We start from the raw sequence: 72,089 nt of genomic DNA on the forward strand, positions 1-72,089 counted from the left end.
TGGAAGGAGACAGAATAGGATATAGACTGCAAAGGCAAGTGGGAAGAAACTCTTGAATTTGTTCAGAATGAAGTGGGAAGGAGATAGAGGGGATTAGCTGTCTGGATAAGGCATTTCTTTTTAGGTCCTCCGTGATCATTCTTTTTGTTTGCTTCATGTTCAGCAACAATCCTGCCTTTGCACTTTCTTCTTTGACCTTCCTTAGTAATTGTTCCAAGTTTATGATGTTTTCTGCTAGAACCATGATGTCAGCTACATATCTTAGATTCTTGATGTTCCTTCCTCCTATCTTCACTCTTTCTGAATCTAAACCTGTTCTTCATATGAGTTGAACATATAGGGTGAAAGGATGCATCCTTGCCTGACCCCTATGTTCCTGTTGATGCAGCCTAGAATTACATTGACCTTTTGGGCTGCTGAAACACACTCTTGGCTCACGTTTAACTTGTGGTCTACTAGGACTCCTCTATCATATCCCTTATATTTCACATGTGTCACCCATCCTATCCTTGTGCATTTCATATTTTTTCTTGCCTAAATGTAGTACCTGACATTTGTCCATGCTGAAATTAATTTTGTTAGTTTTGGCCCAACTCTTTGACCTATTAAGGTTATTTTTGCATTTGTCCTCTGGGGCTCTGTAGGCTAGCCCTCCTAATTTGGCGTCATCTGCAACTTTGGTAAGCATACCCTCTATTCCATCATCCAAGTTGTTTATAAAGACGTCAAACAATCCCAGGACTTGAATGTGGAATTTGGAGACTATGAGTTTTGACTGCATTCATTGCAGCTTTGAGTTTTTTTAAATTATTATTATTATTCAGTTTATGATGGATTTGTTTCCATTCTGACTCAAAGAACTATCCATTCTGGGCAACCATCAGTGAAACCCACATGTAAAGGGTCTGAATACCTACCCAAAACATACCTCTGTGGTAACAACAGAAAAACTATGTAGTTTGCTTGCTTTTCATCAAAGCATTTCTTCTGTCGTGCACCAAATCCCTTCTCACTCAATCCTTCTATGCTGGCTCTCACCTCGGGATCATTTTGCCAAACCCAGGATCCCTAGATCCATATACTCTTCCTTTTCCCTTTTAAACCAATTTACAGGAATATCACACATAGTTTATGTTTATAAAGGAATGCATCTCTTCTGGACTGGAGTATCTCTTTCCCCACCAAGAAAACACATAAGTAAAAATGGTTTTTATTATCGAAGAGATCACATTTTAGAGCTGGAAGAGATGAAGCAACAAAGAAGAGAACTGCAAATTTATTCACTGTGACTGTGGTGGTTTTGTTAGGAATTTAGGTGAAATTTAGATTCTAGAATTAGTTGTCCGGTTGTGCAAAGACCTGATTCTGGCATTCACCATCGATCGCACAAGACACACAGAAGCCAAAATGTGTCAGAAAGAAAAGAAATTAAAATGCCTCTTTGCAACAGTCATTATTTCAGCATGAATGTTTTCATTTAACTAGTGGATGCTGACACTGCATCAGAATTTTAGTAGCCTCACTTCCCAGTTAAAAAAAGACTCAGGCTGAAATAAAAATTATTGCAAAGATTAGCATTTTAATTTCCCCTTTTCTTTCTGTTGCAGTTTGGTTCCTTTCTGACTCTAGTGACTGACAGCAAATAATGAATTTCTGTGTATTACTGAAAGAAATTAGAATGTTCCATTTGTCATATTGCATGAAGTGGAATCTCTTTTCCTTAGGCTTTGGCAACTTGGAAAAAAAATGTGCCAGGCTATGCTGGCCAGTGCTTGGAAAAATTGTTGGAAGCTAAAACACAGCTTTTGATTTAAGCCTTCGGGGACTTGTGCATTTCAGATTTACATGTACAGGGTTTTAAATGGTTGTAGTTTTACAAGTGGCTTTAACTGCTGCTTTTAAAGTGATTTTAGCTGTTACTATGTACAGCAGTTTGTTTTTTTACCATATTCAAATTATTTATGATTTCAATCTGGAAATGTTTCACATTATTTATATTGTATGCTCTGAGATCATGTAATAAAGGATGGAACAGAAGTGCTTTAATATCTACATCTATATATAGATATAGATATCTATATATATCTATATCTAGATATAGATATCTATATATAATTATATATGTGAGGAGAGAAAGAAAAAGAAGAGAGAGGGACAGACAGACAGAGCTGTCCCTGAAAATCTAAGTGAATTGCATCTTTCTCCCCTATTTATAATGTTGTGACTTAGCATGTTTTCTGTAAAGGAGTGATCATTGCCCAGAAAACCTGAGTTGAGTCTCCCTCACCTGAAATACTTGGGACTCAACATGTTTTGGATTTCAGGTTTTTTTGGATTTTGGAATACCTCAGTTTGCATATATGTATATATGCAAGTACATACATAATGAGATATCTTGTAGATGGTACCCAAATCCAAACATGAAATTCATTTATGTTTCATATATGCCTTGTACCGATAGCTTGGAGGTAACTTCATACAATATTTTAAACATTTTTGTGAATGAAATGAAGTTTGCACACATCCAACCACCAGAAAGCAAAGGTGTCACTATCTCAGCTGCCCACGAAAAAAAGCTTTTGGTATTTGGAGTATGTTGAAGTTCATAGTTTCAGGTAAGGGAAATTCAACCTGTATTAGTTGGTGGGTCAGTTCGGCAAAAGAAAGAAAAAATATTCTGTTTTCCCTCTTGTGTCTTCTTGTCTGACTTTCCTTGTTGATATGGTTTTTCCCTCCTTCCTCTTTTAAAATCCACTTGGATTTTCTTTCCTGGATATGGAATGCATTAGTCTGTGCCAACCGTCTGTGGAAAAGTGTAACATCAGAGCTTCAGCTAATGAACATGCAAGACTAGGCTTTAAAGACCGACTAAGGATGTGCTGTTTGGATTCTTTCACTTGAGAGGGAAGGGAAAAATAATGCCTGCAGACCCACAGCTCCAGCTCTGAAAAGAAGAACTGTCCCAGGTCAGTAGCTATCAAATGCAAACAAATGATTAGTTTCTGTCATAAGAAGGGGGCTGCTGTAAAAAATTGAGGCCGGGGCTTTTGGATTCCTTCTCGGTTGGGAAAGGGGGGCCCCTCTCACCCCCTGCCAGGAGACACCAAGTTCGTCATATGGAATGTGGTTGAGTCAATTCAGGCAGTGATTAAATTTCCCCCTCCTGAGCTCCAAAGTCTCGAGGAAACGTTTGTGTCCGACTAATCCAGAAAAGCTGTCAGCGGCTGTCAGAGGGGCCACAGCACCGCTAGGGCAAAGGATGCAGATGTGGCCCAGCCTGGCAGAGACATGGTTAACCTCCTTGACTCCACCCCAATAATTGGGAAGGCTTTTCCATTCAACCTGGTTCCCTTCTAACCATGGCAGAAGTTCGGCTGGAAGAAGGCAAGGCAAAGCAGTGGAGCAAACTGTTCCCTGAGAGAGGTCCACACTGGTGCCGGCCCAAGCGCCAAGCTGTCTTTTGCCTTGTGCTCTTTTGATGTGGGGATCGCCTTGCACAGTGCATGAAACAGGTGAGGAAGGAACGGCCCTGCCACCGATTATAAGAGAGTGCCCTAGATCAGCCACCCCATCTTCTTCGACAGCATGGTCCTGCCAACAGACTGAACCCACCTCGCTTCTCCTCCATGCCACCACAGAGCATTGCTTTCAGGACCAGCTCCTGCCAAGACACCATTCCTTGGAGATGCGGTGAAGGTTTCTTTTCTTTCCAAGCCCTTTAAACGCCTGGCAAGACATTTGGCAAGGGTGGGTTGACCCAAACGGCCTGCCGCTTGGATGATCTGATTCTGTCCTTGTCCCCATTTTACTCCTGGCCAGATGCAGTGGATCGTACTTCTCCTGTTACTGTTGTTCATAAACTCAGTGGAAATGCTCACCCAAGCCAGGAGGAAGAAACAAGGTAGGGATTGCGCACTTGGTTTATTCTGGCTGTGATAACTCACAGTGCTCACAAAGCCTTTTGCACAGCTGTTTTTGAAGTGTGGGTGGGTGGGCAATCTGAATTGATCCTTTCTCCCCTCTCCCCCATGCCATTACTCCGCAACAAATGCTGTGCCAAGTGTCCACATGCCTAGCCACATGATAACTCATTGTGTTCTAGTTCCAACTGCTCTGGAAAGATATTTTAGCATTGCTTGGAATGCACATGTTGTTTCTAGGTTTGAGCGCATGGCTTTGTTTATTATCCCAGTCCATGTTTCCAACTTATGGCAACCCTAAGGTGATCCTACCATGGATTTTTCTTGGCAAGCTTTGTTCAGAGGGGCTTTACCATTGCCTCGCTCTGAAGCTGAGGGAGTGTGACTTGCCCAAGGTCTCCCAGTGGGTTTCCAGGGGGATTTGTAGATTAAAAAAGTAATAGAGTTGGAAGAGACCCCAAGGGCTATCCAGTCCAACCCCCTGTTGTGCAAAAATACACAATCAAAACACAATCAAAGTGATGACAGATGGTCACCCATCCTCTGCTTAAAAACCTCCAAAGAATGAGATTCAAACCCTGGTCTCCCAGTGTCCTAGGCCAACACTCAAACCTCGGCACCACAATGGCTCCCTTATTCTTCTAGAGTGGGTCTGAATTCAGGATTTAGATAGCAGCCTTCCTATTTATTACAAAGTCCAGACAAAACTGAATTCCTCTCAGCTGGCACCAGATTCTGCCATTTCACAACTTGTCTCCATCCTTGGGCGCTCCGGGTGGAATAAAGTGAGAGGAAGAAGGTTACCAAAATGTTTGGGAAAGCTGATTTTTACTGGAACTAAAAAGTCATAAAGGAATCCAGCTGCACCTTTGAAACGAACTGGTTTATTCTAGCATGAGTATTGGTTGGCGTAGGTCTAATCTGCACTGCAGAATTGAAGCAGTTTGACACTGCTTTAACTGCCATGGCTCAGTGCTATGGAATCCTGGTTGTAGCTTGTTGTGGCACCAGAGCTCTCTGAAAGAGAAGGATAAATATCTCACCAAACTACAAATCCTAGAATTCCATACCATTATGCCACAGCAGTTAAAGCAGTGTCAAACTGTATTATCTCTGCAGTGTAGATTAGATCTTAGCTGGAGGTGTCAAATTGGACTGATATCCACAAAAGCTCATGCTAGAATAAGCCCGTGTTGCTGGATCTCTTTATGCCTTTTTCTAACGCTGAAAAGAGACTACCTTTTGGAGGCCAACTTCCAGCATCTCTAGGCAGCATAGTACTGGATTCTTGGAACTGTGATCCAAAAGAATAACTTTCCGAAGCTCTTGGTACCAAGACCCTGCTGTATGAATCAGGACAAGGAATGGACAGATAGGGGATGCATCTACACTACAGAATGAATGCAGTTTGACAAGAATCAATGCAGTTTCATTCCTGAATTAATATCTAAATCTTGCTCGCTATCAGTCATTTGCAGAGTCTGTTTGAAGCATTCACAACACTGAGGCTATATCTGTACTGCAGAAATAATCCACTTGGACACCGCTTTAACTGCCATGGTTCCATCCTATGGAATCCTGGGATTTGTAGTATGGTGAGCTATTCAGCCATTGCTGTCAGAGTGCTCTGGTGCCACAACAAACTACCAATCCCAGGATTCCACTGCACTGAACAATTAAAGTAGTGCCAAACTGGATTATTTCTGCATTGCAGATGTAGCCTGAGTCAATTCCCCAAAAACAGCCATGGGGAAAAAATCACCTTGGTTTCTCCCGCCTGCACCACAGAATTGCTCCCAAATGATGAAGCTAGTATTTGCATGAGAAAAAGAGCATATATGTATATTGTGAATATATGTATGCTGTGATAAGGAGCAAAATGGAGAGAGCAGGTGGGAAGTGGAGACCGAAAAACAGGTGGCAGGAAAAGGGACAAAATGAGGCAATGCCAGTGACCGGGAAGAAGAAGAAGACACTGAGAGGTTCAAGCATTTGCGGCTTTCTAGTTTGGAAAGGGAGAAGGATGATTTGAAGGAGGGAAACTATCCGGAAACTTTAATATTTATACTAATGTATGTGTTGTTAAGAAAGAGGAAAGGCATTTTTCTAACCTCCTTTTTATTGAATTTTTGTGGGGCCGGTATTTTGAAGGTATTAAAAGGAAATTACTTAGCAGATAATTCAGGAAAAAAGTGAAAAAAGTCCTTGTTTGTGAAGCACATCACTGTAGTAGAATTATTATTGTAGTTGTGGTTGTGCGTTGTTGTTCTTGTTACTACTTTGGTTACACAGTCTATGAGTGATTCCCAAGAATCTAGCAAACAAGTTGAGTGGTTGTTCTTGTTTGCCTTCAACTCATTTCCAGCTGATGGAGACCCGCCTATGGCAAATATATTATGGCAAGATTTGTTCAGAGTGGGTTTGCCTTTGCCTTCCTCTGAGGCTGAGAGAGTGTGACTTGCCCAAGGTCACCCAGTCAGTTTCCATGGCTGAGTAGGGATTTGAACCCTGGTCTCCAGAATTGCAGTCCAAAATGCAAAGCACTAAACGGAGTAACATTGCCTTTTGCAATTGTGCTACTGTGATCCTTGTTGTTGTGTGTCTTCAAGTTGTTTCTGACGTAAGGCAACCCTAAAGCAACCCTATTTTGTTGGCAAGATGTGTTCTTCTGAGGCTGAGAGCATGTGATTTGCAGAAGGTCATCCAATAGGTTTCCATGGCTGAGCAGGGATTCAAACCCAGGTCTCCACAGTCATTGGAGTTTATCACATGGGGACAAATTGCAAAAATCCCATGCAGAAATGGGATTTAAAAACTGTAATAAACCCTCAAAAGCAGGTAGTTTTTCACACACGACGGGGTTAATGTGACATTAACCTGAACAGAAAGTAGCCAAAATCCACCCCTTTTTACTTTTAGAATTTTCTGAAAGTAAAAAGGAGTGGGTTTTGTCTAGTTTCCATTTAGGTTACTGTCATGTTAATTCTCACTAACATCATCTGAAAAACAACCCGCTTTTGCAGATTTTTTCTACTTTCTGTACAGATTCACCCCGAACGTCGTCTGCAAAAGTCGCTATGCAAGGTTTTTTCAGTTTAAATCCAGTTTCTGCTTACTTTTTAACTTTTGTAATTCCTGTTTTAGCTTTACTCTTTTAAATTATTGTAAGCCACCTTGAATCCCATTTAGGACACAGGTGGGATACAAATCCCATGAATGAAAGAATGAATAGATGAATGAACAAAATGGTATCAAAACGCTTTAACTGTTCACTGTGACTACAGCCCATCTGCAGTCGCAGATATTTTTTGAGGGTGATGCAGGGAGGAATCAGTGCTAAGACATTTGTTGAATTGAATTGGGGGTCATGCTCCCCTAGAGTTTTTAAAGATGGGATGGTAATCTTCCTTGCAGGATTCCCATGAGAGAGCCTTGTTGCTCCACTGGTACAGATGATCATCCTACACTTTGCTTGTGTCTGATTCCCATCAAGACCCTTTTTCCATCAAGGAGAAAGGAAAGAAATCAGTAGTTGGGATTTAGAAAATTGTTATAGTCAGCCTTCAGGATGCATGTTGAAAGGCACATCGAACCCTGCAGTGCAGTTTCTGTCTGCACCACAGTGTTCTTTCAGCACCCAGTGAGATGTGCCTTCATTTCAAAAGTATAATTGTTTCCCCTAATGTGGTTAGGGAGTGAGTCTGATGCTCCCATGTGCAGAAATCTATACAAGTGCCATTTTTGTGCCAGAAAAGGAAGGATCAGTTGATCTCCCACACCTTCACACCTTCCTGAAAAGAGACAACGGTGGAGACTCTGCACAAGGAAACCTATTTCCAGCATGTCCCCATTGAAATCCACACAAAAACCACTTTTTCAGAATCTGCAGACAAAGGTTCTGAAACAGGACTATTCAGGTGCTAGATCTCACTCTGATGGCTTGCTGGGAACAGGTATAGCGATGAAAGGCAATAAACTTTAATACTCAATTGTGACTTTTATTAAAAAAAAAAAACAAGAACCAGCTTTTCAGTGGAGCAGCCATTTTCCCCGTCCCAGATAATGAAGTCTGTGGTGGTGGAGAGTGGGTTAAGCCATAGAGAGATGTCCAGGTATTTTCTTTTAGCTGCACACTCAGCAATAATATCACCCTCAGAGAGCTAGGCAATGCTACTTTTAGGTGGATCTGAACCAAAAAGGTCCTCAGCAATGGCTCCTTTTCATCTGGGAGAGAAGTGACTAGTGGGGTCACACAGGGTTCTGTTCTGGGCCCAGTTTACTATTCAACATCTTTATCAATGACTTGGATGAAGGAATAGAGGGCATCCTTATCAAATTTTCAGGTGACACCAAATTAGGAGGAGCAGCCAATACCCCAGAGGAGAGGATCAAAATTCAAAATGACCTTAATAGATTAGAAAGCTGGGCCAAAACTAACAGAATGAATTTCGACACGGAGAAATGTAAGGTACTGCACTTAGGGTGGAAAAATGAAATGCAGAGATGGGGGACACCTGGCTTAGCAACAGTCCATGCAAAAAGGATGTAAGAATCTCAGTAGACCACAAGTTGAATATGAGTCAACAGTGTGATATGGCAACTTTAAAAGCCTGTATGATCCTAGGCTGTACCAATTGGAGTATAATGTCTAGATCAAGGAATATTATAGTACTATAGTGGGGCCTCATCCATGGGCTTGCCATCCACGGATTTCAGCATCCATGGATGGCAAACCATGTTGTCCTCAGTGGTGGCACATACATGTGGCACCATTGGGGACAACGGGACTTAAGGTCCCCCCAGTTTTTGTATCCTTTGGGGGGGGGTGTCCAGAATGGAAGACTGGGATACTATGTTTAGCGTTGTATGGAATTTTAATTGTAAGACGCTTCAATTGTCCTTGTGACAGAGAAACAGGATAAAAATAAAGCTATTATTATTATTATTATTATTATTATTATTATTATTATTATTACACCAAGGTCCCATTGTACTCTATTCTGCTTTGATCAGCCCTCACCTGGAATACTGTGTCCAGTTCTGGGCACCACAATTTAGAAAGGATGTGGAGAAACTGGAGCCATGTGTCCAAAGGAGGGCGACTAAAATGGGGAAGGGTCTGGAAACCATGAAGCCCTATGAGGAACGACTCAGGGAGCTGGGGATGTTTAGCCTGGAGAAGAGAAGGTTAAGAGGTGATATGATATCCCTGTTTAAATATTTGAAGGGATGTCATATTGAGGATGGAGCAAGCTTGTTTTCTGCTGCCTCAGAGACTAGGACACAGAGTGATGGATTCAAACTACAGAAAAAGATATACCAATTCAACATTAGGAGGACCTTCCTGACCTTAAGAGTTGTTTGACAGTGGAAAACACTGCCTTGCATTGTAGTGGAGTCCCTTTTGGAGGTCTTTAAACAGAGGCTGGATGGCCATTTGTTGGGGTGCTTTGATTGTGAGTTCCTGCATGGCAGAATTGGGTTGGATAGGATGACCTTTATGGTCTCTTCCAACTCTATGATTCTATGATTCTATGACCTCCTGATAGTTCTCAAGAGGTCCAATTTGTCTATGTTCTTGTTAATATGAGGCTTGCAGAACTGCATGTGGAACTCCAGATGAAACCTGATCAGCACAGAATATAGTGGGACTTTTATTTCCCTTGAAGTAAACTATGATTCTATTAATGTAGACTAAAATATTATTTGTCTTCTTTGCTGCAGCGTCACACTGTTAGGCCAGTGACATCACTGAAACTCACTAACAGACTGCCAACCCGAGTCTTAGAGACTCCATGGAGCTTTCAAAGGAAACAGAGAGTGGGGATTTAAATAATATTTTTATCCTCATTGAGAAAGGATAGGGCAGCACATTCCCCATCAAGAAAATGGAAAACTGGCACAAGATGATGATTTTGCTTTTTGTGTCCTTTTTTCTTTGCAAAAAGTAATATTCTGTTTTGCAGGAAGCAATATTTTTACACAAAAACTGGATTTTATGCATAATACATTGTTTTCTTTGCAGAAATATCTGTTCACTGTGCAGAAGACACTGTCTTTTGTGCAAAGATTCTTGAGTGTGTTTACAAATCTCAAGGTGTTTTTTTTCCTTTAAAAATGTTTCCCCCCAAAGGTCTGAAATGCAAAGAATCATTGAAAATTACATGAAAACTTTCATAACCTTTGAGAAGACTCATCAGATTATTCATTCTTGCTTCTTTCATTCATTCTTGTTTAAGACTGAAAGTGTGGGAAAGCAGAGCGAAAACTCAGGACAAACCTCGTTCCTCCATTACCATAAGTTGCAGAGTGGTTATTTACCAGGAATCTTTTTGGCTGGAATGCAATTCTTCACTAATTTTCCCCTTAGGGAGGCAATATCCAATTTTAGCCATTTTCTTCTCGCTGCAAGACCGTCTTCAACAACTGCACAGTTTTCAGAGGCGATTCACAGTTCAAGAGTTTGGGGCATCTACACTTTAAAATAATGCAGATTGACACCAGTTTAACTGCCATGGCTCCATCCTACAGAATCCTGGGATTTATAATTTGGGGAGGCGCCAACACTCTTTGGCAGAGAAGCTAAGGACCTTGTAGAGCTACAAATCCCAAGATTCCATAGGATGGTGTTACAGCACTTAAAGTGGGGTCAGACTGTATTGTTTCTACTGTGTAGATGCACCCTTATTCCATGCAAAATTGACATGTGGGTTTTTTTGTTTTTTCTGGGCAGCAATGTTATGTTCTGTACGAAAATTGTTGTTTCCTGTGCAGAATGGGCTGCTTTCTTGTGCGAAACGACTGTGTGTGAATTTTGCATAGGCTAAGTCCTGAACTGCAAAAATTCCCATCAGTCCAGGATTCTTCTCATGGGGTGTCCTGATACTTGCAAAACAGATATTTTGGAATAATCCTCCCATTTGTAATTCCTAGCTGCTGATTAATGCCAGGGATGAAACAACTCCCGCTTCTTCTCACTTTTTACTCCCTTGCTATTCACTTGCTTGCCTGCTGCTTTATACAAAGGTGACTGTGTTTATACCTCTTTCTCGGTTCGGTGGGGCCAACTATAATTGAATATTGCTAACCCAACTGCAGTTTGAATGTCACTATATATATTTTCATAAGAGTACAACAAATTACATGTTAAATCTTACTGCCCTGCTCTTAATCTTCTTCCTAATACTATTAGTTGCCCCTCGATGAATATTCAAGACCACGGACATCAAGTCCGCAAGAAAGGATTGGTGGCTGTATTTACAAACAACACAAAAGCATTAATAAATGTATAAATATATGATTTGTGGTCTCTTCCAACTCTGTGATTCTATGAGTCATTTGTGAAATGTTGGAGGGTATCAGCAGGTAGCAAGATGATGCAGTGCACTGTCCCTGGAAAAGAAAGCAGGAAAAAAGAAACTCTGCTCCAGAGCAACATGCTTGAGATACTGAGGAACTGGATGGATCTGATGGATTTTATAGGAACCGGGTGGATTTTTATGCCGTTGCAAAGCTTTGAGCAATACTTGGCATTCACCATATGGAACAAAAATTTGTACAGCTCATTAAAACTTCTTAGGCAGAGTCATGCACTGTGCAGAGGGCAGGCAAGGTTCTGGCGCACCAACCGTCATGACAAATACCATCCAGTCCACCCTCGTTTGTCGAAACAGCAGCGCACAGTCCAGGAGATGCATCTGTTTGCCACAGATCCCCATTCCTCACGCTAACTCCGAAAAACAAGGTAAAAAAAGCAGCAATGTGATCGTATACTGAAATTCTCCCGCCTGTTCCAAAAGAAGATCTTCCAAAAATATTTCCAGGACTTCAAACAGCCTGTTGCGGGAATCCATCCAGATAATCAGAATTTTTATTATGAACCATACAACATTTCTGAGGCATTGCCTTGCAATACTGCAACAACATATAGCATGCAATAGGGATGGACATCATATTTTTTGTGAGTTTTTCAGGCCATGTGGCCATGTTCGTGAAGAGTTTGTTTCTGACGTTTCGCCAGCATCTGTGGCTGGCATCCTCAGAGAATAACACCCTTGACTGTTTATCTTTGCATGTAAGGATGCCATTTTCTCCCCACTGCAGGAGAATCTTTTTTATGTTTGTTTTTGCATAATATTCTTCTTGAATTTGAATGTTCTGAACTGTCTTGAAGGACTTTTCTACACTCAAAAACACATGGGTTCGGGGTTTTGTCCCAAAACCAAGCAGCTGTTCTGTGCTACAGAGAGCACATTACTTTCTTCTTGTAACAGCTTCACTGGCTGCCAGTCCATTTCTGGGCACAGTTCAAAGTGCTGGTTTTAATAATAATAATAATAATAATAATAATAAAATTTATTTGTATTTCCCTGCCTCTCCCATAGGATCGAAGCAGGATTACAGACTAATTAAAAAACCATTACAAACAAAAGCTTATTATTAATTATTATTATTAACAACAATATCATAATAAAATCCAATAATACAAAAGCTCTAAAAACAATCATGCAACATACTTATCCAGGGGAGGCAAAGAATCGATGGTATCAAAAATTACAAACTTCATTCTTCAGGGGGGAAGGCTTGACAAAAGAGGAAGGTTTTAAGACTCTTTTTAAATGATTCCAGGGGGGTCTTATAAAGCCCTATATCAGCTATTTGATGGACCACATTCTCCTTTATGAGGCTGCCTGAGTTTCTGGTCCCACAGGTCTTTGAGAATTGATCCTACAAGGCCTGTCCTGTCTAAACAACGTCCTGAATTTTCTATTTCATCTCTTTCTTTTGCTTCTTTTTTCAAATATGCCTTATGTTTTTAACTAGTTTTAATTTATTTTTATAGTTCAATCACTTTTTATCATTTGTATTTTGTAATTTTTTAACATTTGCTTTTTAATCTGTTGTAAGCTGCCTTGGGTCTTAAGGGAAATAATAATAATAATAATAATAATAATAATAATAATAATAATAATAATACACATCAGAATCCTATGTGACCTATTATGTAATATAACTTTGCATATACTTAGCTAAGTAGGAAAGGCAATATACATCAGGCACCAATGTGCGTTGAGTACTTTGCTGGTTCTAAAACATAGTAACGTAACCGCAGCCCTCTGCTGGATGCAAATGTACAAATGCGCAATTCTAATTCCCACCAATGTTATGTTCACTCATGAAATACATTGCCCTAACAGGGTTCAGGCTATCAATAATAATAATAATAATAATAATAATAATAATAATAATGTCCTGCCAAGGAAACACATTTTTCCTCCGTGGCAAAAGTGTCTTTTTGCACAAAAACACTACCTGTTTTGCTGAGCAAAGGACTCCTCCAGAACACTTTGGAACATTTGAATATTGGGAGAAAAGTGTACAAAAGTCTCTCTGCTCTTTGATTCTTCCTGGTTGGGTTTCCTGACTGTCAGTAAACCTGTTTTTCAACTGGAAACAAATAGTACAGAATATTCTTTCCGTTCCCAAAATGAGAGTATTCAGAGAATAAAAGAGGAGGGAAGGAATAATGAAAGATGCCATTTGGAGGCCATTTTTTCACCATGTGGACTTACCCACCTGCGCTGCTTTGCAGAGGGAGCAGGTTGGTCATTCTGAACATGGGACAATGAGTGCTGGAGCAATAAGGCCACCTCATTGGCTTTAGCACAACATGGTAAAGTGAAACAGGACACAGTAAGGGTGGGCAACTGCCAAGGTTTGAGCTCTGGTGGTGCAGTGGTTAAATGTCTGTGCTGCAACCATTCACTTTCAAACCACAAGGTTGCAAGCTCAATAGCAGTCAAGGGCTCAAGCTTGACTCAGGCTTGCATACTTCCATAGGTTGCTAAAATGAGTACCCAGCTTGATGGGGGCAATTAGTTTACAGTTGTAAATCGCTTACAGACTGCTTAGGTAGTATGAAACAGTATATAAACAAAGCTGCTATTTGCTATTGCTAAGGTTTGGGGGACTGCATCTTGGAGGGCCACTTCATTCCACACTAAGCCTAGGATTTAACCATGTGCAGTCAGTGTGGCACTTGTGGTATGCTCTACCCACCATCCTCACATGCACATCCAATCATACCTGATGTAGGAAGCCAAGCAGAGTCAGGTCCAGTTATTGTATGGATGAGAGTCCACCGGGGAAAGGAGAAAGGAAGGACGGTGGGAAGAAATGGAAGCTCCCATCAGGAAACCTGATGCCTCTTCTTTGGCTCTTCCTCCCAGCCTGGAGAACGGCATTTTCCCCTTGAGAATTCTCAGAGCTTGAAAATATTGCTTGTTCAGACTGCATCTCCTAGACTCCTCTGGACAAGGGAGTCTGGAAATTGTACCCCTACATTATAACCCCCCTCCCAAGCTTGGTGGCAACCTCAGGTGTTGGGATGAAGCACACCCACCACTCTCTTAGGAAACAGATCATATTCCACCAATGCTCAAAAATCCCCTAGGAAACTAGAATTGTATTTATTTGATTGATTGAAAGATTCATATCCTGGACTCCTCCCAAAATGGAACCCAAATGAGTTTACATTACTATTATTATTATTTTACCATTTTCGGGTAAGCTATGACCCAATGCACATAGTCTGCAGAGTCTGAAAAAGTTCCTGTTTAGATTACAGTTCCCAGATCCCCTCTCATTGCAACCAATGTGGTCACATATATTTCCTATATTTCCCCTGTAGATATAGGTCTCCAGATCAGGCATAGAAAGCAGGAGCTGTACCACATAGTTTTGGGTGCTGGAAAGAGGCCAGGAATAGACTTTGGATTAAAGCAGGCTTCCAGAGCTTAAGGCAAACATGCAGCCATTTGATTCTAGTGGCGACAACTCCAGATGCAAATACTTTTGGACAAGCTCTGCTTTCTTGAATTCCTTCTGCCTCTTCATCAGGATAAAAGAGATGGCAGGCAGGTCCATTGGTTAGATAAACAGGCCCATTGGCTTGCTGTTTCTGGCAGGTCTAGTGGCTAACCAACCACATCTTTATCTCTTTCACTCTTCACAACTAAAGCACTTTGATTCCATTGCAAGTGCCATGGCTGCACTCTATAGAATCTCATTTTAAGTGTCATGGCTGCACGCTATAGATCTGTAGTTTTGCAACTTGTTTAGAACACTCTTCCCAAACTACAAATCCCAGGATTTCATGGGATGCTGCCAAGGCAGTCAAAGTGGAGTCAAAATGCTTTAACTGTTTGGAAGACTATTTGAAAGACTGTGGCTGTCTCCACACTGCACAATTATAGCAATCTAATCTAATGTCATTTGCCATAGTTCAGTTCTTTGGAATCCTGGGGCATGAAGTTTGGGGAGCTCTTTAGAATTCTTTGCTTAGAGACCTCTATTGTACTACCGTCATCAACAGCAGATAAGTATTTGTTTTATTTGAGTTTATATTATTATTATTATTATTATTATTATTTATATAGTGCTGTAGATTTGCACAGCGCTGTATAGAAAAACAACAAATATAAAAGAGTCAACCTGCCTATGGCATACAATCTAAGAAATGATAGGATAATACAAATAAAACACATAACAATACAGGAAATGGTTCAATAAAACAGGCAACAAAAAGAACATCAGATAGCAAGTGACAATCACGCAATGTCTGGGAATGCTTCTTTGAACAGGATGGTCTTCAACTCCGTTTTGAAGCTGGTTAAAGAAGTGATGGCCCTTGTGTCTCACGAGAGAAGAAGGTTCCAGGAGTGAGGGGCAGCAAGTGAAAAGGGGCGAATCCAGGATGGGGCAGAGGAAATCCTGGGCTGAGACAGCAGACCTTGACTACCAGAACGGAGGGCCCTAGTTGGAAGGTGAGGAGAAAGAAGGTCTGATAAGTAAGGAGGGGCAGCCCATGGAGGGCTTTAAACGTCAACAGCAGGAGCTTATACTGAATGCGGAAAGGAAGGGGGAGCCAGTGAAGGGATGCCAAGACAGGAGAGATGTGGTCAGAGCGGTGGGTGGAAGTGATAATGCGTGCAGCTGAATGCTGGACAGAGATTAAAGGACGGAGGTGAGAAAGAGGAAGCCCAGCCAGGAGGATGTTACAGTAATCAAGTCGTGAGATCACTAGGGCATGGACCAGGATCTTGGCAGTAGAGGTGGAGAGATATGGTCGGATTTTGGCAATATTGTACAAAAAGAATGTGCAAGCCTTGGCTGTGGTCTGGATCTGAGGGGTACTCTCTTTCTCCTAGTCTAGAATCATACATGTCTCCAAAGTTCACATCTAGCATCCCATAGGATGCAGCCATGGTAGCAAAAGCGGTATTCAAGTGTCATAATTGGGTCGTATTTCCCCATACAAACATGTCTGAGTTTTGAGGTCTTCAGAGAAGGCTTTCTCTCTCCACCGTCTCCACCATTCTTGTAGATTTGTTTTTTGAGGACATGGACAGAGTCTTCTCCATGGCTGCTCCTGTTGCTATGGAACTCCTGCCCAAGGGAGGCATGCTTGGCTCCCTCTCTGTTCTCTACTCATTTTATGACACTTTATTTGTATTCTCCCGTTCTTCCAGCAAGAGATTCAAGGTGCCTTACAACCATTTTAAAATACAGTATAGTATGATCCCTCTGTCCATGGGACTGATATCCACAGTTTCACTTACCTGCATCTGAAGAAAATATGGTCTTTTTAGGCATCTGGAGATACTCTAGTGTGACTCTATGGTCAACTTCTGCTGAAAGTCATTAATTTCAATTGGTTTTGCTAGATTCCATAGTTTCATGTTTCCATGGTAAGTCTGGGAATGTATTCCCTGTGGATATGGGGGTCGTACTGTACAACTAAAAAGCTATTAATTTTTTACAACTATATTGTTGTTGTTGTTGTTGTTGTGTGCCTTCGAGTCATTCCCAACTCACGGTGACATTTCATAGGGTTTTCTGGGCAGGTTGCTTCAGAGGGAGTTTGCCATTGCCATCTTCTAAGGCTGAAAGAGTGTGACTCGCTCAATGTTACCAAGCGGCAAGTCGAGATTTTGTACAACTGTTTTGTACAACAATTAAAATAGTGTCTGTAATATACAATGGCAAAATCAAGGCTTGCTTTTTGGAATGTATGTTTCATTCAAATATTTTCAAGCCGTGAATGGCTGAATCCATGGATAAAGAATCTGTGGATATGGAGGGCCAACTGTATTGTTAGAGAATGAAGTCCAGCAAGGTCCCATAGCAGCATCTTGGTGAGTCCACTTTGTGTTTGGGCCCAAACTTTAAATGAGCTGTCCAATGTGCCAGATCTATTTTGTGGGTTGGGTACATTGGATAGCACCTTTACAGTTTAGACTAAGGGGCTAAACAGCCCCTTTGGAGCAGCCTGCTGCCTCCCCTTTCAGCGCAGGATCGGGGCTGCAGCAACTAGATGCTGCGGCCCCAACCTGGCATTTCCATGGCACAAAAATGAACCACAAAAAAGAGACCCATTTTTGCACCATGGAAAGGATGCTTTTGCTGCCACGGCAATACCTTGTGGCTCTCCTTTTGGTGCTGCATCATCTGGATGCAGTGGCAAAGGAGCACTGTGATACCACCTGCCATGCAGTTGGGCAGGCAGTGTGACGGCAGTGTCAGGACAGCATTGGGCCATGCATCGTGTGGAAGTTACACCCCCACTCTTTTCTGAGGTTGGCATATAATGCCGGTCTGTACAGCCTCTGAAAGTCAGAGCAGATTCACTGCCCCACTGCCATGGATGCTGACACCCATGACTGGTCTGATTCATTCACTGCCTTTCTGAATGATCAGAAAGTGGCAAAAGCCTTGTCTGCACTGGCCAAATGGCCCATTTCCCCCATTTCCCTGTTTGGGCAGTGCATGACCCCAAACCCCAGTCCTGATGCAGGCCAATTCAGTTCCAGAAATAGGGTTTAACACACTTATAACCCCGTAAAACTTAGTTGCTCCAGATCTCTCTGTTTCTATGCCGTAGTGACTGTTTACATGGAAGTCCTGCTGGGACACCCAGTGTTTCCACTGTGGGCCTCTTGTTCAGAGGTTTAAATATCTGAAGGGATGTCATATTGTGAATGGAGCAAGCAATCTACACTACAAAATTAATGCACTTTGGCACTGTTTTAACTGCTATGGCTCAATGCTATGGAATGCTGGGATCTGTAGTTTTGTGATATTAAGGTATTTGCCTTTTCTGTCAGAGAGCTCTGGTGCCACAACAAACTACAAATTCCATGATGCTATAGGATAGAGCCATGACAATTAAAGTGATGTCAAATTGCTTTAATTCTGTAGTGTGGCAGCAGCTGTAGCCTTCCTCTTTTCCTACTGCCTTCCATTTCAGTAAGCATTATCATTTTTTCCAGTGAGTCACGCTGTCTCATGTTGTGTCCAAAGTATAGGCCCGAACAGATAGGCCAAAATAAAGCTGCTTTGGGTCACTTTGGAGGCATGCTGTTTAAATGACAAATGCATCTTAGGAGGCCAGAAGCTGCGCCAAAGCTGCACTGCAGTCCTTAGGACTGGAGCATGTCTTTGGTGCGTCTTCCAGCCTCTTAGGACACATGCATCATTTTAACAGCATACCTCCAAAGTGACCCGAAGCAGCTTTATTTTGGCCTGTCTGTTTGGGCCCTATGTTACCCTGTGTTTGATTGTTTTAGCTTCTGGGGAGTTTGAGTTGCTCTTAGACCCATTTATATGTTACTTTGGACATTCCATAGTATCTGTAGAAGTTGCCTCCAGCACCACAAAGGAGAATAGTTTGTTTTTTCTGGTGAGCTTTCTTTACTAAGCATTATCATTTTTTCCAGTTAGTCATGTTGTGCCATGATGTGTTGAAAGTATGATAGCCTCAGTTTAGTCATTTAGGCCTCTAGGGAGAATTTAGCTTTGATTTCCAGTGCGGCTGTTGTGTGCCTTTAACTGTGGACAACCATAAGGAGAACTTATTAAAGGGATTTCTTAGAAAGATTTATTTGGAAGAGGTTTGCCACTGCCTCCATTTGAGGATGCTTGGAGAATATGACTTGCTCAAGGTCACTTAATGCAGTTTGACCACCATTTTAATGTGTGTGTGTGTGTTTGCTATTAATATCTGTGTAAATGATCTACAAATCAAGCATAATCCTCTCTGCACATGTTTCGCTTTTGCCTGCACTGACATCCCCAAGGAGCTCTTTCTGAATTTTCTTTTCCATGCTAAAAGAAAACTTAAACAGTAAACACAGTGTTCAAAATTATACACATTTTCCTGCTAATATCAAAGCTACTTATCCATATTTATACATGCAAAAATGTCCCTCTTCTTTTTTATTTGCATCTTTTTCAACATCATCCATCTTTTGCGAAAAGAATACAGTGGCCTGCATCATGATAGGGACTTATGTTAAGTACAGTTTACTTGTGTGTAAATCTCCTTTTGAATGGGGCACAGAGGGCTGTTCTGCATCCAAAAACCTCCCATCCTATCAGCATCAAGACCCAGGAAGGGCTGCTGAAGAGAGAGAGAGAGAGAGAGAGAGAGAGAGAGAGAGTGAGGAAACATTTCAGATCATGAAGATCTGGCTACTCTGGGCTCCTGGGGGAAGTAAAACCAGGTGCATCCCATTTCAGACCACACACTTCTTTCTTTCCCAGATTCAGCTGAGGCCCGCTGCTTCTTTATAGTCTGGATTACATTTGTTTCTCTGCCCTTCCCCACTACTAAGTGACAACAGGAATGTCCCATACTGGGCTTGACAATTGCAAGGTGGTGGGAAGATGTGGAACTGTGCGTGCAAGCTATGCATATTTGTAGGATCTCAGCCAATGTTTGTCACATGCATGTATGCTAAAAAATGTCTAAATGTTTCCTGCCCACCTACAGATTTTGTTGAGAAAAGTCAGTCTGGCATTCTGAGGATGCTACCCCTTCAGAATAGCAAAAATCTGCTACCCCTGGAATATGTTTGCAACTTTGTTTTGTATATCATAGGGCTGAATGGAATTCTCTGTCTCATTTCACCTCCAGTCTTTTTGATTTTGAATCAAAGAAGGCAGAAGCCACAACATTTTGCTACTTAATCTCTTAATCACTCTAATTAGCACAGGGTGGCGTTGTTGTTGTTATTGTTGTTGTTGTGTACCTTCAAGTTGTTTCCGATTTATGGCGACCCTATGGAGAACCTATCATGGGGTTTTCTTGGCAAGTTTTTTCAGAGAGGGTTTGCCATTACCATCCTCTGAGGCTGAGAGAGTGTCACTTGCCCAAGATCATCCAGTGCGTTTACATGGCGGAGCCGGGATTTAAACTCTGGTCTCCAGAGTAGCAGTCAAACACTCAAACCAATACATCACGCTGGCTCTGTCCCATATTTATGAAACCATAAACTAGATTTACAAACTTGTAGATTTTGGTATTCACATTTAAGATCCTGTTACTCCTCAATGTTCTCATCACTGAGATGAACAAGCCCAGCTCCTTCCACCTTTCCTCAGATGTTTTGTTCTCCATGCCTCTTATCCTTAGTGCCCTTCTCTGAACCTTCTTGCCAGACCGGCAGAACTCATTCAGCTGGTTTGTCTGTCTGTCTTTTAAGGATGGCTATTGGGAACAAACTGGGAGATAGATTATAGCTACATCATCACAACTACATCCCCCATTCAGGACCAAGGTAATATATTTCCAGGGGTTAGCTGCATCCTTCTGGCAAGATTTTCTTGGCAAGATTTGTTCAGAGGACGCTTGCTATTGCCTTTTCCTGAGGCTGAGAGTGTGTGATTTGCCCAAGGCCACCTTGTGGGTTTACTTGGCTGAGAAGGGATTCGAACCCTGATCTCCAGAGTCATAGTCCTGCTGCTACTTTATTTATATTCTCCCCCCCCCCCCCAACCAACTGGGATTCAGTACATCTTACAAATTAAAGGTTGCACAATATATTTAAATCATAGTACTTCATGTATTTAAAATAGTCTATCCCCTTCCCTCCAGCCTTACTCACAGGGTTTTTAATGCTTCTAAGGCAACCAGTGAGTCTTTTCTTACAATGAGTGAATGGCTATCTCCCATCGTGGCACAGTTATTGTTTGTGTTTTCAATCATGTTTGCATATTTTGGCAGTCCAGCAAGACGTTTGGCTTTCACCAAGGAAGAAATGTCAAAACAGGAGATTATCTTGAATTCCTGTCTTGCCTATCATCAGGTCCTTAATTGTGTTTTGTTTGCAAGCTGCGCATGTTTGACATGTATCACGCCGCCTGCTGGCTGCTTGTCATTCATGTTTTACGCTGTTTCTGTCTCTTGCTGCTTGTAATCAACTCCATCCAGCATTTGCATTTTCACTTTTTGCTGGTCTTATAGTGGGTAGTGTTTTTACTTATGCTAATTATGCTTATGTTGCTGTGTTCATTCCATGTTTATCAATGAGGGCTGGGATTGTAGATCAGCTACTTATTTAACAAAAGTTAAAAAAGTGTAAAGCAGATTTGGCCCCCTTGGTATGCTCAACAAGTTTGGACTGAGACACAGAGCAGATTTATCGTTCCATGGTCATTACAGCCACCAGTCACCACTTGTTTCCTGGGAAGTCCTGTATTTCTTTTCCACTGTACAGTATTTCTTTTCCATTGTGTTTGAACTTGATGAAAGAAAGAAAAATAGTTTCCACTGGTGATAAGGTTCCATTTCAAATTGCCCATATGCTCTTTTCTCTTTCATTCTTTTTCTTTTTCTTTTCATGTCTTTTCTAGTTTTAAAACTAAGGAATTAGAAATGAAAAGAGTGATTCTATTTTTTAAAAGAAAAAAAGTTGGACAAAAAACTTGAGTCAGCTAAAAAAATGCCACAGGGTCCCAGCAGAGTCCCCAGAGATTCGTCGTTGTTATTTGGCGACTTATGGTGACCCTTGGTAGAAATTTGCCATTGCCTTCCTCTGAGGCTGAGAGAGTGGGGCCTGCCCAGGGTCACCCAGTGGGTTTTCATAGCTGAGCAGTTTTCAGCCCTGGTCTCCCAGAGTCCTCTGTAGCTATGCTGCAGAAATAAAGCAGTCTGATACCACTTGTCATGACTCTATCCTGTGGAATCCTGGGATTTGTAGTTTGGTGAGATATTCAGCCTCACAAAACTACAAATCCCAGGATTCCACAGGATAAAATCAGGGCAGTTAGTGGGATCAAACTGCTTTATTTCTGGAGTGAGTGTGGCTACATCCAGTCCAACTCACAAACCACAACACCATACTGTCTCTCCTCCCTGGAGATGCAGCCTGCAAAACAGATGCAGACAGCATTTGGCAAATACAGTCATAACACAGGCCATATAAACCCTTATGACTCCCAGATGCATGAAATGCTGGTAGCAACAGCCATATCAAGTCACACCAATGTCAAGGAGGGGCTGGCACTGGGGCAGATTCACTAGGGATGTTTACTCAAGCTGACCTCCCAGAGCATGCTGAATATTGCTGCCTTCTTCCATCTCTGTTGGAGTCCACGATTGAGTAATAGAGCCAATACTTTGCATACAGAAGGTTCTGTGTCCAGCATCCCCAATTTAAAGGAGTCTCAGGAAGAAAGGTTCATGGTAGACAATGGTGAATGCTTTCCTTTGCAGTGCCTCTCAAAATGGTGACATGATTTCACTTCTTCTAGCTAATTTGAGATGGACTGCAGAAGAAAACAGAGATAGTTCAGCTTGCTGTGGGAAAGGGCCAACGGAAGGAGAAGGGGGAAATTCCAGCGCAGCATCATGGGAAATTTGTAACCGGTGGTCTTCAGAAGAACCAGCGGATTGGATGTACACACCAGCTAAAGCAGCAGAGGTTTCACACTGACCATCAATACGGATCCCGCCGATCCACTAATTTTGCGCACTCGCAAAACGGAGGAGCCGGCTGCCTTCAGTTCGGAACCCAGCCGTGAATACGCATTGGCCAAAGCGTATTCACGTTATATCGCATTGGTCAAAACGTATTCTGAGCTCACAGGTGTGGAACACCAATGCAATATAACGCGAATACGCATTGACCAATGCGAACTGACCCTACTTCTGTGCCCTGTGTGGAAAGGTCCAACGGAAAGAGCACTGAAGACCAGTCTCTTCCAGGAGGCTTATCTAGATTATTTTTACATTGTGAATTTTCAATGTGGATTGTTTTAATATGGGTATGGCTTATTTGTTCTTTTAAATTGATGCATATTTTGACTGATGTGTTTTAACTGATGTTGCTTGTCTGTTCATTGTTGTTGTTCCACACCTCAATCCATGGGGAGAGGTGGGTAAGAAAACAACAACAGCAATCTGCTTCTGGTGCTGAATGGGCCAGCCATCATCCAGTCTGCTTGCACTGGAACTGGACTTTGGGCCATGCATCGTCTGGTCTTCCCACTAAAGGAACAGGGAGAGATGGCAGTTGTATTTGGCCCTTGCAGACAGGGTCTAAGTGAGAAAACCAATTCTTTATCAGATACTAATCTGATACAAATTAGTCTGACACTTCCCAGTAAAGCAATTTATCGGGGGCCGAGGAACGACTAGATTGTAAAGCCATAAAAAACAAAAAACCTTCAGTTTTGCTTTGTTTTGTATTGTTTGTTTTGTACTTGAAATGTCCAGCAGCTGGCAGAAGATGTGCAGCAGTAATTCAACCCATAGGCAGGTTTACTCTTATATATTTATTGTTTTTATGTACAGCACTGTGCAAATCTACAGCACTATATAAATAATAATAATAATAATTCAATGTTTTTATACATCTACTCAGTTTTACATATGCTTGGTTCTTCTGTAAGTTTTTGCAACACAACGATGGCTGTCTTTGTAAACAACAAACTAGATGTCATGTACATGGGTATGCATATGCACACACACAAATGCACAAAAGAGACTGAAGGGAAATCTTTGGCCTGTTACAGACAGCCAAAATAAAGCTGCTTCGAGTCACAGTGGAGGTATGGTGTTTCAATGATGCATGTGTCCTAAGAGTCCAGAAGTCGCACCAAAGCCACGCTCCAGCCCTAAGGACTGGAGCGTGGCTTTGGTGCGGCTTCTGGACTCTTAGGACGCATGCATCATTGAAACACCATACTTCCGCTGTGACTCGAAGCAGCTTTATTTTGGCTGTCTGTAACAGGCCTTTCTATCCTTTCTCTCTCTTTCTCTGGGTGTATCTACACTGTAGAAATAATGCAGTTTGATACTACAGTGGGCCCTCTCCTTATGCGGGGGATCCGATCCGCCATTATGACGTAATGTACACATAGCATCTACACATCACGTTGCACCAGTTAAGTCATGAGTGCACCATTGGTGTACTCAGACATAACTGCCATGGCAGAAAAAGAACCCACTTTTTGCGGGTTATTTTTCCTCTGCCGGGAAGCCATGCGGTTTGGCGGCTGCGGCTTCCTGGCGGAGGAAAAAATGCTGCCGCTGCTGCTCCAGACTTTCAAGCAGGTATTTACCAGGCCTATACCTCTTCTCAGTGCACTTACGCACTCCCTAAGCAGTAAACTTATGTTTATGAGTGAGTGTCTGCAGTACAGGCATTTAACCACTGCCTGTTAAGGCCGGACACTGTGCCAAAGCTGCGCTTCAGTCCTTAGGACTGGAGCATGGCTTTAGCGTGGCTTCCAGCCTCTTAGGGCGCATGCATCATTTAAACAGCATATCTCCAAAGTGACCTGAAACAGCTTTATTTTGGCCTGTCTGTTTGGGCCCATTGACTTCCAAAAAGACAAATAAATGGGTCCAAGAACAAATCAAGCCTGGACTCTCCCTAGAAGCCAAGATGACTTTGTGAAAACTAAGGGGGAAAAAATCTCTTCCAATAGGTTTTTAGAAACTAACTACTATCTACTAACTAACTACTACATAAAAATGTGTTATTTTTTACTTGTTGCAGCAATGAAGTATCTCCATTTTAAGAGGCACCTCGAGAGCCTGTTTCCATGTTTTAAACCATTCTCTTACTAGGCTCAAAACTTGCTCTTGATATACCTCTAAAACGTCTGGCTGCTTGGTTGATGTAACAAGCAGTTAGCTGGCAATTTCAAAAGTGATTTTAAAAGTAACTAGAGAATAATTCAGTGCACCAGCTGAAATGTTTGCATTTACAATTTGGTGCAGTACTTTTGAAAATGAATGCTTTCTGCCCTTGCTACTTAATTTTTTTTTTAACTTGCGACAATATATAAACTGCTTGTAATATTTTACAGTATGAATGCCATTGGCTACCTCAAACTGGAGTAGACCTTTTAGAATAAAGGGTGGACATAGTTTGGCCACATTCCTTATGTAGCCCTTGGATTGTAGTTTTGTGGTTCCTGGTGCCCCCCACCAGTCCCCAGAGTTCCAAACCCCCCAATGTTTTTTTAAAAAGGGATAATTTGGGGACACGATTTGACCCAAAATTGCACAGAACCCCCCAAAACAAATGCAAACACTCCCACCCCATCACTACAACTACCTCACAACTCTGTAAAAAAACAACACCAGATATCTGCTTTCCTTTGCAGTGCCTCTCAAAATGGTGATATGATTTCACTTCTTCTAGCTAATTTGAGAGGGACTGCAGAAGAAAACAGAGGTAGTTCACCTTGCTGTGTGTGTAAGACGGTGGGGATTTGGGCGGGGGGGGGGGTTGGCCCATGGCCCTGAATTCCCACGCAGTTGCCCACCCCAGCTTTAAATCAATTGTTGAATTGTGAGTCAACAGAACCATAGTACAAGTGGGATATTGACAAGCTGGAATGTATCCAGAGGAAGGCAGCCAAAATGGTGGAAGGTCTAGAAACCTCCAAACCCTATGAGGAGCGGCTAAGGGTATGTTCAGTCTGGGATCCTACACACACACCTGGGAAGAGAAAGTTAAGGGATGACATGATATCCCTGTTTAAATATTTGAAGGGATGTCATCTTGAGGATGGAGCAAGGTTGTTTTCTGCTGCTCCTGAGATTAGGACACAATGGAGCAATGGATGCAAACTACAGGAAAAGAGAACTCACCATTAGGAACATTAGGAAGAATTTCCTGATGGTGAGAGAGGTCCAACATGCTGGAACACACTGCCTTGGAGTGTGGTGGATTCTCCTCCTTTGGAGGATCTTAGAGAGGCTGGATGGCCTTAAGTTGGGAATGCTTTGAATGTGGTTTCCTGCATGGCAGAATGGAGTTGTATTGGATGGCCCTTGAGATCTCTTCCAATTCTATGATTCTATGATTCTAACCTTTAGTGAACTCTCTTTGATTTAATGGGTCTACTCTAGTTGGTACTAACCAATAGCACCCAGGTCTTGATGTTCATATTTTCTCCTACAACATCTGAATCTCTGGGAAGAAAAGAAAAGAATGACTGTCTCCAGAAGACTCAGAAGATTTAAGGCCAGCGTTAAAGGTCAACAATTTATCAACTATTTTGCCTTTTGCATTTCTGCCACCGTGGAAGGAAAGTAGGGAATGAGGTTTGCATTCTCTGCTCAAGGCGCCGGGATGTCTTGGGACAAAGGATGAGCGGAGTGGAACAGTTCCATCCCATAATTGTTCTGGGACTTTGAAACCCAACTGGTTCTGCTCTGGTTAGATTATGGTTGGAAATACAGATTGCAGAACTTCAGGATGGAACAAATTCTGTATATGAGCTATGGCCATTAAAAAAAACCCTAACAACATGTGCGCACCAACCATTAAAAAGATAATATAATATAAATTGTATGTATGTATGTATGTATAAATAAATAAATAAATAAATAAATAAATAATCTCCCTTTATCTCTACCTTTGTACTTTGCACCATTTTGGAACTGGCTAAGGCAATGGAAAGAATGCAAGAATTGAGGGGGGAAAAGCCCCAGACATTCTGTGAAGAGGACACAAGGACCTCTAATATGTGGTACTTGTACATGGAAACTGCATCATTGTGTAATTTCCGTATTTGAGTACCACATATTAGCAGCTTCTTTTCTATCCTTTTCTTAATTTGTGAAATTGCACCATCGTGTAATTGCACAAATTAGAAAAAGAAGCGAAAACAAACCATGCTTTATGAAATTTAGTCGTTCAATTTTCCTGGGAAAATTCCCAAAATATTCTTTTGGAATCTAACCACAAAATGGATTCTGCCCAGCCAAGTCTTTATCCAAAAAGAATGCTGGAAAGAAACACAGAAGCTCAAAATCTAGGAGAGGATCCATTCAACGTAGATCCTGAAAGTTCTGGCGATTCCAACTGGAGATGACTCTGGTCTCATCCTGGAAAAAACACCTGTCTTCATGATCTGAGGAAGCCAGCTGTCTCCTTCAACCAAAATATGTTTTCTGCATACCTCAGTAGGCTTAGTCAACTTAATTCTAGCTTTTCCTTGATTGTCCTTCCAGTGCCACTGTCTGTCAACTATCCTTTGTTTGTGGCTAGCTTTTAGAACATCTGCATCCCATTGAAAATCCCAAGGTTTTGAATCTAGCATTCAAAGTCAGTGCTCCACAAAATGATACAGTGCTGATCTGAAATGCTTGGGACCAGAGCTGTTTTGGATTTGGGATTCCCCCCCCCCCCATGGATTTTGGAATATTTGCATTTACATAATGAGATATCTTGGAGATGGGACCCAAGACTAAAAATGAAATTCATTTATGTTTCATATGCAACTTTCATACACAATATTTTTAACAATGTTGTGGGTGAAACCAAGTTTATATACCCTAAACCATCAGAAAGCAAAATTGTTGCTATCTCAACCACTCATGTGGACAATTTTGATTTTGGAGTGTTTTGGATTTCCAGATAAGGGAGACTCAACCTGTAGTTTGAATCCATTGTTTGCGTTCCAGTTTCTGGAGCAACAGAAAACAAGCTGGCTGTATCTTTTACATAACATTCCTTCAGATATATAATTACAGCTCTTTATGATGATACCAACAAGTCTTAAAATGGGTTGATACCAGAAGTGAGAAACATTTGACCTTAATGAATGACTACTCCCATCATCCCTCAACTCTAGAGTTTATGGGAACAGCTCAAAAACATCTGGAGATCCATAGGTTCTCCAGCGTTGGGACCTTGGTCTTTGCTCACTAGAGCAAATAGTCATCTGCATTTCTTTATCTTTTGGCTTTCTTGTTGATGGACATATATCCCAGTGAGTTGGATTTTAACAAGGTGTAGTATGAGGACAGCAGATGGACTTGCAGTTCCACATCTGGCTGAATGGGGCCTTTCTAGCTCCTTCTAGCCATGAAAAAGAATTTGAATGAAGGACATTTTTGCATGCAAGGCTATTCCTTGAATATTTTTGTGGCCTATAACTGCTAGGAGTACCACTGACTTTTTGAATGAATGGTATGGCTTGGTAATAAGATTGCTAGATCTGGTCCGCTCCTGAGTCTCCAGTTTTCATGGGTCATCTCCAGGCAGAAGACAAGGGTGAAAATTTGGGGGAGAATCAGGTCCAGGCAATAGGAGAAGGCTGTGTTTCCAGCTCATCTAGAAGCTTGCTACAGTTTGCAAGGCTTGATTGGTTGCTGCAACTTCCAGTGACCTTCCAGGAGGTATCTACATTTACATAGTTGATTCTTCTGTTCTGCTCTGCATCAGCCTTCTGCCTAGAAGTACGCAAGCTACTGTAAATGTTCCTTATCCCATCTCCCCAAGTTAGTGAGAATAATAATTCCCTCGTTTCATTTTGATTGGGAAGCCATCCCTTTAACTTAGATTTCTCTCTTAATTTCCAGACAGGAAGATATGCTCTCTCTTTCTCAATCTCTGTGTTTATGTGTGTGTTTGGCTGAGCATCTGAGAGCAACTGTGGTTGGTATTTAATGCATAACACTTAATGACATCAGGTTTTGTCTTGGAAAACACAGTGCCTGCGACAAGCCTAAGCAACCATATTTGCTGGCCTTATTTAATATGACAGAATGTCAGTTTTTCAGACCCCAAAGTGGACTTCTGGACACTTCCAGGTTTGGCATGGGGAAATTGGGCATTTTTGCCAGTCTACATGGTTCCCAGAGGGTTCCTGGGCCATAAAACCCACCCCTTGATCTGTCACAGGTGTCCACTCCCACCTTTGAGCTTCTCTCATTCTTTGGAAGAGAAAATGGAAGACAGGCATTTTTGCAATGATGTTTTGTCATGTTTACCTGCACTACATAACTATCAATTTGATAGGGACGCTTCCTGTTAATCCTTTGTCATCCCACTTTTTCTGATGCTTTGAAAATGGCTCTCTTTCTCCTCCTCCCTTTGTGCCCAACTTACTTCAGTTTCTGCAAACACAGTTCAAACTCCAAAAGTAGTTTGCACTCAGTCCGCTCAGTAATGAAGAGAGAAGAGAGGGGAGAATCTTATCCTTCCCAGTAAGTTCAGGCAAAAGCAAACTGCTGTAGCCTCTCCTAGTTTTTCTGTTCTTCCTCATTTACAACTTTGACCATCAAAATCTAACATTGCTTTGCCCAATGTAACCTAGTTTTCATCTGTTAGAGGGAATGCCAACATCCCTCCAGTCAAATTTACTGTTTTGGTTAGTGATGCTCATTCAAATACTTGTCCAAGGGATATTTCTGAAAGGAAATGAGCACTTTCTGTTCGTTCAAGTATTTACTAGAATGAAAGCACAGGCGAAACTATCATGGCATTTTCTTTGCAAGATTTGTTCAGAGGGGATTTGTATGAAATAATGTCTTTGTATAAAATAGCAAAATCAAGGTTTGATTTTTGGAATGTACATGTTTTTTGGAATATTTTCAGGTTGTGGATGTTTTAGTCTCTGGATAAGAATCTGTGGATATGGAGGGATGGCTGTACTTCAATTTCCTCATCATCTAGGTTGAATTTATGTAAATTCTCTATGGTCTTTATTTTTGTTTTCTTAATGTTCAACAGTAAACCTGCCTTTTAAGTCTTTGGAGATTTTGAGATGAGGAAAAAAGCCGGGAGTAAAAGGCATGCTCTCGACAAAGTTGTGTGATTGCCCTGAAGATTTTCAGACACATTGTGCTGATTCAGGACTTATCCCTGGAAGAACCAGGAATGTTCCAGCACCAAACCATTTCTGGGACTTCCCCATGAATGGTTTCTTGCTGGCGCATTCCTGGTTCTTCCCAGGAGAAGTCCTGGATGAGGACGATGTGTCTGAAAATTTTCAATATGATTGCAGACTTTGCCAGGACTATGCCTTTGATTCCCGGCTTTTTTTCCCTGTATGAAAATCTTCTTTGCTGACTGGCCTCAACACAATTGGTTTGTCCCAGCTAGAATCAACCCATTAAATTACTTGTCAAATGGGGAGTCATCTTGTAGGTAATTCCCATTCATTTCATAGGTCTAATCTAATCTAACAAGTGGATGCAGGTTGATGTTGTTGTACACTTTGTTTTCTCTCTTTCCCAGTAAGCCCCACACTGTTTGAGAACTGCACAGGATGCGTTATGTGTTCAGAGGACAACGGATGCATCTCCTGCCAGCAGAGGCTCTTCTTACTCATCTGGAGGGATGGGATCCGCCAGTACGGAGCCTGCGTCCATGCCTGCCCACCAGGGTACTTTGGGGTGCGAGGCCAAGAGGTCAACCGATGCATTAGTAGGTGGCGGATTGTGAAAATTGGGTCTCTATCCCATGATGCACCATACCTTCCTTCACTGATTAGATGTGTGGGTTTTTAGAGGCCAGGTTACAGTGTAAGGAGGAGTTGAAGGGGAGAAAACACCGTGAAATGCTAGAAAAAATTAATGCTAGAAACTCTGGCTACAGAAATATAGAAACAGAAGAAACAGCTCGTGAAGAAGGATTTTCCTAAAACACCTCAGCAAGACAAATAAAAGCCTTTTTAATAACACCATGGTTTAACAAAGCTTTGTTTTACGAAAACACCGGAGTACAGCTTTCATTTTCCAGCAAGTTACAGTGTAGAACACATGTCAACACAATGTGTGTGGTTAGACTACACATTAAGTGGAGTGCATATTGCCTGTTTTTCTCTCCCAATAGGATTTCCTTAGACCAGTGTGCCTTAGTAATCAGACTTGCAAATTTAGGCAATGTTTACTTTCCAATGATCAATCATGAAACAATGCGCCTAAATGCAAAATGTGTAACAGGACAAACAGGTATCTTTCACCACTTGTTGAAGCACCTCTTCTCCGTAAATATGTGTTAATTGTATCATCTACCATATATACTCGTGTATAAGTCGACGTCATGTATAAGTCGAGAGAAGGTTTCAGGATCAAAATCCTGGATTTTGATATGACCCGTGGATAAGTCGAGGGTAAAACTTAGGGAGCCATAAAGAAGGATGGAAAGGGGGAAATACCACTTCCATCCATCTCCTTCTCTGGACCTCTAGGAAGCAAGTGAATTTAAATGGAGATTTGTTTCCACAGGAAGCAAAGGCTTGCAAAACGGACCAGGCAAGTGCTTTTCAATGGGGAGTTTTCCCCATAGGAAGGAGAGCCTTGCAAAGGGACCAGGGAAGGAGAACCCTGCAAAGGGACCAGGGAAGGAGAACCTTGCAAAGGGACCAGAGATGGAGAGCCTTGCAAAGGGACCAGGGAAGGAGAGCTTTAAAACAGACCAGAGAAGGAGAGCCTTGCAAAAGGACCAGGGAAGGAGAGCTTTGCAAAACAGACCAGGGAAGGAGAGCCTTGCAAAAGGGACCAGGGAAGGAAAGCCTTGCAAAGGGACCAGGGAAGGAGAGCCTTGCAAACGGAGAAGGGAATGAAAGCCTTATAAACGGAGAAGGGAAGGAGAGCCTTGCAAACAGACCAGGCAAGTGCTTTTCAAAGGGGAGTTTTTGCGGTAGGATAGGGAGGAAAGGCTTGCAAACGGACTGGAGGGGGAGGAATTCAATTGAGATTGGGGCACCAAGCTTTCTTGTTATAGGACCTTTCTAAGCACTATTGCTGCATTGACCCTTCTATAAGTCTACTCAAGATTTTAGGGGCAATTTTTGGGCATAAATCTCTCAACTTATAGTCGAGTATATACGGTAGTTAGCTCTCTCTCTCTCTCTCTCTCTCTCTCTCTCTCTCTCTCTCTCTGTGTGTGTGTGTGTGTGTCAGTGAGTGAGTGACAGAGGGAGGGAAGCATATTAAATAATTTAAAATGGAGGAGGCTAAATAGAGTGCAAAATGACAAATCCCAGAATTCCATAGCATTGAGCCATGACAGTTAATGCAGTGTCAAACTGCATTATTTCTGCAAATGCAGCCTGAGTCAGTGGAGTGGTGAACTTCACAAGACCATATAAAGTGTTGAGCCCTCTCCCCAAAATAGGTTCAGCAACCTCAAGTAGGTCCTTTAAAGTCCAGGTTTAAACCTGGGGTGGATTAACTGCCACCAATGAGATGAAGACATCATCCTTTGCTCTCTTTCATTTGCAGTTTTCCCATCTTCTGCCTTTTTCCTTAACGTTAAAAAAAAACTCCACCACAACATTATGTGACAAGATGGAATAGGTGCCCAGTTAATTTGACTTGTAGCCCTAGAAGCAACCTCAGCCACTTTTTCTGTCCTGCCATGTTTGGAGTTTTGTTTGTTTGATTGATTTAAAAGAAGAGGTTTATGGGCTGCTTCATATTGTGTTGTAGTCCAACAAATCCTTGTGCCATGGGATTCCTCCAAGGATAGATTTGGGCTCAGAATTTTTAAAATCCATCTAATCTCTGCTACTTCTGGTCAGGGACAAGCAGTATGATACAAAGAGAGGGAGGGAGGGGTAGATTCAAATGATGAAATAGATAGAGCATGATAAATAGAAATATACAAGGTATGAAGGATTAGAATTAAGTGAAGCCATGCTGGCTGGAGGCTTCTGGGATCCAATTTTGGGAGAAAGGTGGGATATCATTGCAATAAATAAATAAAAATGGTACAAATAAACTCTTCTAGAACATAGCCACAGCCTGAAAAACCCACAAAAAACTAAAAATGGAACAGCTGTATCACCCAAGAAAACAAAGTGGAAATGGAGCCAGAGAGTATCAGCTTGTAACACTTCAGCTCTCTTCCTACAGGAGACATTTGTAAAAGTGTGTCTTTTATCAAATGGATTTTTCCATGTAGAAACAAGACATGCTTTTACAAGCATCTCCCATGGAAAGAGAACTGAAGTGCTACAACATCATGCGGTAAGGCATAGGAAAAATGCTGCTCTCTGGCTCCATTTTTACTTTGCTTTCTCATGCAATAAGGCTTGCATTCCCCAAGTGACAATTAAATTGAATTGGTAGTCCCAAGCATTAATCTCCCCAAGGCCTGCAATCTGCACTGTAGCTTTCTTCTCCTCTCGGCCTTCTCATGGGTCCCCTTCATATTGGGAAGAGTTGGTATGCTTTCAAAAGAATATTTATGTGCATGTTTTACTTGACCATCACTAAAGCCCACAGGTTGTTTCTTTGCCTCTGCAGAGTGCCGGTCACCCAGCTGTGACAGCTGCTTCAGCAAAGATTTCTGCATGAAATGCAAAGAGCAATTCTACTTGCACAAAGGCAAATGCTTCAGCACGTGCCCGCCAGACACGATGGCCCAGCCCAATACCCAGGAATGCCTCAGCAAGCCAGGCAAGTAGCCTTTGCCCCCTTGGGATGCCAGTCAATATATTTAACTAAGGCGGGATACAGACCACCCAAAAAGGGTGGTCTGCCGCTGCCCTGGTTTGCTGCGCGAGGCAGCTGCAGCAGACAAACCGCGCGGCTCCCTCACACAGCAAAAAGAACCTGCAAAAAGCAGGTTCTTTCTGCGGCACCGTTATGATGCTGCAAGGCACCAATGGTGCACTTGCGGAGTCCCAAAGGCCCTGGGACTTGCAGATGCTATGCATCCGTCACGTCAAAATGGCGGCACCCGTATGTACAGGGCGCCGCCATTTTGACACCCTCATCACGTGTGAGGGGCGAGTCGCGTTTGGAAGTGCCACCCCTCCCACGTCACGACGGCGCCCCATAGGGCCCGTCTATCCAGTGCCTAAGTATGTGATACAGAATAGTGCCCTAGATGAGATAAAACTGCAGCTGGTGGTAGGAGCAGTTTGTGTGTCCTGGGTGAGCAGCCTTCTGAAGTTTGAAGAAGGCAAATGTGGGTAGAATAAAAGAATTATACAATCATAGAGTTGGAAGAGACCTCAAGGGCCATCCAGTCCAAGCCCATTCTGCCATGCAGGAACTCTCAATCAAAGCATCCCTGACGGATGACCATCCAGCCTCTGTTTAAAAACATCCAAAGAAGGAGACTACTCTCCAAAGGAGTGTGTTCCACTGCCTAACAGCTCTTACTGTCAGATAGTTCTTCCTAATGTTTAGATGGAATCTCTTTTTTCTGTAGCTTGCATCCATTGTTCCGTGTCCCATTCTCTGGAGCAACAGAAAGCACGCTTGCTTTGCTCCATCCTCAATATGACATCCCTTCAATTACTTAAACAGGTCTGTCATATTACCTCTTAACCATCTCTTCTCCAGGCTAAACATACCCAGCTCTGGAGAAGAGACATAGTTAGAAGGTGATAAAGAAGGCCTCACTCTGCCTAAAGCAGCTACCAGACAGAGTCAACAGTGCTGGACTAGATAAAGAAAGAGTTTGGCCTGAGAGATGGCCTGTTCCTTTTTTTCTGCTGCTTGATTGTGGTTTATTTCTTACTTTCCCTCCCAGAAAAGTGTGAGATGGGTCCGTGGGGCCACTGGAGTCCCTGCACCAACCAAGGGCGGACATGTGGCTGTCGATGGGGCTCAGCAACACGGATCCGGGAAGCCATCAAGAACAGCAAAGAGGAGATGGAGACATGCCCGACTCAGTCTGAGTCCAGGAAATGCCGCATGAAGAAGCACTGCCCTGGAGGTAGGGATCTAAATCCTCAACCTTATCATCTTCACCTGCAAAGCCAAATACAGCATATGCTGAAAGCTGCACAGGGAGAAGGGGCGGCACGTCCCATAGGGAACAATGGGATGTGTGCCCGTGGCATGCGCGCACTGCCGCGCCACCGCAGAGGTGGAATTTGCTTTAAGTGGGGGAGTCCAGAACAGATCCCCGCATAAAGAAAGGGCACACTGTAATTATGATAGCTTTCTTCCCACTGTGGAAGGAAATAAATAGTCCTGTCCAGTACTTTCCCTGTATTCCAAGATCATGAAGTGCTGTGTAGAAATTATTTTGAATTTTTTAAAAATGTTCATTTTTGGGTGCAAAAATCCTGTTTTCTGCACAGGGAAAATTGTTTTCAAGGCAAGAAACAGTGTATCCTACAGGAAACCTGATTTCTGGACCGAAAACATTTTTGTCCAATCCCCGTGTTTTTACCTGGAATAATTTCCCCGCTTCTGCTTCCGCTAGCAAACAAAGATCTTTTTATTGGGGGAAGCACTTGGTTTTTAGTAAGTTGTGGCAGATGGAGCTTTTAATGGTGTACGTGTGTTAGTATTTCTATTTTATGTTTTAAATGTATTCTTAAGGCTGCTTTTAGTTTGGGCTTTTAAGTTGTGTTTTTAAATAAGATTCTGGTTTAGTTGGGTTTCAGCTTTTGCATTAATAGTTTTTTTTTTAGTTGAACTATGTTTTTAAAGGGATGCAGCAGCTTAGTGGTTAAGATGCCAGTTCTGACAATTGGAAGATCAGAAGGTTGGCAGTTCGAAGCCCAAGTGCTGCATGATGGGGTGAACTCCTGTCACTAGTTCCAGCTTCTACCAAACTAGCAGTTCAAAAGCATGCAAATGCAACTAGGTACCGCTTCTCAGTGGGAAGGTAACATCATACAGAACAGTCATGCTGGCCACATGACCACCAGAACAGTCCTCAGAAAATGCTGGCTCTTCAGCTTAGAAATGGAGATGAGCACTGTCTCCTACATTCATGTCAAGAGACTAGCTTTACCTTTACCTTTAAGTCACCTTCAATCCTGTGTGAGGTGAGGGAGCAGGAAATAAACAAATACTTCAGCATGTTTGAATTTTGTTGTTGTTGTTGTTGTGTACCTTCAAGTCATTTCTGACTTATGGTGACCAAAAGGCTATTGCAGGTTTTCTTGACAAGATTTGTGAATGTGTGTAGGTGGCTGTGTGTGTGTGTGTGTGTGTGCTTTTGCATCTCTCTGAGGCTGAGAGCATGTGACTTGCGCAAGGTTACCCAGATATAGATACAGAAGTGGCCACACTGGGGTAAGGGCTACTGCCCTTAAAATGTGAGTTTGGGAGTGGGTTTTGGTTGTTGCTCTGTGAATGGAGAATTCCAACCTACATAACAACCAAAATGGGTTAGGGTAGCTAGGGTTACCATACATTCTTCTTTTCTACAACATGACCTCTTTTTCAGAGTGAAAATGTCATTTTGCTTGAAAGTAAAACAGTGAGCCCTTGATATCCACTGAGGTTTGGTTCCAGGAACCCCCGGGGATACCAAAATCTGTGGATGCTGAAGTCTTATTCAATATAATAGTGTAGCAAAATTGTGTCCCTTATATAAAAGGGACATAATTTTGTCATCCCATCTCCAAGATAAAATCAAGATTTGCCTACAATAGCATAAGTTGGACATTTACTGTTGTAATTCATGCACAAGATGGCTATCATGGTTTTCTACACCAAAACCTTTCTGTGCCGTCAGCAGTCTTTTGAACCAGGCACATTGTTTTCTGAGCAAAAATGTGGCGTGCTTTTAAAAAAAGAATCACAGAAAACACAAGCTTTTTTGCACCAATTAGTTTTTACTGTTATTATTATTATTAAAAGTCCCAAAGTGGGAAAAATTGTGCAAAAAAACAATAACCCCCTTCTAATCTTCTCAGTCAGGAGACAACTTTAGAAAGCTTTCATTCCTGGATTACTGAATCAAACAAGTCCAAATGGACATCCCTAGTTTAAATGAAGTGGGGGAAAGCAGAGAAGGCTCCAAATGGAAGAAAGATGGATTTCATTTGGGTTTATTAAAAAAAATCTGACGATTGTGCAGATCAGGCATGGAGAGATAATTGAGAAGTCCACATCGTGTCACGTTTGGCCTTCAGGGTGTGTGGCTTCATAGTAGCAGAGCACCTGGTTGGTCTATAGAAGGTCTCCAGTTCATTCTTTGACATCTCAAGTTGAAGGGTCTCAGGTGTCAGATTTAGGAAATACCACTTTCAGCCTGAGGGAATGGCTGTCAGTCAAAAGAGACTGTAGCAGTCTGTTCCAGATTAAATCAAGGCTGATATTGCAAATGTCCAGGGGATTCCCCACCACTACCACCGTATCCATAACAGGCTGAGTCTCCCTTATCCAGAATTCCAAAATCCGAAATACTCCTAAAGCCAAAACTGTCCACCTGGGTGGCTGAGCTAGTGATGCCTTTGCTTTCTGATGGTTCAGTGTACACAAACTTTGTTTCATGCACAAAATTATAAAAAATACTGTGTATAAAATTACTTGTAGGCTATGTGTATAAGGTGAATATGAAACTTAGATGAATTTCATGTGTAGACTTGGGTCTCATCTCCAAGATATCTCATTATATATTTGCAAATATTCCAAAATCGTGGGGGAGGGGATCCAAAATCCAAAATACTTCTGGTCTGGAACCCTTGCCCTATAAGGAGTGGCTTACAGAGCTGAGTATGTTTGGCTTGGAGAAGAGAAGGTTAAGGGGGTGACATGGTTGTTGCTGTTGTTGTGTGCTTCCAAGTCATTTCTGACTTTAGGTGAGCCTAAGGCAACCTTATCATGGGGTTTTCCTGCCAAGATTTGTTTGGAAGAGGTTTGCCATTGCCTTCCCCTAAGACTGAGAGCATGTGGCATGCCGAAGGTCACCCAATAGGTTTCATGGCCAAGCTGGCAGTCGAACACATAGTCCAACACTCCAACCACTATGCAGTGTTTAAATATCTGAGTGGATGCCATACTGAGGAGGGAGCAAGCTTGTTTTCTGCTGCTCCAGAGAATAGGAAATGGAGCAATGGATTCAAGCTACAGGAAAAGAGATTCTGCTTCAACATTAGGAAGAACTTTCTGACAGTAAGAGCTGTTCAGTAGTTGAATGTGCTGCTGCCTCGGAGGCATCGCCTTCTTTGGAGGTTTTTAAACAAAGGCTGGATAGTCATCTGTTGGGAGTGCTTTGATTGTGTCTTCCAGCATGGCAGAATGGCATTGCATTGGATGGCCCTTGGGGTCTCTTCCAGCTCTGGGATTCTATGATTCTTGCCCCAAGCATTTTGGAGAAGGGATCCTCAACTTGTACTTCTTTTCCCAGTATTTTTGGCTGGAATCCTTCTGATCTCTTACACATGTGTAAGTTCCCTTATGGAGCCATTTGGATACACATTGGGCTTGCATTATTGATGACTGATTATAGAATCATAGAATTACAGAGTTGGAAGAGATCTCAAAGGCTATTCAGTCCAACCCCATCCTGACATGCAATCAAAGCACTCCCAACAGATGACTAGCGGCCATCCAGCCTCTCATTAAAATCCGTCCAAGGCAGAGTGATTGATTTCCTTTATATGCCAACTTTCTCCTGGAGTGAGACTCAAGGCAGCTCACAAAATAAATCAACCAAGGAGTTTATCACACTGTAAACAATGCGACTTTTCCCTGATGCGAAACAGTTGCTTTTGGGCTTAACAGTGGGTATTATTGCAGGTAAAATTGCCACCGTTGCCACCAGGCGATGGCAACCCAGGTCCAGGTGCACTCAGCCAGCCACTTTGCAAAACTGGGAGCTTGCCATTTTTGCAAAAGGTGTGGCTGGGACCCAGGTTGCAGTCACCTGGCGATCAGCGGCGATTTCACGTGTGATAGTACTCTCTGTTAACCCCAAAAGTGACTGTATCCAGTCAAGGATAAGTCGCATTATTTACAGTGTGATACACTCCTAACACCCCACAATACCATGTTTAAAACAGTTTAAACAATTTTAAAACCAATTAAAATTGTTGTATTTAAAACAGTATCAAATTATTTTAAATATATACAAAAGTTAAAACAAATAAATGAAGCATACACCCTGATAAGAAGACTCCCTGCTTATACATTAAAAGCTTGCTTAAATGAAAAGGCCTTTGCCTGCCAGGGAAAGGAGAGCAGGGAAGGGGCCAACCATGGAAGGGAGTCCCAGAGGGTGGGAGCAGCCACCAAGAAGGCCCTGTATCCCATAGCAAGACTGTGATAGTGGTGGGACCAAGAGACAGTTCTCAAGATGGGAAGATGATTTCAAAATATTTGGGAAATGTTTGCAAAATGTTTTTTGAAGGCCAAGAGGCTCTTATGATAAGATTCCTGGACCAAGGAGAATTAGTTGGGACTTATTTTGTGCAAATGCTGGATATTGTTGTTTCCTATGAGAAACAGAATTTTCTGCACACACTTTTCTGCCTAAAAATATTCATGTGTGAATTTTCCACAGATTACATCTTGAGTGCAAATAGCCTTTGAATACTGCACAATTTTCGAAGCCTTTCTTGTGGCAAGAAGAAAATTGGTAAAATTATTCAGTGCTTCCCACAAGAATATGAGTTTCCAGCCTGGGGTGCCTATATACGGGGGGTGAAAGATGGCATTTCAGGGCATGTTACAAATATACTTGTGTGAATTTAGACTGAGTTCTCTTTTGTCAAGACGAAATCTAGAAATTGTCTGAATCCACAGGCAAACCTGCAGGTCCCACTCAGCAAAAAATGTCCTTGATTTAACCACATTACGAGTGAGAAGCAGGAGCAAAGAAGCAATTTAATTTTATCCTCACAACTGGGATTGATTTTACTGTTTACAATTGTTTTCTGAATAAATTAGGATCTAAGTGTTCAATTTAGATTTGCTTTTTATGCCCTGAGTTAAAAGCTGCTTTTTTATATAAAGTTCAGTTTGTTCACTTGCAGATATTGTATGCAGTTCAGTACGATTGAAATTAGGCTTCTTCATCTCCGTTAATAAACATTAATCAAACATTTCCTAGGAGTGTGGAGCACAGAGAAGGCTGGGAGCCACTACAAAAGAAATAAACTGATGAAGAATTACAGTACGTCCCCAGTTTGCATTGGGTTGCCCATTCCCTTGCACATTTGACTGGTTGTGTGTTTGGTTGTGCAACACTGCCATTCAATGTAACACAATATGAAGCTCTCAATATAATTTATTGTAAGTTTACAAGGGATCTTAGCCTGTGAAGAGGAAGAACTATAACTTCTACCCTGCCCCAAAACAGGCTTTTTGGCTAAGGTGAGTGTTATAAATTCAACAAGGGTTGCAAAATTTGTAAACCCCTACAACAAGGCAGCCTGGTATAGGAGAATTTTCCCCCAAAAGGCATGCCAATTGCGGGAAAACAGGAAGCTCATTTGTGATTCTCCATTGCTACCGCTTTGACCAAGCCAAGAGTTATTTGCTGGGTTTTGTTTTTCCTTGAAAGTCTCAGGGGAGCTGAACTCATCTCCCTGGCCCAAGTGCCTAAAACATTTGGAGCAAAACCTTTGTGTGAACTGAATGAAACAGAAAATAGAAGCACTGGAGCTGAGGTTGTTTTGGTTGTTCATTTATGACCATCATAAAAACAAAGACAGTGGGGATCATCTTGGTCCCAACCCAACCCAAACTAACTATTGGTCCGTGTGGGAATAAAGCAGATTTCTTATTGCCACTGTGGGCAGTCACAATTTGCAATCTGGGTTTGCTGCCTAGCCTGGGATTTTTGCCTGTACAGTTGTAAACCGCTTAGACACTGCTTAGGCGGTATGAAGCGGTATATAAATGAAGCTTGTTTGTTTGTTTGTTTGTTCTCAGAGTTTGAAAATGTTATATTCGGACATTGTTGTTGCACACCTTCAAGTCATTTATGACTTATGCCGACCCTTGGGTGAATCTACCATGGGTTTTTTTTGGGGGGGGGGGTTTGGCAAGATTTGTGTGGGGAGGGGTTGTCCTTGCTTTCTCTGAGGCTGAGAGAGTGTGACTTGCCCAAGGTCATCCCATGGGTTTCCATAGCTGACTCAGGATGTCAGTCCTGGTCTCCAGAGTTATAGTCCAACATGCAAACCGTGTTGACTCTGTTTGAATATTAGAAGAACATTGTGCAAGATTTTTCTTTCCCCTGTGCTTGGTCCAATACCTAAGGATTTGTTTAAAACTATTTCTGTTGTTGTTGTTGCTGTGTGCCTTCATTTGCAATTTATGGTGACCCTAAGACCAGCATGATATAGGGGTTTGAATGTTGGACTATGACTCTGGAGACCAGGGTCTGAATCCTGGATCGACCATGAAAACCCGCTGGGTGATCTTGTGCAAGTCACACTCTCTGAACCAGAGAGAACGACAAAGGCAAACCCCCTCTGAACAAATCCTGCCAGGAAAACCCCACTTTAGAGTCACCATAAGTCAGAAATAATTTGAAGGTACACAACAACAAAAACAAAGGCAATTCTATTGTGGAGTTTTCTGGGGCTATGCCAGGAGCATCAATAGGAGAAACACAGTGTGCAGACCACACTGTGTGACACTTCAGAGGAGATACATACCCAGTGGGTGTTGCTCACAATCTGTCCCAAGACCCTTCATCTGCCTATCTTCATCAGCTCCTCTGCCATCCATCAGCTGCAGACACTGGTGGGGATGGGATACTAGACCATGGTATCCTTCTGGAGCGCCTGGCAGAGTTGGGAATCGAGGGCACTGCACTCCAGTGGTTCTGATCCTACCTCTCTGGGAGGCTCCAGATGGTGCAGCTGGGGGACGTGTGCTCCGATAAGAGGGCCCTTACATCTGGTGTCCCTCAAGGAGCCATTCTGTCTCCCATGCTATTTAACATTTACATGAAACCGCTGGGAGAGATCATCCGGAGGCATGGGGCACGGGGTTATCAGTACGCTGATGACACCCAAATAGTCTTCTCTATGTCTCCGACTGATGCTGTGACCGGGGATGGCATCTCTTCTCTCGTGGCCTGTCTGGAGTCGGTAATGGGCTGGATGAGGGAAAACAGACTCAGCTTGAATCCAGAGAAAACGGAAGTACTAGTGATAGGTTCTCCCGGTCCAGGGATGGCAGTGGTTCCACCTGTCCTGAACGGGATCACGCTTCCAGTGAAGGACTCAGTACGCAGTCTGGGGGTGCTTCTTGACTCGTCGCTCCACCTTACATCTCAGGTGGATGCGACAGTCAGAAGCACCTGTTATCAGCTTCGGCTGATACGCCAGCTGCATCCCTACCTGTGCCGGAGGGACCTTGAAACAGTAGTACATGCTCTGGTAACCTCTCGTTTGGATTTCTGCAATGCGCTCTACATGGGGCAACCCTTGTACCATACCCGGAAGCTGCAATTGGTGCAGAACATGGCAGCAAGACTGGTCACTGATACATCCAGGACCAGCCATATTACACCGGTCTTAAAAGACCTACATTGGCTGCCTATTCGCTTCCGGGCGCAATACAAGGTGTTGGTTATAACCTATAAAGCCCTAAATGGCTTGGGCCCAGGGTACTTAGAGGACCGCCTCTCTCCGTACAATCCGCCCCGCACACTCAGATCAACAGGGCAGCATTTATTAAGAGTTCCAGAGGCCAGATTAGTTAACACCTCTAGAAGGGCCTTTTCCATCGCGGCCCCCACCCTCTGGAACTCGCTGCCCACTGAACTCTGCTCAGCTACCTCATTGGCCCAATTTAAGAAGGGGTTGAAAACACTTTTCTTTGAGCAGGCCTACCCCTGACTCCTCCCCCTGAATGCCTCCCCCCCCTTTTTTTGCCAGTTGAACTGATGACCTGGCATGAGTTTTAAGTTATTGTATTGTTCTTGTTGTTTCCTGCCCTGTTATTTTATGTATATGGATTTGTATTGCTGTAAACCGCCCTGATGTTTTCGAAGGGCGGTATATAAATACAGCTTTTATTATTATTTATTATTATTATTTACCTCTGGCAACCCCTTCAGCAGGGTCTGTGCCTTCTGGGTCTGCTGGCCATGCCAGGAAATGGAGGTGCCCATTTTGGTGGCAGCAATGGCAACCACAGATTCCTCCCCTTCCCCAAGAGGAAAGGAGTCCATAGCCACCATTGCTGCCATCCCTTCCCTTTCCCACCCGGCCATCTGCCCTGCCGTACCTACCCACTGTCTTGGCCTGCTCTTCCTGCCCCAGAACAAGCACAGGGAAGGGCAGCTGGAGAGAAGAGAAGGGAGGGCAAGATGGGCAGGGGTATGTTAGACATCTGAGATTGGTGCTGTTGTTTGTGGAGTGCCAATGTGGGGGTGAGTCTGGCAGCTTGGCTGGGATGGGGACGAGTGGACAAGGGCCCTCCCTGCCTGCTGCCTTTTTTTTTTTTTTTGTGCCAAGGACAGCAATGGTGGCATCCTCATTCTCTTCTGCCCCCAGGGTGACCAGCTGTCTTCCTGTTCATAGAATCATAGAGTTGAAAAGACCCCCAAGGGCAATCCAGTCCAACCCTTTTCTGCCATGCAGGAACTCCCAATCAAAGCACCCCCGACAGATGGCCCTCCAGCCTCTGCTTAAAGACTCCAAAGAAAGAGACTCCACCACTCTCTGAGGGAGCATTTTCCACTGTTGAATAGCTCTTACTGTCAGGAAGTTCCTTCTAATGTTGAGCTGGAATCTCTTTTCCTGTAGCTTTCATCCATTGCCCCATGTTCTATTCTCTGGAGCAGCAAAAAACAAGCTTGCTCCATCCTCGGTGTGATTTTGGATGATAATGTGTTTTATCATTTTAAGTATTTGTCTTGATTAGAGTTCTATAAGTATATTGCAAGTCAACAAGGCATTTTAACAAAGATAAGCTCATCAGAAAAATACAGTGGAGTACATAATAAAATAAGGTGTATGTACTATGTTGTCCTTCTTGTGTGCCTTCAAGTCATTTCCAACTTACGGCAACCCTAAGGTGGGAAATTTGACTGCATATCATGGGGTTTCATAGAATCATAGAATCATAGAGTTGGAAGAGACTACAAGGGCCATCCAGTCCAACCCCCTGCCATGCAGGAAATCATAAAATAGTCTAGAATTAGAAATCTCTCCAATAACCCAAGGAAGTATTTTAGCTCCCTCCAAACATAACTTTACCAATTTTTCCCCAAAGGGAACATTATTGTGTCCTCATTACCCTTAAAATGTTGTACAGTATTCTAGATAAGAATGTGACCTGTTTTGCTCTGATTTTAGACAGGACAATATATTAAAGAGGCACTCTCCGTGCCTGTTCATTCTTTTTTTCTTCCATAGGTTTCCTTGCCAAGGTTTGCTCAGGCGAGGTTTGCCATTGCCTTCTCCCCAAAGTCACTCAATGGGTTTCATGGCTGAGCTGAATCTTGGCTCCAAAGTTGTAGCCTGACACTCAAACCACTATGTCATGCTGACTCACTATATGTAATATAGCTGTAAATAAACAATATGAATTGAATAGCATTTATTTGGGAATGTACTCCATTTTTCTTCCATGTCCCACATTTTGCCATGGCTTTTCCTCCTTTGTGGTTAGGACATCTGGTCATCACATCCGCATCCCTGCCTCCCCAGTAATTTTACTTTTGTTTAAGATCGTCTGAAATCTTTCAGATGTGTTGCTAGACTACAATTCCCATCTTAAACCTGAACCAGTAGAGGTAATTTGGCCCAGTCCTAAACTAACTGGACTGTTGGTCTCTGTGTGGTTATAAAGCAAATGCCTTGCAGCCAATCTTTAAATTTTTATTTTCGCTGAAGACAGCTTTCACTCAGTTGAAACCCCCCAAAGGTGGTGTTGGATTGCATTTCCCATAATCCCGATGGGAAGCTTTAGTGGCGTTGAACTAGACAGACCCTTGAACTAATGGGATCGTGTTGTTGTTTTTGACTTTCAGAGAAAAAGGGAAACAAAAGGAAAGAGAAGAGGGAAAAGAAACAAAGGAAGAAGAAAAAACTGGATGCTCTCATGGTCACCTAATGGGTTTCAGAGCAAGCAGAAGGTCTTGGGGAGGGTTGGGGAGCAGCACATGAGGCAGTCCACCAAAAGCTGCTGTGGTGGACCAAGAGACTGCCTCTTATTGCCTCTGTGAAATTTCTTTCCCGTTGTTATGTTTTTTTCTCTGGTTATTTTCCATCCAAATTATGCTATTGCATAAACTTTCTTGCCCTGCTTTCCAGAATGAGAAAAGAGGGAGCATTTATGGCCTGTTGCATGCATCCCTCTCCAGATTTGCACCATCCCCAGCTATCCCCCCACTACAAGATTTCCTAGTACTGATTTGTTGGAAGGCTCATAAGGTTGCACAGATGAGACAGCACTGGAAGAAATGCTGCAGCTACACAATGGAAATTGCTCATCCTCTGCGTAGAAATGGAGCAACGCTCTACAAGTATTCACACCAAAATACAGAGAAGAATGGTATCCCTCCCTCATCAGGTATCTGGATAGAAGAAGGCCTTTACAAAGCCATTGACACCAAGGCACCGGGACTTCCGAACTCCAGGAAGGACTGGAAATTGTAATGTCTTGTAGGCCTAAGACTATGTTTCTTCCTTGTGTTGTTATGTCTTTCTCCAAAGTAACACAGCGGTTAACACTGGCAAGATTATACTAGCTGTCATGGATTCTCTTTGAGATGGATGGACAACTCCTTGGGTTTTCCAAATGGACCAACCCAACATTTTAAAGGCGTCCTTCATCTGGGCATGGAACCATGGTCTAAGAGAGCTCAGCACTCCTGAATGGAAGTGCCTGGGTGGAATCTAGCAGGTTCCAACCTTTTTACCCACCAAGAACAGGATGGGGAGACACTAGGGTAATTGCTAACCAACCATTCCATGCCCTCACTCCACCTTCCAATGGAATCAATGAAGGCAGAGACTTCTTGCAGAGAGGCCAAAGTGAAAGTCCAAACCCATCTCTTGGGGACAACTTGGGTTCTTGATCTCCGATGGGGGCAATTGAGTTCTTTGGTTGGCTTTGAGGAGGTTCATCCAGATCTCCTAGTTGGTCACCAGGATGGATAAGTCTACTTGCATCCCAGCAGGTGAGAGGTCCCTGAGGTTCAGCCTGGTCCACAGTTGGTTTCTTTTGGAAGGAAGTTGCTGGAAGTCTTTTTAATATGTTGCGATGTTTGGTTTATTTACATTTGCATAGATTGAGCACAGATTGCTGCTGTTCTGTGCTTTTAAGTCGTTTCTAACTTATGGAGACTCTAAGACGAACCTATCATGGGGGTTTCTGGGGCTGAGAATATGGGACTTGTCCATCGTCACCTGGTGGGTTTCCATAGCTGAGTGGATAACTGAACCTTGATCTCTAGAGTTGTTGTCCAATGCTCAGACCATTACATCACACTGGGTCTGAGCACAGGTTAAGGAAGCACAAATGACATCCAAAATCCAGGGCTTCCGTGTCACATCTACAATGCCCCATGATGCTCTTAGCTTTCTACAGCTCCCAAACTCCATCCTCTGCCTTTCTCTGCCTTAAAGCTGCAATCTGCCAGTCCATCTTTTTGTTCCTTCTTACACAAAGACCATACCCCTGAAAGTGAGAATAATCATGAGTCACACCAGTCCAACATCTGCTCTGTCTTGGCCATTTAATAGATCACCTATATCTGCTAAACAAAGGAGGCGCTGGACCAGTATTATCAAGGCAAAGCTTTATTTAAACCCCAATTTTAGAATAAAGAGTTGCAAGGGACCTTGACTATCAGACCATCCATTCCACCATGGAACTTGCAACAAGTACAGAATCATGGAGCTGGAAGGGATCCCAACGGTTATTTAATTCAACCCCATGATGATGGTGGTTGTGGTGGAGGAATATCTGCAGTTAAAGATCCTTGACAAATGGTCATCCAACCTCAGTTTAAAAACTTTCAGTGAAAGAGAATCCACTTAAAGGTTAAGGATGAGTGAACATGGTGTAGCATCAATCATTCCTAATCAGCAACAAAGAAACATTGTAGAGCCTATTGTTTTGTCTTTAAAGAGGCAATTAATATAACCTTCTAGGCTGCATCTCTACCACAGAAATAATTCAGTCTGATACAGCTTTAACTGCCATGACTCAATGCTATGGCATTCTGGGATTTGTAGTTTTGTAAGCTATTTGTCTGTCAGATACCTCTGGCCATGGCTGTTAAGGGGGTGTCAAACTGCATTAATTCTGTAATGCAGATGCAGCTCTAGTTGAGCTTTACATTTCCATCGTGTTAGTATTTTCTTTTCCTATGGAGTTGATCACATGGAAGGAAACTGGAAGTTTAAATGGGGTTTATCCCATGAAAATCACGCAATTACTATTAAAGCACGATTAAGATTTTCACACACAGCAGTCATTATCCTGGGAATAATCAGGGAATAAACAGCAAGAAAGCATTTTTGGGATTTTCCCGTGAATGATTTATGGCTATTTATTGCCTGGTTATTCACAGGTTAATGGCACTTTAATCACTTTTGAACACAATGTCATGTGAAAACCTTTATCGCAAATGTACGCAATTGCATGATATTCATGGGATATTCCCGAGATAATGGTACTTCAATCATAACGGTATTTGAAGTGCTCCATTTTCATGGGATAAACCCTGTTTACACTTCCACTTGCCCCTGTGTGATAAACCCCTATATCTTAAAAGGAAAAATTGCTTTAGATCACATATGCTTAGTATGATGGAATAGGGAAATAAAACATGCAACAAGCGATATCCATGAAAAGGGGTGCATCCCTACCACCTCAGACATTGCTTTCAGAATCACAAAGGCTGCATCTGCACTGCAGAAATAATCTGGTGTGACACCACTTTAACTGCCATGGGCGAATGCTATGGAATTATGGGAACTGTAGTTTTGTGAGACTTTTAGCCTTCTCTGTCAGAGACCTTGGTGCTCCAACAAACTACCATTGCCCAGATTCCATAACAATGAACCATAACAGTTAAAATGGTGTGAGCCTGGATTATTTCTGCAGTGCAGATGCAGTCTTAGAGGGAATTTCCAGACAGAGGTGGCTTTCCTTATGTGAAGACCCACAACTATCTATAGAGACTCTCTCTATGTAACCCAGAATCCTGGACATTCTCCTCCTTGCATACTTATTGTATTTATGTGCAAAATGCTTGAATAGGCGGGCCTATGGTAGGCCCAGTCCACCAGGAAGCTGCCTGCCCTGCCTAAATCCAATGGAAATGCTTTTGAATGAGTCTTTTGCATGGGACAGTTCCTTAGCGGATAGCAGACAATAACTATACAGCTGGTTACTTCCAAGCAAACATGCACTGTGAGTCTACATGCGTCCTTTTCTTTGGCAAACTGTGTCCATCCGATCAGTTTTTGCAATTCTGGATGAAATAAAATGACTTTTTATTGTTTCTATAAATAATAAATGAATATATATATTATATATTAAAAAATATAGAGAATTTATTTGTAGAATGTCCATGTATTTAAAAAAAATGTCCTTCATTTTATCTGGATATAAGAAGTATATTTTTGTCTTCTGTTTATTTTTGTTATAAAATGATGCTTTGTAAATAAATACCTATCTGCTTGTCAAGCTTCACCAGTACTTAGGCTGAGGAACAAACAAACAAACAAACAAACAAACAAACAGGAAAATAAAATGCAAGAAGATGAAGGCAATGTTAAAAGAAATCCAAATTAATTCCCCTTTTTCCATAGTTGCTAGTAACCACATGGAGGCACTACAGTATAGAAAGCGACTCATGATGCCTTCCCTATTTGTACATCATTTTAGTGAAACAATTTTTTGCTTTCCGTTGAGTGCGAACGCACAAATGCATCAACTATTACAAGTTTTGTATCTTGCCTGTATTGCATCAAAGAGAAGGGCAGCTGTCTGGTTCATTCACTACTCAATAAAGACATGTTCAAAAAAACACATTTTTGTTTGTTTGTGTTAAACAGAGGAGTCTTCCCTAAAAGCAGCCTTTTGCAACCCAGGTCCCTTCCAAAATAGATATGGAAAGAATCTTCTTTTTTAAAAAAAATAGTTGACAAACATGTGTCTTAAGTGTCAGGAAACCCTGACAATAAGAATCCTGGACTGATAAGAACTACATTCACACAAATGTTGTTTTGCACAGAAAACAGTGCATTCTGTACAGGGCATGGCATTTTTTGGCTTAGAAAATGCTTCTCCATAGAATTTTGTGCACAGAAAATGTTATTTTTCATACATGATATGTTAAAATTGGGGAATTACTGTACACAAAATGTGTTTGTGGTATTTTTGAATGGAAAACATCACTTTCTGCACAAATTTTTTTTTCCTGTACAAACAGCCGCATGTGGCTAAGTCCCAAAGTGCAAATCGCTTTAGAAAACTGCTATTTGGACTTTCTCGCAGCGGGAAGAAAATTGCTATAATTATTTGTTGCTTACTTTGAGAAGAAAATGAGTGAAGAATTACATCCCTGGTCCAGGTATTGGACAACGATGGCGGCAGATGGGAATTCACCGCAGGAATGAGGAAATCTGTATTAAGATACGGCATTTTAATTTTCCTGGACTGACTATCAGCGATCTTCAAGTAACAATTCTAGAACAAAGGAATTTCAAAGGAAGATGGATAGAGAAAAGTTTATGATACTGTTGATAATAAGCTGAACAGGACCCTGCAGTGTGATGCTGTAGCAAAGAAGGCAAATAAATTGTTACGCCGCATCCGCACTGCAGAAATAGTGCAGTTTGATACCACTTCAACTGCCATGGCTCCATCTGAGCAATTTTAAGACAATTGCCCAATGGAGTGCTTCAGAGAAGGAGAAGACATTAAGGCTGCTGCACACTGTAGAACTGATGCAGTTTGACACCTCTTTAAATGTCATGGCTCCATCCTATGGAATCCTGGGATTTGTAGTTTGTTGTGGCACCAGCGCTCTCTGACAGAAGGCAAAATCTCTGACAAAGCTACAAATCCCAGAATTCCACAGCACTGAGCCATAGCAGTTAAAGTGGTACCAAACTACATTAATTCTGCAATAGAGATTTAGCGTCTGTCAGGCCATACAGGAGCTGTACATGGCTCAAAGGTTAGGGGTTCCTTGTAGAGAGTTGGGTTTGTGGAAGACTAGGGAAAGCTTCAGTAATGGCTTCCTATCCATCATACGCATCTTTTCTAATAAAACTTGCTGTCATGTACCTTCAAGTCACTTCCAATTTATAGTGACCCTAAGGCATACTTATCATGAGGTTTTTGTGGCACGTTTTTTCAGAGGGGGGTTGGCATTGCCATCCCCTAAGGCTGAGAGAGTGTGACTTGCCCAAGGTCACCTAATGGGTTTCACAGCCAAGCTGGGCATCAAACCCTGGTCTCTGGGGTCACATTCCCAGGTATAATTGTGTTATGACTATTGAGCAAAGTATCCATCACGCAACAGACATATTCTGCTAACAGAGGCAGAAGCAGAGTTGCATGCAACAACATTGTGCACTGCAATTATGTGCTGCGCACTGTGGTTGCATATTGTTGCTGTGCATAGCACAAGAGTAGTCAGTCAACAACATGTGCTGCACCATGTTGTTATTCTTCATGGGAGTTGCGTATTACTGGTAGTACAACATATTTCTTCATATGGATATTTATCCCATGCTGAAATGATGCTGGATTGCAGCCTGGAAATTGTACATTGTTGTGCACTGAATCACACATGTTCATTTGATGTTGCAATTCACTAAGGAGGGTGGTGTTGTGTTATTCCACAAGCAGAGAGCTACCCTCCATTTCCTCAGTTTAGGATCATGGTGTGGGTTTTCCAGGCAGGCCTAGTTTTAATACGGGGATAGACTAAGAAATGAAATATATGAAGACTGCTGCCCTGCTTAAACGGGGAAGTGATGAGCTGGAGAGTTGGCTTCCTTGCAGGATGGATGGCCTTCGGGGGACTTGGGCTGAAAAAATGTATTTGATTTGTAGTTATGGCTGTAGTGGGGGCCCCTCCTCTTCCTCCCTCCACAGAAGTTGAGTTTTGGCACCGATGCACATATGAGACAGCATGAGACAGCGCTGGACCTGGAATGAGAATGATGACTAACCTTCATTTGCAGCACTGCTAAACGAACTGATCAAGAACGTTTGCAAAAGTTGGAGTCGCTGGAAGCACAGCAAGGAAAAACACCAGGAAAGATTGCAGAGGTTGCACTGATGGCTTTGCAGCTTGAGCAAACATGCCAGGTGGAAGATGTGACCCAACTAATTTGTTTTTATAATTTTATAAACTGAGCTGTTTCCCCCCAAAATGCTAAAAGGAAATCCTAAATGATGCAGATGGCACTCAATGGGTGGCATGCTGGACAAGAGCCTGCCTTGAGAGATGAGGCTTTGGAGCAGGAGGTCTGTTTAGCTGTTCCTGTAAGGAGGACGATATTTCCAGACCTCTTCCATCAGCAGATAAATAGACCGCCTGCACCTAATGGGGCTGCTGGCTATCAAGTTAGGCTGGGGAGGCAATGGCCACGGCAGTAGTGCCACGATTGTGACCAGGTTTGTGCTGTTGCATGCTTTCAAGTCATTTCCAAGTTATGGCAACCCTAAGGCAAACCTATTATGGGGTTTTCTTTGCACGTTCTTCAGAGTTTCTTCAGCCTTTGCCTTCCTCTGAGGCTGAGAGAGTGTGTCCACAACCTGGGAGCAGCCTGGAGAAGGCTCTTTCCCAAGTCCTCACCAACCATGTCTCTAAGGGTGAGAGAAAGCTCTCCCTTGAAGATCTCAACAATTCTGAACAACCCTCCCTAAACTGCAAATCCCAGGATCCCATAGGATGTTGCCATGGAAGTTCAACTAGAATCGTAATGGGGTAATTATGTGGTCTGGAAGACCTCCTGTTCTAACAAATGGAGAAAATACATATCTGCCCATGTACACTTTCCAAGACAGCGCTCTCACTCTGAGATCCCCCCCCCCTCTCAATCTAAGGCAATGGTTCCCAAACTCTGGTCCTCCAGATGTTTTGGACTTCTGTTCCCAGCATCCTTGATCATTAGCTAAGTTGGCTGAGGCTGCTAGGAGTTGAAGTCCAAAACATCCCAAGTATCTGGGTTTGGGAACCACTGCTCTAAAGTTCTTAGGCCAAGCTCGGAATGCGTGTCGATCAGCCTTCTGATTTCTTCCTAGCTTGTTGTTGAGTTGTAGGGACAAATCTTATTATTTACATTGGAAAGGGATGGGGAGAGGAGGTTGGGCTGGTTCTATTCTGAATGCAGACCAAAGGGCAGATGCTCCAAGGAGCAATGAGTCCAGCCATGTAAACAGAACCAGCCGGGATATTTATTTGCCCAGATGGCATGGTCCCAGCAGGCTTCAAAACCTCTGTTCCAAGATTTCTGACAAGGGCTGGAAATACATAGAGCTCCCCTTGTCCCTTGGAAGACAGACAGCTCTGAGTATCCTAAGAAGGTGGAGGAAAGTTCTAGAAGAAATACTTCATGGTCAATGTGACTGTCTATCCAAGAGGGAATGGATGCTCTAGTCTTGGGTTTGAGCTCTTAAGTTTGTTTATTATAGAGTGCATAAATTGGTTCACTGGGCAGCTGACAGGATGGAAACAAACAAAAATGAGAAATGACAAGAGGGCAACCCAAGGCTGCAAATAAAATCACAAACCCTTTGGAACACAGATCAGAAGAAAAGAGACCTTGAAACAGCAGGAAAGAGGGACAGGATTCTTTGCTAAAATGTGATAAAACCGCTAACATGATTTACGATGCCTGGGAAAACCAAAATGTGCTTACCTTGGAAAGAACTGGAGGAAACATGACTCCTGTAGGTGCAAGGCAGACCTCTCTAGAGAAGGCATTCCAGAATTCGAGGGCTGCTACTGAAATGTCCGCTCTACTTGTAGCCATCTCATGTACCTTGGCAGTAGTATTCATAAAATCAGTGGAAGGGATAATCAAACATGTGGTGGGGCTGGGGGTGCTGTGCCTTCAAGTCATTTCCAAATTATGGCAACCCCATGGTGAACCTATCCTGGGGTTTTCTTGGCAAGTGTCTTCACAGAGGGGTTACTATTGCCATCCTTTGAGGCTGAGACAATGTGAATGGCCTAAAGTCACCCAGTAGGTTTACATGGGTGTTTATCACACAGAGGTTTTTGCAGCTCTGATCCGAAGCCACTGCGGGGCCAACGATGCGAATTCATGCAATAACCTGATTATTATCACATGTGATTGCTTTCTATGGGGTTCGTTCTGAGGTGCTTCCGCAGTCAATCCAAAGTGACTCCTTATTTTGGTGAATTCGGTAAAAAGCGAATTCACAAAAATTGCTTCTAAGCTCACTTCGATTTCACTCCGAACTGGTCTGATGTGGAATATAACTTTGCTTCCATCCTGGTACACCCCTCCAAACCTCCAAGGTCCCACATTTCCCATGATGCTGTGCTGCAATTTTGCCCCATTTGCTTCCGGTGCTCCTTCAAGAACAGACATTTGGATGTAGCTGATAGTGATTATTAGTTTTCTGAGGCACCAGAGCTCTCTGGCAGAGAAGGCTCAATGTCTCACAACACTACAGTTCCCAGAATTCCATAGCATTGAGCCAGGACAGTTAAAGTGGAGTCAAACTGGAATGTTTCCCCAGTGCAGATGCAACCTAAGAGAAGGCAGCTGTTACAAAGGGAAGGAGAGTGGATTGGATTCTGGGAGGTGGTACTTTAGGGAGCAGGGAAAATAATTATAATAATTATAATTTAAAATATTTTATAATAATAATAATAATAATAATAATTTATTTTAATAATAATAATAATAATAATAATAATAATAATAATAATAATAATAATAATAGTTTGCTGAGGCACCAGAGCTCCAGATTGGATTCAGGGAGGTGATACTTTAGGGAGCATGGAGAGTAAGGGAAACCGGATACATTCAAAGGAAGCAGTTGGGGGGGATGCAGGGAAATCTGACACAGAGAACCCAGGACACATTCTAGAGTAAATCGAGTAAAAAATAGAATAAAATAGAAGGGAAGAAGAAACGTGAAGCTGTCATTCAGGTGAGGCTAGCATTCACGTGAAACTGGAACCAGGCAGTGGCCCCTTCTTCACCCCGGAAATGCAAAGGTTCATGATGCGTTCAGACCCCCACTGAGCATGCACAAGGGTCCCAATTTGAATCATTGAATGTGCATGGTATGTACTGGTATAGTAATTCAAAGTGCTCCCACTCCGCTTTGACTCAGGAATCACTACAATTAAGTTCTTCACGTGTGATAGTTCATCACGTGAATTGCCTTGGATTCAAAGTGACTCTGCTTCCCTCTCGCCACGGAAGCACTTCAGTTTAGAGTTCCAGTCCCATGTGTGATAAATGCCATGGCTGAAACAGGATTTGAACTCTTATCTGCCAAGTCATAGTCCAACACTCAAGCCACCACACCGCAGTGGCTCTCAACCTTAGTGGCAGAATTCTCAGGCCTCATTCACAGTACATACTAAACCAACTTTTATGTTGGATCATTTCGAATCGATGGAGCAATTCAACATCGAATAGATGTTCAGACTTTGATTGCCACGATCGAATCTGCTCATTTCAATTTAATCCACTTCACGTTCACATTAACAACTGGATTGATTCAAAATGGATTCTAAAATGTGTGATGTCACAGGGATGATCATGTCACAGGGAACCAAATCCATCAACAACACATTCACACTTGCATTAAACTGAAACATTTTTTAAAATGTGGTAAATGTCTTGGATTCAGAAGAACCAGTTTAACTGGGTTTAGTGCCCCCCCCCCCCCCCGCAAACCACATTGGAGAAATTCAGTGCCAATGTGAACAAGGGCCCTTTAAATCAATTTAAACCAATCTGAAAACTGGGTTATTGTGTAGTGTAAATGAGGCCATAGAAGGAATGAAAGGAATAATCAAACATATTAAATTAAAAATAATAATAACTGTAAGCCACTCTGAGAGCCTTTAGGGCTGAAAGGCGGAGTATAAATACCATAAATAAATAAATAATTTCCCCCAAATGTCCAAAAATGTGTTGAGAAACCCTGATGAGGAGAACCCTGGAGCAACAAGAATCTTCACAGTTCAGGACTTCTTCCGTGCAACATGTGCACATAAGTTTGTTTATTGTGCAGAATATCACATTTTATGCACAGGAAACAACACTCTGTGCAGAAAATAACATTTCTGTGCAGATGTATTATCTTCTGTGTAGAAGATCTCGTTTCTTGCACAAAAAATGCTTCAGTTCTCTTCTTTGGGGAGATAGTAGTAAAAGCATGTCCTTTGTAGAACAGTTTTTTTCTGATGGATAAAAGACATGTTATTAGGACTCTCTCCTGCGGGAAGAGGACTGAAGTGCTATGATGACATGCAGAAAGGCACAGAAAAAGGTGCTACTCTCCAGCTCTGTTTCCACTTTCTTCTCTTGTGTGATAAAGTTCTTATAATTTCCTGATTTTAACTATCCTGAGACTCATACTTTTGAATTGGAAAGGTGAACTACATCTGGATCCTGAAATATTACAGGTGGAATCCCCTACATCAGGATCAGTAACTTGTAGAGAAAGAACACAGCCCAGCTATGTCTGGTGGCTTGGAGACCAAGCCTTCTAGACAAGGGAACAGAGTTCTCAACAGGCCCAGCCAAAAATGCTCTGCTTGCTCTGTCTCCCCTGAGATTTTATTTCTTTTCCTGGAGACTCTGAGAAGAAGGGAAGTCATAAAACCCCAAAGGCTGAGGTCAAACGCTGAGACTTGGCAATCCTCATCTCACTGCAAGATTTCCACCACCAAGCCAAGAGGTGAAATGTCTTGAGAAGACAGGATTACACACTTTGACCTGGCTCAGGGTGAGTCCCACGGGCTTTCAAAAAACAAAAAGTCTACGGGAAAATATAAACAAGACAGGATCTGAAGCATAAACTGTTGCATTGACTTCCTTCTCTGGGTCTTCTCTTCCTTGGAAGTCAGAACACCAGAACTCAAAGGTTGCAAACATCACAGATCGGCCAGTTCCGCAGACCAAAATCCTGACGGCATTTGGGACGGAGTTGAAACTTCTTCTCAAAATTCTCTTTTGATAATGGTGAGATATTAAGCCTTTGCTCTCAGAGAACTCTAGTGCCACAGCAAACTACAAATCCCAGGATTCCATAGGATGGACCTCTGACAGTTAAAGTGGTGCTAAACTGCATTAATTCTGTGGTTTGGCAGCAGCCTGAGTCAATCCACCTGTAAATGCCGTCTTCCTTTCCTACCGCCTTCCACTTGACCAAGTAGTATTGTCTTTTTTAATGAGTCAAGTTTTCTCATGATATGTCCAAAATATGACAGTATCACTTTGGCCATCTTGGCTTCTAGAGAGAGTTCAGGCCTGATTTGCTTTCAGACCCATTTGTTATCCCATGGAATACCCCTCCTTCACCCCTATTTGAGCTTTGATATCAATAGAGCTGCTGCCCCTGATCGGATCTGTGTGCCTAAACTCATTAAAGCAGGGGTAGGCAACCTTTTTGAGCTGGGGGCCGGGTTGCTGTCCCTCAGACAACTGGGGGGCCGAAGCCAAAATAATATACGACATTTTCAAATGTAGGACACATTTTTTAAAAATGGAGGACATGCGAAACAATTTGATGATTTTTTTAAAAAGGTTAATATAAATGCATGTTTGTTAGGCATGATCAAAATGGAGGACATTTGGGCCTCAGAAGCTGGCTGATATCAATATCATCATCCTCATCATCATCATCATCATCATCATCATCATCTCATCACTATCATTGTTACAGCAGACCTTTTAGCATTAAATGCACCGAAAATACACAGAAATGCACTTTGGAAAGTCACACTCACCAAATGGAATGGAATTCCTCCTCCTCCTCTTCTGCTTCCTCCTCCTGCTGCTGCTCCTTCCTTCCTCCCCTCCTCCTCCTTCCTTCCTCCTCCTCCTTCTTCCTCCCCTTCTCCTTCCTTCCTTCCTCCCTCCTCCTCCTCCTCCTTCTCTTCCTCCCTCCTCCTCCTGCTCCTTCCTTCCTCCGCCTCCTCCTCTTCTCGAATTGATCCATTGATTTGGATCTCACACTGATTTATCTGTAAGTGGGAATGAGTCCATACTTTGGATATATCATGAGATAACATGACTCAGGAAAAGACGAATCACAGGAAAAGTGGAAAAGGAGAATATCCATTAAATGTGGATAGAGGCAATCCAGGAAGCCATGGATGCCCTGACTTTGCAAGACCTAAGCAGTGCTGTTGATAACCAAGGTTCTTGAAAGTCTCATTCACAGGGTCACCAAAAGTGAAAGATGACTTGGTGGCAACAAAAGCAACATCATAACTTTTCCAGGCTCTCAACTATGAGCAGTATATTCATTTCCCTGCTCTTTTGCATGTGAATTGTAGCCTTTAGTAAACCACTTCACTGTGACATGACCTACCACCAACTCTGCCCGCTCCAGGACTCCAGGCCTGACATGCAAACCCATGATTAATGATGGCCAGAGTTATCTTGCCAGCTTGCTTTTGAGTACGTCCAGCCCCTGGGAGGGTGAGGAGGCCTTGTTACAGCTACAGGCAATTGCCAACCATAACACAGTATGCCAGGGAGAGAGCAGGGGAACCAGAGGCTTTTCTATCTGAGGGGATTTAAACTGTACCACCTCCTGCCCCACAGTGTTTTCTCAAGACCAGGATAGGATTACAGCGAGAATAGGCAAATTACAGTGCAGAGACCACACAGTGCAGAGACCCCATGGCTTGTTTGAACTCCCCAGGTCTCCCCAAATTCCCCCAAGGGCCTGTACCCTGAAAAAACTGGAAAGCATAGAATCATAAAACCTTAGCATTGGAATGGACCCCAAGAGCCATCCAGTCAAACTCCCTGCCATGCAGGAATTCACAATCAAAGCACTCCCCTCCCAACAGATGGCCATCTAGCCTCTCTTTGAAAACCTCCAAAGAAGGAGACTCCACCACCCTCCGAGGCTGCGTCTACCACTCTTCAACAGCTCTTACCATCAAGAAGTTCTTCCTAATGTTTAGGAGGGATCTTTCTGGTTCATGTTCTGCTCTTTGCTCCACCAGAAAATATCTTCATATATTTAGAGATAGCTATCATGTCACCTCTGTGGACATTATCACATGCGACTTTTAAACCGCCATAAAAGTTGGATAATAACTCCTTTGGCAATGCCAATCACATGATTTATTTATTTATTATTTACTTCTTTCGTTTGTATGCTGCCTTTCTTCCAGAAGGGACCCAAGGTGGCTCACAGATAAAAACATTTTTTTTTAATTACAATAAAAATTAATTGAAAGATATAGCCTCTTAGTCTGGAGAATCAGTACACAGAGAGATCTTGTAGCACCTTTGAGACTAGCTGAAAGAAGCAGACTGAAGTCTACGAAAGCTCATGCTGCCAGTTTCTTTTTTCAATAAAATTCAAAACTGTCAAGATGATAAAAAAACAGTATAAAATTACATTAAAAAGTTAAAAGGCATAACTGAAACACGTGATGCTGTCTCTTTCTCATTGCTGCCTTCTCTTCCAGTTGTGGTTAGCCCACACTTTGCTATTGATAGGGAAAACTTATCAATAAGCTGCTAATTGTGCCAGTACAGATGCAGTAAATTATCCTGTGGCAGTTCTGGGCCCAGTATAGATGGGTGGAAGCGCCGTCGTGGGGCCAAAACTAGGGCTCGGGAGAGCGCAGGAACGGCACGCTCCTGTATGTGCGGACGATGCCATTATTGAGCAGCACCACTCACATGGGGGGCGTGTCCATGATGTATGCGCATCTGAGCACCCAAACATCTGTGCCAGGAAGCGGTGTCAGCCCTTATGACATCCTAAGGAAGAAGCCGCTCTAGGCAGCTTCTTCCTGCCTGCTTATCGTTGCCACGCAGTTTGGTCGCAGCAAAGAGGGGCGGCGTTTCACCACCAGTGTGTACCAGGCCAATGTCTCCTCGCTCCCCTTCGCTATTCCAGAACAGTCAAGTTTTTTGCTTTACTTTCTTTTATTTTTCCCCCTGTTTATTTTTTGTTAAACCACATTAGCACAACTCATTGAACACACAGTCTGGGTAGGCATAGGGCAGGGAGGTACGGTTAAGGACAAGGACTGAAGAAAGCATACAGGACCAGCAAATGAAGGGATGTGTGGTAGGGACTGCTCCCACCCCAGTAAGTATCTATTTCCCTTCATTAACGTAATTGCAGTGAGAAAGGAGGGGTGGGGTGGGGGAGATCAAATGGGGGAGTCCTCTGCCTTCTCTTCTCCAAGCTAAACACACCTAATTCCCTAAGTTATCCCTCATAAGGCTGGTTCCCAGGCTTTTGCTCATCTTGGTCACCTTTCTATGCAGATACTTTCAAAAACCCACACACTCCAGGCCTCCTGATCTTATTGGACTGCAAGTCCCATAATCCTTCACCTTTGGCTGACCTGTCTAGGGCTCATGTTAAACCAAGGACATCTGGGGACCCACAATTGCCCATTCCTGGAGTCTATTCAGCCAGAAAAAAAATCAGCAGTAGCAGAATACATTATAAACCATCCTGGACATAAAATGGTGTTTGAAAACAATGAAATTCTGGACCATATCAACAACTATCAGGTCAGAATGCACAGGGAAGCCACTGAAATCCACAAACACCTGGACAACTTCAACAGGAAAGAAGAAACCCTCAAAGTTAGCAAAGTTTGGCTACCAGTTCTGAATAGGGTTGCCATCCCTGAGGACCTCCAAACCGGGAAAAATGTAGGAAAAGGTTTTAAAATGTAGGACCTTTTTTTTTTAATTTCCTGGCCAGGAAATTTAAAAAAAAAGGTCCTACATTGTAAACCTCCTTCCTGGCTTGGGAGGAAGCCTCGGCCTCCTATCAGGCCGGGAAGGGGCTCAGGGGCCGCCCGTCATCGCAGCCATTGCCGCGGTGGCAAGTGGCCTCCTCCTCCTCCTCCCAGGCCCCGGCGAGGCCTTGGAGGACTCTGCAATCGCGGAGCCACCTCCAGGGCCTCTCTGGGAGGGGGGAATCCCGGGGGCGGGGCCAAACCAGGGTGGGACCATGCAGACCCGCCCCAAACCGGGAAAGTCCCACCCCCAGGCGGGATATGGCAGCCCTAGTTCTGAAAAACACTAAAATCAAGACCCAGAAAATGCAAATGAAAACCAGCCAGTATCTGGGGTTTTCCCCAGTAAACAATGGATCTCTAATTAAACAGACACAAATCCTCTTTGCATATCCTCCCACCCTGAGGCCCTGCCATCAACAACAGAACAATACACAGATTAACATTAAAATCACTCCTCCCAACCAAGGGTCACATGGTATGTGTGTGTGTGTCTGTGTGTGTGTGTATATATATATATACATATATACACACACACACACACATACACACACACACACCACTCTTTTCCATGCCAGCATTCTCTGAAGATGCCACCCACAGATGCTGGCAAAACGTCAGGAATAAACTCTTCTAGAACACGGCCACATAGTCCGAAAAACCCACAAAAAACTATGGATGCTAACCACAAAAGCTTTCAACGTCATATTTGGAGAGTCTTCATGCTTCCATAGAATCCTAGAGTTGGAAAAGACCTTGAGGGTCATCCATCCAACCCATGCCATGCAGGAATAAATAATCCAAGCATTCCCTGTAACACACGGCTATCTAGTCTCCAAAGAAGGAGACTCCACCACACTCTGAGGCAGCGTCTGTGTCCGGGATTGCTGCCAGCAATCTCTGACTTATGCTGATAACCAAGCCTGCAACCAACACATGTAGGCAAAACAAACCTTGTGGAGAAGCAGTCAAGGAGCAAGCCGAGAAAACAAGCCGGTGTCGGGGTTGCAGAAAGTCTAGCGTGCCGAAAGACGAGCCGAAGTCAGGAAGCCAGAAAGCAGCGTGGTCAAAACAGTCCGAGGTCACAATAGCCAAGAGATAACAAAGGTCCGGTCCGAGGTCAAGGTAGCAAGATAACAAGATGTCAGGAGCTAGAGCGACAGCAATCACACCAAGGGCTCATGCAATAAACTCTAGCAACAAACTCAAGCCTCTCTCCCACTTAAATCAGGGAAGCTCTCCCTCGAGCCACCTGAGGCTGGTTTGCCGATTGCCTTTCTGCAATCCTCCTGGATCTGCGCCTGCAAGCACTCTCGGCCCTTCTCTCTTGATAAGAAGGCACTTGCAGGCACGCCTCGTCTCCTGAATCACCACTAGGCTGTGGCACCATAGAAGGCCTTTCCTCAGCACTAGGACCTAGTTGGACCTCCTGCTCTGGGGCTGGGGAAACACAGCTGGGACCTGGCAGAGCAGAACTAACACCTGGCGTAGCCTCAATCAGCCCTTGCTCTGGAGGAGGCTCATCCTCCTCCTCATCCTCCGAGAGCTCATCTTGGCTGGCCATGACAGTCTGCCACTGTCGAACAGCTCTCACCATCAGGAAGTGCTTCTAATGTCTAGGTGGAGTCTCTTTTCCTGTAGTTTGATTCCACTGCTCCATGTCCTAGTCTTTGGAGCAGCAGAAAACTAGCTTGCTCCTTCTTCTTGCATTCCTCCTTGGCAGCTCCCATGCCAGAGAGGTGGCCAATTTGCTCTGAGTTTTAGTGTGAACTTTAAATGGGCTATCTAAGCTCCTGAACATCTCTTGGGAGATAGGGTTCAGCACCCTGAATGGCCCAGGGAAAGTTCACACCAAAACCCAGAGAGGATTCACCATTGTATTGATATGGGGGCCAACCACTAGTGATCCAAGCATGGCATCTCTTTCTGACACAGGAGGAGGGTTGCCTTTCTGTAGATGGCCTCTCTTCATGGCAGTCAGAATGGGCCAAAATTGGATCTAGATCTCTCTCTATTTCTCTGATTTTTTATTTTTTTATTTTACTTTTCCAATTGGATTTGGAAGGAGCATTCCATACAGTAATGGGTGTCTGGCCAATGAATCCTTTTAAGGAGACTCTGTCGGACTCCATATTCTCTTTTACTTGAGGGAGAGTTCTCCTTGACATGAGGATTGGTTGTAGACAGGACCTGACTCAGTTCCCTGGGATATTAAATATAAATAGACCAGAGAGAGAAAGAGAGAGAAGGAAACGCTCTCTTAGACCCCAAAGACTGGTCTGCATTGAACCCAGCAAGGTCACAGCTGGTACTGATCAAGGCAGGATTTGCTAAATTGGGGCAGGGAAGCAAAAACTTCAATTCTGAGATGATTTCTCTGCTTTGCCTTTTAGGATGGGGTCATGGTTTCTTTTGATGATTTAAGAGCCAAAAAAGCAGCTGGTTAGGCTAAAAGGAGCTCAGAGTGCAGAAACAGAGGTGACAAGAGATATGTAAGGAAAAGGGAGGCATTCGTCAAAACCAGAATCATTGTGAGAAGAGAGAGGCATGGAGCAGAGGAGAGAAAAGTCACTTGCTGTGCAAACAGGAAGAGTCTGGGGACTGTGACCCAATAAAGCAACTTTTCCCAAGCTCTTGTTATTTACATGGGGCTGGTAGGATGATGCAGCTCTCCAGATGTTGTTGGGCTGCAAATCCCAGCAGCATGGGCCAGTGTAGGCAATGCTGAGGAGTGCTGGGAGATGCAGTCCAACAATATCTGAAGGGCTGTTTCCTTCCTTCACCTTATTTATCTTTTGGTAAGATATGGAGACAAAATTAGGGGGAATAGCTAATACCCCAGAGGACAGGATCAAGATCCAAAATGACCTGAATAGACTAGAAAGCTGGGCCAAAGCTAACAAAATGAAATTCAACACGGAGAAATGTAAGGTATTGCACTTAGGGCGGAAAAATAAAATGCACAGATATAGGATGGGTGACACCTGGCTGAATGAAACTACGTGTGAAAGGGATCTAGGAGTCCAAGTAAACCACAAGTTGAACATGAGTCAACAGTGCGATGCGGCAGCTAAAAAGGCCAATGCAATTTTAGGCTGCATCAATAAAAGTATAGTGTCTAGGTCAAGAGAAGTAATAGTGCCACTGTATTCTGCTTTGGTCAGGCCCCACCTAGAATATTGTGTCCAGTTCTGGGCGCCACAATTCAGAAAGGACATTGAGAAACTGGAGTGTGTCCAAAGGAGGGCGACAAAAATGGTGAAGGGTCTGGAAACCATGCCCTATGAGGAACGACTTAGGGAGCTGGGGATGTTTAGCCTGGAGAAAAGAAGGTTAAGAGGTGATATGATAGCCCTGTTTAAATATTTGAAAGGATGTCATGTTGAAGAGGGAGCAAGCTTGTTTTCTGCTGCTCCAGAGAACAGAACCCGGAACAATGGATGCAAGCTGCAGGAAAAGAGATTCCACCTCAACATTAGGAGGAATTTCCTGACAGTAAGGGCTGTTCGACAGTGGAATGCACTCCCTCGGAGGGTGATAGAGTCTCCTTCCTTGGAGGTCTTTAAACAGAGGCTGGATGGCCATCTGTCAGGGATGCTTTGATTTGGATTTCCTGCATGGCAGGGGGTTGGACTGGATGGCCCTTGTGGTCTCTTCCAACTCTATGATTCTATGATTCTATGAAAAGGAGTGAGTGAATTGTCTCCGAAGGGCAGTTAAGAACAGTAGTAATGGTTGACATCCACAGACAGGATAGATGGATTGTCTCCAAGGGGCAATTAAAATTAGTGGCAATGAATGACATCCAGAGACAGAAAGGATAAATGGATTGTTTCCAAAGGGCAACTGAAAACAGTGACAATAGATGGCACTGAGCCAGAAAGGAGAGATGGAGTGTCAGATTCAGATTGTCTTTGAAGGGCACTAAAAACAGTGTCAATAGATCGCATCCAGAGACAAAAAGAATAGACAGAGACAGAAAGGGTATATGAATTGTCTCCAAAGGGCAACTGAAAACAGTGGCAATGGATGACATCAAGACAGAAAGAGGAGATATATTGTTGGATTCAAATTGTTTCTGAAAGGCAACTAAAAACAGTGGCAATAGATGGTATCCTGAGACAAAAAGAATAGATGGATTGTTTCTGAAGGGCAACTAAAAACAGTAGCAAGGATGGCATCCAGACAGAAATGGGAGATGGATTGTTGAATTCAGATTCTCTCTGAAGGGCAACTTAAAACAGTGGTAACGGATGGCATCCAGGGACAGAAAGCATAGATGGATTGTCTCTGAAGGACAATTAAGAGTAGTGGCAATAAAATTGAAAGGAACAATCCGAAGTATGGATCCCTAGCCTCACAAGAGATTCAACTCTGTGAACTTCTACAGCCCACAGTAGATCCATCACTCCGTCAATATTGGTGTCATCATCCACCACTTGTAGACAGGTACAACATGTGAAGTCGAAGGCTTTCATGGCCGGCATCCATAGTTTTTTGTAGGTTTTTCGGGCTATGGCCACATAGCCCGAAAAACCCACAAAAAACTATAGATACAACATGTATTGGAGCACAGGGACTACCTGTATGGGGCAAGGAATTGTGAACAACAATAATGCTGGGAAAGCTGGAGGGCAGTGGGAAGAGAGGAAGGCCACATGCCAGATGGATGGGCTCCTGTAGCCGCCCCTTTTATCTCTGGGTTGGGGGCAGGGCAGTCTCACCAGCAGCCCTGTGTCCCCAAACTCTGGTTTTTACAGACCATGGAGAAGTGGCAAAATGCTGCTTCTCTGTGGTGTGGAAAAGGGGTGTCCTTGGGGCTTTATGCCCCTTTCTCCCTGGCATTGTTCCCGCAGCCGTTTGGTTGCTGCAGGACCGAGGCAGCTCCCAAAAGGAGCTCCGTTTCAGAGCTCCTTCCCATGTTGTGCCCAGGCCGCCATAAGCGGCCTGGGGCGGCGCGGAGACATCATGCATTCGCTGTGCTGTTTGGATGCAGTGTGTGCATGACATAATCATGGCGGCCCCCGTGTATATGGGAGGCCACCGCCACATACTAGGGTTATGGGGCATGCAGATGCTCCGCCCCCAGGCAACCCTAGTATGTGGCCAGGCCAGCGCAAAGCGCTATGAAGGAGATCACAATGGGTTTTGTGGGGCAGCAGGAATTAGGCAGAGAAGTGGAAGGCAGAGGGTCTTGGGGATGTCTCATCCATAGGGTCGCCATGAGTCAAGATCAACTCAAGGGCAGTTAACAACAACAAAGTCCCCCCCACCCCCACCCATTAACGTTTTCCAAGCTTTGATGATATACCTAGACTCAGCCTCAGTGATCCAAAGAAAGAAAAGGAGTAGGTGGCTTCTCCCTTCAGGGTGAAGTAGAATACTATAACCCAGCATGTTGGCTGAGGGAGATTCTGGGAGTTGTAGTGACTTTTCATAACTGGTCCCTCAGTAAATCCAAAGGAATCACAACAAAAGGGCCTTGGACCCACAAGCTGTAGGCCGTTCATTTCCCATTCCCACCTTAGTCACTGCAAACATTGCATATGTATTAGCCAGCCCCCCTGGCTTCTTGCTGGGGTCTCCAGATCCCTTTGGATCCCATCACCACTTCCCAATTTCATCCCTAAAAGCACATCTTGCACCTTCAGAGACTGCTGGGGAGCAGGATTTGCCCTCTTAAGACAACAGGCCATGGGAAGTGTGGCAGGCAAAGATTCAGGGGAGGACTTTTAAAAAAATGACCCTTGAATCATCAGCCTACCCTTGGAGTAGAGGCATTTGTAGCAGACCACTACAAAAATGTATGTATGAGCCTGGCAAGAACAGTCTTGGCTTTAGAGCGGTGTGTGTGTGTGTGTGTGTGTCAAACATCCCATATGAAATTTGAGCTCTTCCACTGGGGGTGGAGAGGAGAAGCATCAAACTCATCTGGATCCCCCCCCCCTTCTCTCTCTTTCTCTCTCTCTCTCTCTCTCTCTCTTGGTAAGGCTGGCCAATATCTTTGCTGGAGCTAGCAGAATGATAAAAGAACAAGCAGAAAAACTGAAAGGGGAGCTGGAAAGACAGAACAACCGAGGACAGTGAAAGGAAGTTCTAAAGTGACAGGATTTCTGCACATTACGAGGAACAGAGGCAAAACCTTGCACAAGATTTGGTGTTTGTCTCCCTAACCTCTTCCTGAGGGTTTTGTGTGTGGTGGATCTCACTACGCCACCCCTCCAACCATGTGGAAGGTGGTCAGCATCAACATTTGGGCCTTTGGCTCCCTGCTGGCATTGTTCTGGGCAGAGGGCAGCCAGAGGAGGGCGCTGGAGAGTGGCATCCGACGTCGGTCCCACCGTGTGCAGCAGGGGCGCTGCAGTTACACCTTCGTCCTGCCCGAAGCTGACCCTCTGCCTTGCCACCAGCAGCACCCAGGGGACACCTTCAATGTCAACACCTTGCAGCGAGATTCGCCTGCTGACCCTTTGTTGAGAACCGATGATGAAGACCAGTCCAGCCAGCGAGTCCAGCAACTTGAGAGAGTCTTGGAGAATAACACCCAGTGGCTGCTGAAGGTATGTGAGGGCAAGGGTGCATTATCCATGGTGCCAGTGGAGCAAATGCTCCCCAGCTCGCAGTGGTTAGGTGGCCTCGTGCACCTTCTGGTGACATGCATGCAGATGCATACACACACACACACACACACACACACTCTTGTGATATGATGCTGCCAAGATGGAACAACATATGTGAATTTGGGGGCAGGTTCATAGAATCAGAGAGTTGGAAGGGACCCCAAGGGCCATCCAGTCTAACCCCCTGCCCTCCAGGAATACACAGTCAAAGCAACTTTGACATATCCAACCTCTGTTGAAAAACCTCCAAAGAAGGAGACTCCACCACACTTTGAGGCAACAGCATAGCCCACTGTCAAACTGTCCAGCTCATACCATCAAGACCTTCCTCTTGATGTTTAGGTGGAATCTCTTTTCCTGCAGTTTGCATCCATTGCTTCATGTCCTAGTCTTTGGAGCAGCAGAAAACAAGCTTGCTCCATCCTTAATATGACATCTCTTCAAATATTCAAACATGGCTATCATGTCACTTCTTAACCTTGTTGGTAGAATAATCGATTTGGTAGCATTTGATGTTATTAGCTGCCTTCCAATAGACCTTGACTCATGGTGACCCTGTGAAGAAGACATTTCCTATTTTCAGCCTGTCGGTTCAGATTCTGCAGGTTCAGGCCCATGACCTACCTGACTGAGTCTATCCATCTGGTGAGTGGCCTCCCTTTTTTTCGACAACCTTTCCTAGTATTATTATCTTTTCTAATGAGTCTTGCTTTCTCATGATGTGACCAAAGTACAACAGCCTTAGTTTGATTGGCTTGGCTTCCAGGGAGAGTTCAGGCTTGATCTCTTCCACAATCCATTTGTTTCTCTTTCTAGACATCCACAGTAACCTCAACACTCTTCCCCATCACCACATCTCATATGAGAATTTTCTTCTTATCTGCTTTCTTCACTGTCCAGCGCTCACTTCCGTACACAGTTCCATTTCATAGCAGTGGAAAGCATAAAAAGACAGATGGTGTGTTGGTGTTGGTTCACATCAGATTTCAGCTTCTGACATCTTGGCCAAAATGCAGGCAAGGGGGTTGCCCAGAGGTCTGAAAGGGGCTCTGGCACCAGGGCCAAGCCTGATCCATTACCAAGCCTGATCCACCACTGCATAATGCTAGCCTTCCAGTGGATCTGCTCACAACATGCCCAAGTTGGGGAACTGTCCCAACCACGCCTTGAGCTTGAGTGCTGATCCAAGTGACAGTTTCAGTTGAGTTTTCTCCTGGAAAAGCCTATGAAATAGTGAAGCACTATTCCTGAGACTGTGAAGATTATGCAACTTTTCCACTACATAGTCAGTTTGGGGCTCAGTCTGACGGCTTCAGTTCATGGGCCAACTGGAGCCCCATCATTTTGCTTTTTTACTGCAAACTAAGCAACAATGGCAGCATTTCTAGACATTGGGGGTGACTGCCTTTGAGACTTTTTAGTCCAACAGTTCAATGCAGTTAAACCTGATCGACAGCGGTGCAAAACTACCCCTATAACTGGAGACCTTGCAAAGGGCTCAATGTCTTTTGGAACTGGGATGAGGATTTTCCCTGGGTAGCACATAGTCACTTCTGCCCAGATATTGGCAGATGTGGGCAAAGTACAGCCTGTTGTCCCTATGTGACCCCTGGGACCCCAAAGTTGAGATCTCAAACCCCCAAATCTTGTACAGTATGTATCTGCAGGGCAGTGGAGTCTGCTGCCCATTGGGGTTACTGGAGCAGATAGTGAGATCCCCAGAGGTGAAGTCAACTACCTCCAGATTCTGGGAGTTACATGAACAGCACCAAACAGTGGGACCACCTCAGTTGCATGGTTAGGTATATCCAGGAATGGTATACCCAGCTATATCGACCGTTTTGATGGAGTATCTGTGAATATCTGCGAGTATGCGCATTATCAAAATGTGTGGCCTTCTGCAGGGTGATCTGATGTCCTAACCTGAAAGGAGGACAAGGCACTGCAAAATGTAGAACTTTCAGGAAAAATGGAGGACATTACCAAATAAAAGCTAAAAACACTCTTAGAAATGTAAATGCATGCTTCTTAATCATGCTCAAAAATTAGGGCAGTTTGAAATTCCTCCTGGACAGAAGGTTGAAATGTAGGACGTCTTGGAAAAAGAGGATGTCTGGTCACCCTGGGCCATCCGCCATCCATTCACTTTACATGGATCTGAATAGCTACACCTTTTCAGCAGGGGGTGGGAAAATATATGCACATTTGTGCAGGAAAGTGAAGACAGTTAATCAATCCAAAAGTACAAAAATCCACAGCAATTCACATTATACACTTACATATAGACCACCTTGCTGACAGCAGTTTTGGACCATCAATGATTTGGATTCTCAGGTTTGGAGTCTATCTCTGATTCTGCGGTCTTGACAGATAATGTGACATTTGCAATTGCTGTTGTGATCTCATCTCTGGCAATTCCATTCACACATTTGGTCAGTCCATTTGGAATTGATTCTAGAGCACCCCTCACCAATGGAAGTACAGTTGGTGTCTTTTCCCAGAGGGGCTGAATCTCCATTTGTTTGTTATGCTACTATTGTGTGCCTTCAAGTTGTTTCTGACTTATTGTGACCCTAAGGCAAACCTTCATAAATAGTCTTGATTATTGTACAAATACATTTTTGGAATCTTTATACTTTCATAATACTTTCCTTGTTCTTGTGTTCTTACCTATCACTGTTTTTTTTTGGGGGGGGGGGGGGTGGGGGTGGCAAGGTTTGTTCAGAGGGGATTTGCCTTTGCCTTCCTCTGAGGCTGAGAGAATGCAACTTGCCCATGGTCACCCAGAGGTTTCCATGTCTGAGTGGCGATTCAAACCCTGGCCTCCAGAGTCCTAGTCCAACACTCAAACCACTACACTATACTGGCTCTTCCAGAGGATACTATCTCTCTCCAAATCCAGAAATTTGTATGTCTCAGTATTTCATAAACTTCCCCCTCTCTTTGTCTTCAATTCTGCTGGCCCTGGGAAAAAAAAGAGAGAAAGAAGATGATTTACAAGGTGCCTTAGAAAGTATGAAAATAGGATTAGTGAAAGATTAGGTACTAGTGAGACCTACCAATTGAGACTCAGTGCCTCTGGGAAAAGAAAATAACTGTGGTTCTAGCAGTGGTAGTGGTGATGGTGATGATGCTTTAATATGCCAGCCCTAGGTATCAAAGTGGCTTACAAAATTAAAGTAGATAACACATTAAAATGTTTCTAAAATAAAAGCATTTCTGAGACACATGGGGAGAAAGTTGGATCCAGACCCTGGAGAAATTCTTCTCTCTCTTTTTTGAACTACAGCTCCTGGAATCCTGGAGCAACCACAATGGCAATCACATGCACCTGGCTGAAATCAGTGTGATGCTGCATTGTTGTGCACACCAGCCAGCCAGGCTGACACTGCATTGGCCCCACTGGCCTATACTCTTTGGTGCCATTGCCATTGCCACTGCAGCCTCACACCATCACTTCTGCTGGGATCAGAATGGGCTGCCCCACCACGTGGTCAAGAAGAGTGATCTCCTCCTTGTTGATGACACAGGCACCCTGTTCTGACCTTAGCAAAAACGACAGTGTGTCAGGCAGGCTTTACACAGAACTCCTGCCTGCAAAGAAGTGGTTGCAGGAGCTCTGAAAACAGGCCATTACCTTTCCCTCTGCTGCTAAGTACAAGGAAGGGGGATTGCACTGTTCTTGGTATGTGGGCAATGGATCAGGTTGAATCAGACCTGATCCAGCTGTCCTTGCAACAAAAGAACCAAAGGTCACTCCAGGGTTTCTGGGAAACACCAGCTTTTTCCTTGACATTACTTAGTTTGGAACAAAGTTGAGTTAAGGGCCAAAAACTTCAGTATCTCCCTGGGGAGTAGCCATGCATCATAAGGACTTCCAGCACTGACTTTTCGGTGAGTATGTTGGTCCCCCTCCCAGTGTAGAAAAGCCCTAAGTTGATTGAGTGCAAATAACATTGAACACATTTTGACAGCAGCTGAAATAAGCTGAGAACAAAAGAGGAAAGTGGGAGGAGATAAAAGAAACTGGGACATTTTAAAAGCAGCTGAAAAAGTGGGATGGCAGAGGATTAATCTGGAGTGTCCCTGCCACATCAGCAGCAGGTTATTCAGATGGTGAAAATAATTCCTGTAGAATCCCAGTTGAATCTTTGTTGTTCACTTGAATTTTGAATGCATAGAATTAAGTTTGGGGAGGATGCCGCTAAAAATCCCTCTTAACCCAGTTTTTCCCCTCAAGTTTTCCTAAAAGATTTGCATTGTTGGCTGTGTGAATAACCAATGTGAATAGACCTGAGATAAACTGGGATAAAACTCTGCACGCCTTAAACATATTTTGAATACAGTGTGCCCGCGCCATATGCGGGTGCACCGTATGCAGATTCAAGCATATGCTGAAGTTGCACAGACATTGAAACAAATGGTGCACCTGCACGTGGTGCATATGCTGCACCGCACCACGAGCATGCACTCCATTGTTTGCAATGGGTCATGAGCATACTGTATGTGGGATTTCCCTTACATGGGGGTCCAGAATGGATCCCCTGCATAAGGGAAGGGCCCACTGTACATTTGCATGTTCGACTTCATCTTTATCCGCAGTGCTAACAACACATGAGCAACAGAACTTTCAGAGATGCACAGAGATGCGGTTTCGATTAAAAACAATATTGTACACAACAAAAACAGAATGCAAGAGTGAGATTATTCACAGATTTGTGCTAAAAATATCTAGACTAACCTCCAGGACAGTTAGAAAGAGTGGGTTTTGAAACAAAGTTGGATAGCCACTTCTCAGAGATACTTTAGCTGTGGATTCCTGCATTGACAGAGGGTTGGAATAGATGGCCCTTGGGATCCCTTCCAACTTATGATTCTGTTACTATGCTGAATAATCATTATCAGGAAGAGTATGTGAATATTGCACACAGTGTGTGTCTGTTCCTCCAGTGAGTACCACCAACCTCTCTTTTCCCAAATGTCCCTACTTTCAGCTCCGTATTTGGAACTGGAGCGGGACACAGGGGTCAGAGGATGTGGTTTCCCAAGGATGTTCTGAAATGTTGGCTTCCTTTTTTAAATCCCGTCTTCCTTCCGGGGCTCATGTAAATTTAGGTTCCCAGAGGAGTTTTGCAGCCCTGTCCCCAGAAACGGATGCGTGCTTGTTTTCATTCATGGAAGGGTAGCTGTGACAACTTTGGTTCACCAACAGAAGGCAATGTCAAAGAGTGGAAATCTAAAATGCACAAGTCATCCAATGTTGCATTACATAAACAACCAAAGGTGCCTATATCCTATTGTTTAGTCCTACTTAGAGTAGACATCATCTGTAGGTCAACTGGTAAGTCAAGACTTAACTAAATGCTGTTGTTTAAAAAAGTCTGCTCTAGTTGGAGGACAGCCAACATGGCATAGTTGTTTGCGTGTTGGACTATGACACTAGAGACCAGGGTTCAAATGCCAGCATGGCCCTGAAACCCAATTCTAGTTGGTGCTACCAATAGGATTCAGAGCATGAGGAGAGAAAAATCAGAAAGAAGTCAGGGACAATTTGTACACATTTAATTGAGGTGATCATGAAATCTAGAGCAAGAGTCCAGATACATAGAGGTAAAATGAGGACATTACCCCTAGAAGCATTCTAAAAAGAGAACTTTCTTCTTTCTGCATGTTTCTGCAGTAACATAAACTTCATTGGAAGCTTAAGGCTGCATCTGCACTGCAGAAATAATCCAGTTTGTCACCACTTTGACTCAATGCTGTGGAATCCTGGGATTTGTAGTTTTGTGAGATATTTAGCCTTCTCTGTCAGAGAGCTCTGGTGCCACAACAAACTACAACTCTCAGAATCCCAT

General features: G+C 43.3%; 2 protein-coding genes across 2 annotated transcripts in view; both read left to right on the forward strand.

Moving 5' to 3' along the window:
* Positions 1-23,670: 23,670 nt before the first annotated feature.
* Positions 23,671-44,776, forward strand: RSPO4 (R-spondin 4). Its single transcript, XM_089513317.1, has 5 exons — positions 23,671-23,713; positions 30,251-30,439; positions 33,268-33,411; positions 34,505-34,690; positions 44,660-44,776. The coding sequence occupies exons 1-5, from the start codon at positions 23,671-23,673 to the stop codon at positions 44,740-44,742; spliced, it is 645 nt and encodes a 214-aa protein (XP_089369443.1). The 3' UTR covers positions 44,743-44,776.
* A 21,065-nt stretch (positions 44,777-65,841) lies between these two features.
* The window catches only part of ANGPT4 (angiopoietin 4), a 51,980-nt gene continuing 45,732 nt past the window's right edge, over positions 65,842-72,089 (forward strand). The window contains exon 1 of the mRNA XM_089518445.1: positions 65,842-66,174. Within this exon, the coding sequence (XP_089374571.1) occupies positions 65,842-66,174 (333 nt within the window). The remainder of the gene's footprint in view (positions 66,175-72,089) is intronic.

This window comes from Sceloporus occidentalis, unplaced genomic scaffold (genome assembly GCF_023333645.1).
Source record: "Sceloporus occidentalis isolate IW3139 unplaced genomic scaffold, rSceOcc1.0.p SCAF_3, whole genome shotgun sequence".
Classification (NCBI taxonomy): Eukaryota; Metazoa; Chordata; class Lepidosauria; order Squamata; family Phrynosomatidae; genus Sceloporus; species Sceloporus occidentalis.

What these genes read in the sequence shown, in the direction of transcription:
- RSPO4 (XM_089513317.1), top strand. Translation starts at nt 23,671, where the DNA reads ATGGCTGTCTTTGTAAACAACAAACTAGATGTCATGTACATGG. An exon ending in AGAGGTCAACCGATGCATTA is followed by an intron (nt 30,440 to 33,267) that starts GTAGGTGGCGGA and finishes TTGCCTCTGCAG; the next exon opens with AGTGCCGGTCACCCAGCTGT. An exon ending in GAAGAAGCACTGCCCTGGAG is followed by an intron (nt 34,691 to 44,659) that starts GTAGGGATCTAA and finishes TTTGACTTTCAG; the next exon opens with AGAAAAAGGGAAACAAAAGG.